Source organism: Pelophylax lessonae, assembly GCF_965119305.1.
Source record: "Pelophylax lessonae genome assembly, chromosome: 12".
In the NCBI taxonomy this organism is placed as follows: Eukaryota; Metazoa; Chordata; class Amphibia; order Anura; family Ranidae; genus Pelophylax; species Pelophylax lessonae.
The window spans coordinates 191,479,113-191,551,201 of NC_138779.1; the positions used below are offsets into that span (position 1 = coordinate 191,479,113).

Consider the following 72,089-nt stretch of genomic DNA (forward strand, 5'->3'; position numbering starts at 1 on the left):
TCACGGGTCGGCTGTGCTGAGCAGATGTAAGCAGGATGTCACGATCCTGGGTTAGGCTCGAAGACCAGTAGCTATAGCGGTCGCAGGTCACACAGGAACCAACAGGATAGGAACACAGGCAGGTCACCCAGGCAGATGACGCAGGCTCACCTGAGGTGCGGGGTCTAAGTACTAACCGGTCATCACCAGCACTCCTGAAGGTGGAGATGGATTTTGCTGCGTGTTAGCACCAGGTTGCCGTCCTCAAGATGGCCCCACCAGGAGGTGAGCAAGTCAGAGTCCAGAAGCAGATAGGGATTAAGCTGAAACGTAGTCAAGGAGTAGCCAAAGGTCGGTAACCAATAGTTACAGGTTGGGATCAAGCAGAAGAGTAGTCGAGGAACAAGCCAAGTGTCGATAACGGATGGTAGCAAAGATACGGACGGCAGCAGGAGAGACAAGCGAGATATCGGCTGTTGAAGGCACAATATTCTGGCAACCAGGAAGTGCAAAGACATGGCTTATATCAGGAAGTTCATGGGAGGAGCAAAGGGTTCAAGGCAATAAAGATTCACAGCAGGATCATTCAAGGATTTGTCCAGGGAGCTGTCCAGCATTCCAGGTAGCTCTCCAGCATTCCAGGTAGCTCAGCGAGTAGAGTCATTGCTAGACACCATGGAGGTCCCAGGTTCAAGTCCGGGTCCTGACACAGGATGGCGCCAGCATAAGCACTTGAGGGTCCCCCGCCACCCGCCACCCTGTAGTTTGCCTTCTGAGCTGCCGAGCCGGCAAACTACACATGAATGATCCATCCAGGCCAGTCTGCACCCCCTGGCTAGGCAGCAGTGCGCCCCTAATGGGTCAGACCAAGCCAAACTGGCCGGGAATGAACCAGCCGAACAGCAACAAGAACCCCATCACCTCCCAGGGTCAGGACCTATGTCTCTTTTATAGCACACAGGACAGGAGGGTTGAACCAGGGGAGTACTGGGCCAGGGAGCAGGGGGGCAATTGCCCCCTGGACCTTTCTGATGTCCTGTAAAAAGGCTGCACTTCTGCCACAGACATGCATAAAGGATTCCCAGTGAAGAGAAGTAAAAAGTCTCTGCCACTGACATACTGAGTGCGGGATGAAGACAAGGACAGAGCGCAGCCTCCCTTCCCGGCATGGATGATGTAAACTGTGTCTGAGCAGAAGCGGGTTCCATGCCCCCACTTGAGACTTTTCTCCCCTGGCCAGCCCTGACCAAGCTGTCCCAGCTCCCCCAACTGCCCCCTGCTGGCCAGGTTGGGAACCCGGATTCAGCCGGTGAGTAGAGAGTACCTGGAAAGAAGCTTCAGCTTGGAATAGGGGGTTAGGAGGAGGACGGGAGGAGGGGGAGTGGGGCCAAGTCACTGCATCACGGGCCTCTGGTTTGTACTTGCCAGTTCTGCCCCTGGGTTGGACCCAGGAAAACGTGCCAAGAAAAACACGGAAACACAGGTAACTCCTAACTTCCCGGCTGTGGCAGCACTAACCACTACCTGCCTACAAATTCTTGGCCAGTTGTTGTTTGCCATAGATATGAGACATGAGATGCTTCCTTGATCTATATACTATACTTTTATGTATGGGCTGCTTTCAGTTGTAGAATAATTACATGTTGGGCTCTGGGCTGTTTTCAATTAGTTGGTATCTGCCAATTTGCTACGACCATGGAAAAGGGTCATTGAGCACAGACATTTCTGCTTTGCTTCTGACGTGTATTTTGCAAAGAAATTCAATGGAAAAGGAGCGCATTGTTTGAATTTTTGAATCTCATGTAGCATTAAATTCTTTGCATGTAACTCATGCAAAGGGACCAGATAATATTGAAATTTAGTTTCCAGGTACTGGCAAAGTGTTCATGTATTGTGTATCATCATTTGATCATCAAAAGAAGCCTTTACTAAGAGGATTATAAAGGCTGAAAACTCCTTCTAAAGAAAAAAAAAAAAGACCTGCAAAGTGGAAATTGACTTGTAAACAGGACTGGGCTGGAAGCTTTTAGCATTTTCATGCATCCCCCCTTCAGCGTGGGGCCCCCCCCCGGCAGCTACCCATCCTGCCCTATTATAATCCACCTGACTATATTACAGGTCTGAATTTGCAGCACCTTAGGTGATCATCTCAATGTCAGCAGCATATTCTTTTCGTCAAGAAGAGCAGAAGAACAAGTTTATCACAATTGTTACAAGTAGTAAAAAAAAATTACAAATCTGAAGATAACAAGGAGGGGGCAGAGGAATGTGGAGGGCGGGGGAGTAGATGTAAAGAAAATAAGCAGACCCAGACTTTATAGAAGGCTGAGGGAGGTACTAAATTGGGGGAGGGAGGTTATGTGATTCAAATGAATGGACTAGCTAGTTAGCTGGTTCTCATTTTCTACAATACCTTCATCTGAAACATGTCTGCACAACAAGTAAGTGTCAGCTCTTAACTCATTTATTGCACTTGCAGAGAAGAATTATAGTCACTTGTTTCAAAAAATGCAAAAAAAAAATGTGTAAAAGTGTATTTCCAGGCATTTAAAGATTGCAGTTGGTTATCAGTAATAGAGTTGGAATTTAAACCTTCATGATTTTGCACAATAATTTACATTTTTTTCTGCTCTGGGCTTGCTTAATATTTGCTGAACAACAGCTTTTAAAGAACGGAAAAGTTTTGTTTGCTAGCTTTGGGTGGTCACCGGTGATGCAAAGGTCCAGCACGATGCTTGGGTATAGGTTGAGACTAGGGGATGATGCTAAGCAGAGAAGTCGGTTATACTTGTTATCGCACATGGAGAATCTCCAACTTCTCCTAATGAAGTGTAGGTGGTAATCACTCCTCTGACTAAGTCACGAAAACTTTACCACTCCTCTGACTGTTGCTAGCTTTGTTTGCTAGCTTTGGGTGGTCACCGGTGATGCAAAGCTCCAGCACGATGCTTGGGTATAGGTTCAGACTAGGGGATGATGCTAAGCAGAGAAGTCGGTTATACTTGTTTTCGCACATGGAGAAGCTCCAACTTCTTCTAATGAAGTGTAGGTGGTAATCACTCCTCTGACTAAGTCACGAAAACTTTACCATTTCTCTGACTGTTGCTAGCTTTGTTTGCTAGCTTTGGGTGGTCACCGGTGATGCAAAGCTCCAGCACGATGCTTGGGTATAGGTTCAGACTAGGGGATGATGCTAAGCAGAGAAGTCGGTTATACTTGTTATCGCACATGGAGAAGCTCCAACTTCTTCTAATGAAGTGTAGGTGGTAATCACTCCTCTGACTAAGTCACGAAAACTGTACCACTCCTCTGACTAAGTCACGAAAACTGTACCCAACCTTATTAAGCCTATCTAAGTTGAGTTGTCCTCCGTGGCACATTTGTTTCTAAAAATTGGCAAAAATTTAATAAACAGATCAGTTAATTGAATCAAGTCATCAGGAAAAGACTACTGCAGGTATGTAGCCAAAGCAGCAACCTGTAATTTTTTCGTAGATCAACCAATTTTCAGATCTTGCCAGGCTATACAATTGGCAAAATTTAAAAACAATTTTTAGATTTATTTTACATTTTTCCCTGGTTCGTCTAAATTTGGTCTAAACAAATGTGCCACCGAGGACAACTCAACTTAGATAGGCTTAATAAGGTTGGGTACAGCTATTGAAAGATCTCCAATGTCCATTGGAACTTAAAATTTATGTAAGGACTGAAATCTGTCTAAAAAATTGGCAAAAATAAAATAAACAGATCAGTTAATTTAATCAAGTCATCAGGAAAAGACTACTGCAGGTATGTAGCCAAATTGAGACGAACCAGGGAAAAATGTGAAATAAATCTAAAAATTGTTTTTAAATGTTGCCAATTGTATAGCCTGGCAAGATCTGAAAATTGGTTGTTCTACGAATAATTACAGGTTGCTGCTTTGGCTACATACCTGCAGTAGTCTTTTCCTGATGACTTGATTAAATTAACTGTTCTGTTTATTTTATTTTTGCCAATTGTTTAGACAGATTTCAGTCCTCACATAAATTTTAAGTTCCAATGGACATTGGAGATCTTTCAATAGCTGTACCCAACCTTATTAAGCCTATCTAAGTTGAGTTGTCCTCCGTGGCACAATTGTTTAGACCAAATTTAGACGAACCAGGTAAAAATGTGAAATAAATCTAAAAATTGTTTTTAAATTTTGCCAATTGTATAGCATGACAAGATCTGAAAATTGGTTGATCTACGAAGAATTACAGGTTGCTGCTTTGGCTACATACCTGCAGTAGTCTTTTCCTGATGACTTGATTAAATTAACTGATCTGTTTATTTTATTTTTGCCAATTTTTTAGACCGATTTTAGTCCTTACATAAATTTTAAGTTCCAATGGACATTGGAGATCTTTCATTAGCTGTACCCAACCTTATTAAGCCTATCTAAGTTGAGTTGTCCTCCGTGGCACAATTGTTTAGACCAAATTTAGACGAACCAGGTAAAAATGTGAAATAAATTTAAAAATTGTTTTTAAATTTTGCCAATTGTATAGCATGACAAGATCTGAAAATTGGTTGATCTACGAAAAATTACAGGTTGCTGCTTTGGCTACATACCTGCAGTAGTCTTTTCCTGATGACTTGATTCAATTAACTGATCTGTTTATTTTATTTTTGCCAATTTTTTAGACCGATTTTAATCCTTACATAAATTTTAAGTTCCAATGGACATTGGAGATCTTTCAATAGCTACTGTTGTGTTATTCTAAATATTTAGCTGATGGTTGTTTTTCGTCCAACTTGCACTGACAAGCATTGCACCTGGAATCTCAGTGTACACATGCTTTCAAAATAAAAGTGTGAATCTGTGGTAGCACAAAGAGTTTTACACTCACTAACTTTTTCTAAAGGCCCGTACACACGATACGAAAATCGGAAGGGAAATTTCGTCCGACGAACGATCTGCCGATTTTCGGATTGTTAGTATGGTGCTTTCGACAGCCGATTACAGATTTTCAGACGACAAAAACTGGATGTGCAGGCTATAAAATTGTTATCATACGTCAACACAATGTCCGATTTTCGTTTAATTAGTACAGTTTTTGTCTGAAAAAAATCTTAAGAGCAAGACTAGGCATGCTCAGAAACGAAAGAACACATACAAAACAATCCAACACATGACATCACTTCTGGAGTAGAATTCTGTCCTACGGGAAATTTCGTATGAAAATAACCTTTTCACTTTCCACATGAGACTAGCATGCAACAAAAAACGGACGACAGATCGCTCGATAATCTGATTGTGTGTATGGGGCTTTACTCTTTCCTGTGTAACATCTACAGACACCATTTACTTTGTGATGCTTCTTCTCTGCAGTCACTTGCAATTGTGTTTTTTTTATGGTGGGCTCTTTACTCTTGAGAATTTTTTTCTTCTTTAGATTTTTAGAGGTTATTCTAAATGCTTGAATTGTATTCTATTCTTACATACATAATTATAGACATCACATCTATATGAGCTTGTTGGATATCTCATTCCTAAACCATGGGCATCATTATTGAGTTGCTCCCCCTGTATCTGACTATAACATCCTCCACTTTTCGGAGAAGGCTCTCCACCAGATGTTGTAGCGTGCCTGTTGGAATTTGTGCCTTTTCAGCCAAAAGAGCATTTGTTAGGTCAAGTACTGATGATGGATGAGAAGACTTGGCTCACAATCTTTGTTCCAAATCATCTGAAATGAAATGTGTTCAGTAGGGTTGAGGTCTGAGCTCACCAGACTCATCAAACCATTTATGGATTTAGAAAATGGATCGATTGGAGGAGCATGGACTTTGAAGGCACTAAGTATTTAAAATAACAAATGATAACAAATAATAGTAGCGCAAATGACAATCCCAAATTGTCAAACATCAGGCATAAAGGTAGAGAACACAAGTGAATCATATAAAACATATAAAAACACTAAAAATGTCCCATAGTCCTTCCAGCCACAGATGATACTTTCTGCTGCATAGTCCAATAGACATCCAATAAATTGTGAAATCTACAGGAATAACCTCTGTTTCCACCAACAAGTGCCGGGGATAGTATAAGGAATGTAGAAATCCAAAATTTGAGACCGCACTCGAGGTATATGTTGAAATCAAAAGATATCATTTATTCTTCATAAATGAAATGGACAGACAGTGCGCAGACAGACGTGCCAGGTTGACGCGTTTCACTATGCTATAGGTCGCTTACTCATAACCACACAGTGTGGTTATTTCAACATATACCTCAAGTGCGGTCTCAAATTTTGGATTTCTACAGTTCTTGGATTACGGATCTGACCTGCACCAGGTCTTGGAACACACACCTGAGCGGCTTCTCCCCTCCCATTGTATAAGGAATGGCAACTCACCAGACCACCATGCTCATCTATTCTCATAAATGAGCAGGAATCGCATTCATATAACTGGACCAGCAGGAGTCATGTAAAGTATATGGACCAATTGAAAGGAATCGCCTCCTAGTACATCAGAACTTTCCCCGGAACTCCAGTACATGTAAGGATAGAAAGCAAGCTACTCACTAGGGGGGGAACCTCTGGGTGAGTCTAGGATGGAAAAGGACTTGGGGGTACTGGTAGACAACAAGCTTGGCAGTGGCATGCAATGCCAAGCCGCCGCAAGCAAAGCCAACAGAATACTGGGATGTATAAAAAAGGGGATTCACTCCAGAAATAAAGAGATTATTCTCCCACTCTACAAGACTCTGGTCCGGCCACATCTGGAGTATGCTGTCCAGTTCTGGGCACCGGTCCTCAGGAAGGATGTGCTGGAACTGGCGAGAGTCCAGAGAAGGGCAACAAAAATAATTAGGGGAATGGAGGACATCAGCTATGAGGAAAGACTACAAGCACTGAACCTTTTCTCTCTGGAGAAAAGACGATTGAGGGGGGATATGATATCAATGTACAAATACTGTACTGGTGACCCGAGCATAAGGAACAAACTATTCAGAGAAAGGAGATACAATAAGACACGTGGCCACTCACTAAAACTAGAGGAAAGGCGGTTTAACCTTAAAGTGCGTAAGGGGTTCTTCACTGTAAGAACGGTAAGGATGTGGAATTCTCTTCCACAAGCAGTCGTATCAGCAGGGAGCATTGATAGTTTCAAAAAACTATTAGATGGTCACCTTAAAGACCACAACATACAGGGGTATACAATGTACAACATACAGGGGTATACAATGTACGGTTAAAAGCAAACACACACACACGCATCATAGGTTGAACTGGATGGACTGATGTCTTTTTTCAACCTCACTAACTATGTAACTATGTAATAAAGCCTTCACTAGTGCAATATGTCAGCGACAACTTTATTTCTTCATATAACACAATAACAATTGCACTCACTTTTGGTAGAATACAGATAGGCACAACATCAGCAAAGGTGGGGTAGACAGCCGTTACCGCTGTGATCTAGCTCCACGCCAGGACAGAAAGCTCCGGGAGTCTCCGACACCATAAATCGTGTAGCCGGGTACGTCGTCTGGCCACACAACTTTATTAATTACAACTAAAATGACATCATAATACGAACATTGTGCCTCAACAGAGGCAATTGTAGTCAAGGTAACCAATACAGCTGTTTGGCAATAGGCAGTGTACAATAAACAGGCAAAAGTAATGATGATTACAGTAGTTAATAGATACATCACATCACGAGGATCTCAAGAGGAGTGACAGATGGGTGAGGCTGCCGTCCATCGAGATCGATCGGTGTTGTATTGGATAGACATAGAATTCATGGAGCCAGTTTGCTCGACACGTTTCGCTAAAATAGCTTCATCTGGAGCTAGTAGTGAAATGCTCTGTATGATTAGAGAAGCATGTATTAACTGACAGTAAAATATAAACATATACATATAGTTTTATAGCATTCAGGGGCAACTTGTGCTTTCCCATGCACCACGACTTCGGAGCGACTTGCAGAGACTTCACATAATGGAAGTCTATGCAAGTCGCTCCAAGGTCGCCCCGAAGTAGTACAGGACCCTTTTTCTAAGTCGGAGCGACTTGTGTCGCTCCTATTAGAACGGGTCCTGTAGCGGTCAATGGACCGCGAGGGAGCGCGACTTATCAGGCTGACAAGTTGAGCTAGTGTGAATCGAGACATATTCTAATGTAGCAGTACATCGAAATCGTATAATAAACTATACCAGGAGATATATCGTTTATTATATTTTGCAAAAAGATCGTTTTTTTTCTGTTTCTATTATTACTTGGAATAGTTGATACTTTGAGGTCAAGTTCTGTTATTGCTGGAATGTTTTTATTACATTCTACAGACATATAGTAGTAAATAATCATTATTCAAGCTGTGGAGCATGAGGTCTGGAAACCATCCAGGAAGCTGACATTTATATAGGATGTTTCTTTTTTTTTTTTTTTTTTTTTTTAATAAGGTCACCTTTTACACTTGTATGAATGTTGCTGCCATTATGTAAGTTTATGTCACAAAACATAACATAGGAAGTTCGAAATTGTAGGGGATAAAAGGAAGGGGGTGGGGGTTACGGTTTACCAGTGTGTTGAACATCTGTATGTACAAATTGCAAGCTCAAAGCAGAATGAATTCTCAATGTTTTTTTTTTTTTTTTTTTTTTTTTTTATTATCCGTATTTATATAGTGTATGGTTTACCAGTGTGTTGCACAATGGTATGTACAAGTTTTAAAATCCTTTGCAAAGAAGATTGGACTCTCATTGCTTTTGTTTTGTTTTTTATTACCCATATGTTTATAGTGGATGGTTACCAGTGTGTTGCACAACTGTATGTGCAAATTGTAAGGTTTAATGGTCTCTAACTGCCTCAGGAAGTCCAGAGTCTACTCTACAAATTATACTATAAAAGAAAAACATCAATACCTGTTTTGCAGACTGCAAAGGACTATATCAATGTGCATAAGTTCTTTCAAACCGAATAATACGATTAGAGCTGTTTCCTCATTCAGACCTTTATTATCCAAAACAAAGATAAAATAAAAAATAAACCACGTTATAACAATATCCCTTTAACCACTTGCCGACCGCCGCAAGTACATATACTGCGGCGGTCAGCCCCTCACAGGCAAAGTGACCGGTACGTCACTAGCCTGTGAGGCTCTGGGGAGCGAGCGCGCGCCGCCGGAGGCACGCTCACGCGCGGACTCACGATCGTCCGTGACAGAGGGAGAAAGGCAGGCGGCTAGTGTAAACAAGCTGCCTGTCATTCTCCCCTGTGTAGGAATAGTGATCATACGGTTCTACTATGTAGGACCGTTGATCATTGTTCCTACACCCCAAGCCACAGCCAATCACAGTTAGAATCACGCCCCTAGGGACACACACAGCCCCTCCCTCTAAAAAAAAACAGTGTCATTTTACAGTAACAGTGCATATGTATAGCACTGATTACTGTAGTAATGTCACTGGTAACCCCAAAAGTGTAAAAAATGTCAGTCAAGGGTCCGATCTGTCCGCCCCAATGTCGCAGTCCTGCAAAAAAAACTGCAGTTAGCCACCATTAAGCGTTAAAAAAAAACAACAAAAATTACAAAAATCTTTCCCTTTGTTAGTAAACGCGATAACTTTAGCGCAAACCAATCAAAATACGCTTTTTGCAATTTTTTTTACCAAACATATGTATCATATAACAAATTGGCCTAAAATGTTAAAAAATTTGGATTTTTACTTTTTTTGGGGGGGGGGGGGGGGATTTCATATAAAGAATTTTTTAAAAAAAATTTATTTTTGCAAAATTGACGCTCTTTCTTTGTTTATAGCGCATGATCAAAAAATCGCACAGGTGATCAAATACCACCAAAAGAAAGCTCTGTTTGTGGGAAAAAAGAACGTCAAAATTTGTTTAGGTACAGTGTCGCACGACCGCGCAATTGTCCGTTAAAGTCACGCAGTGCCGAATCGCAAAATAGGCCCTGGTCAGGAAGGGGGTAAAATCTTCCGGGGCTTAAGTGGTTAAAGCGGAGTTCCGGCCGCAAAATCATCACAAAAGATTTTGTGCCATCCGCTTCCTTAGTGTCACCTGGAAAACAATTGGATATTCCCGATTTTATTATTTTTTTACTTACCTTGTTTAAGAAAAAAATATACTTACCTTCCCTCCACTTCCTCCCTCTGCGGCCGCAGCCCGCGCCGTCACTTCCTGTCCTGCAATGCGTCCTGGGAGCTCTTACTCATCACTCCCAGGAGGCAATGGGCAGCGACGTAGGCAGCCGGCCACTCCTCTCATCGCGTTATTTGCAAACAGGAAATAAGGCGATGATAGGCGTCTCTATGGAAACCCTTACTATGCCGATCGCATAGTACTGGGCATGCGCGAGATTTCGCGCTGCATTCATCTGCCCCATCCAGCAAGAACCAGGAAGCAGGGCATACATTTTCATACTGCGGCTTCGGGTGACCACAACAAATATGGCGGCACTCAGCAAACGATTTCTAAAGTAAGATTTTATGATTGCAAATCACTTATTAAACTGTGTAAAACCGGATTAGCGGATGTATGAAGGGCGGTGGATCACTATTTGGGAAGTATTTTCTTTTTAAAAATGATTCTGTGGCCCGAACTCCGCTTTAAGCTGTACATTTTGCAGGGAAGTTGAACTTTCAAAGGGGATTTTCCCCAGAGTTTAGTAAATGCAAGGAAAGTTCACTTTGCAAAGAATACCCAATCAAGTGCTAGAAAAACAATATACGAATATTTTTGCTTGCACGTGATTGAACGATGGAAGTCAAGAGAACTTCACCTCATTCACTAAGCTCTGGAGAAAATTCCCTTACAAAGTCAACAGCCTATTTGCCTTTAGTAAATATCCCTATGGTGTCCAAATTAGAGGGAACATTTTGATAAGCTCATATAAATTTTTTAGAATTCATCTTAAGTCCCTAGTTTCAGGCATCTAAATTCAGTATTATAATAGGCTATATAAATTAAGCAACCATTTGACATCAGTAGCAGTTCTCCAATGGTGTAAACCAACAAAGAAGCTTGTTACAATTCCAAAATAAACATCCGGTATGTGAATCCAGAAAAGTATAGTAGTTTCCTAGATCAGTCATTTTCCAACAAGTATCTGCCCAGATAGTATCCTCTTAGTGATCCTTACATATTGGAATTTAAGTCCCATTGTATGGGTTCACTGGTTGGCCAAAACCTGGAGAGCATCCTGTAACGGAACCCCAATACTCCGGCTGAGTATATCCACTGTAAGTCTCCCAAATTCCAAGTAATTATAACTATAGTAACTATAGCCCCCAGTTCCCCAAACATCAGCCTAGACTTGATGAAGGGTAAAATTAATCTCTTTAATCCAGACTCAATGGCCCACTTTTATACAATACAGAGACTCAGTAAACAGGCTCATGACACTCCCATAAACACACCCACAAAAAGTCCCCAAAATGCAATGTCCCTGTGACTCAGCAGATGAAATTGTATACAGAAACATAATTAACCTGAGCTAATTACCTAGCCATCTGGACAGAAACAATAAGTGAATGGTAATCAAGACCCAGACAATGTTATAATTACCATGCTAATTAACTCAGCACTGCAACAAGGCTACAACAAAGTACATTACACATTATCCTAAGTATAAACACAGAACACCTTATTTAACAGACAATAGAAGAAGACCCCAGTAGCAGACTGTCCATCTCCTACATTAAAGTACTTGAAATCCACATTTAAGCAATGCTTTAATTATTCAGGGGTCACAGACTTAATGGCAACGGTCTACAACAGTCTATGAGGCAGAGCTCTCATAAAATGTCCCATCATTCTGATACAGTGGAATTATTGTATCATAGATTTCTTGAGGGACATTGTGGATAAATATTACTGTCCCCTAAAACCATTTTCTCAGTGTCCAGAGATAAGCTCAGAGGTGGTCCGCAGTTCGTGGGTTGGTTTGGTGCCCAAACAAATAAATCCCACGAACCAAGTATTTTCATGAGCCTGTTCCAGGGGGGCCCATAGTCAGTGGGCAGGAGGCTAGCCTCCACCCTCCTCCAGGAGCCCATGGCGAAGGTCCAGGCAAAGGGGCGTTCGTCACACATACCACCCAATTTTATGAGAAGGGATACCTATTAGCAAAAGTATTGCATAGGACACACCCCCGCCACTCCCCCTTAAAGGACAATTATACTAAAAAATGATTAGTTAAACCCACAAGTTTTTTTTTTTTAACCACTACTATTCCTTTATATTTGATTTTGAAATTTATAAATGCAGCAATTTTGAAATTGGATGAAAGGTTTAGCACTGGGAAGCACTTTTTGAAAGATAAAAAAAAATCATCAGACCAAAATGAGGACAAATGAGGAGGAAAAAGTGAAAGAGGAACCTTGTTTCAAACCAGGGACGGTCCCTCAAACAGTTGGGAGCTATGCTGGGAGAACTATTACTATATTCAAGATTGATATAAATCAGAGGCATTTTGATCACATTTCAACAGGTGATTGCCCTCAAAGATTAACATGCAAATACTGCTGTGGTGGCTTCGAAGGTTTGGCCACAATTTCAGTGATTCCACATCATAAAGTGTTGCTTAGTGCACTGCCATACTGCATCCTCTACTATAATTGGAGTTTTCAATACATAGCAGGGTCCCTGTGGTGATCATTTATATAAATGTAGCATATACTGAATGTACTTTAATATGTAGTCATCCACAACGCAATATATGAACATGGCAGCCACCACCAAGCCAAAATGGTTGCCAAAATATGTTCATTTGTTCAAACATGGTGCCACATCTGTCCATCCAGTAGAAAAAATTAACCGTGAAGATTGGCCCATGCCCCAATATATGCAGAAAACAAAAATCTAGAGATAAAGTAGGGGTTTCAAGGCTAGTTGGGAGAAGGAAGACCAGAAAACCAACACCTTAAAATGAATTCATTCATTGATATATCTTAAAAAAAAAAAGGTTTGTGTGCAATGAGGGATGTGCAAAGAAACACATAGGACATCCCTCATATATTAACCAACATATTAAAAACAACAGCACAGAAATATATCCCTGTTAAGGGAACAATACATGCTTCAAGCTGATGTTGATGCAAGAAGTCTTTGATGATATTCGGTTTGTGGGTCCCAATGAGCCAACGCATTTCGCATCAGGCTTCGTCAGGGCCAGAGAGACCGCGCAATACCGATATTTCTTGCCGCATATGGAGGTTTAGATGACAGGTAGGGAGAATCACAGTCCCTATGATCAGGTGTACAGATATAGGTACTTTATCTACTAGGAGCTTTATCTACAGTGCTCTCTCAGATGGATAACATGGAGTCCCCGTCTTGTGGTGATAATCATTCAAGTCTGCCCCTCTGTAGGGATTTGTCCCCTCTTCCTGGTTCAACAGGCCAGGGGGAGCATAATAGCCGGGCTCTTTATGTTAAAGTTTGTTTTGGTGCCCTAGGACGCACTCGTCCAACTCATAAGTGGAGTCCACCTTACTAAGGAATAGAGAGCATGCCAAACGGTGGCGGAATATATGCTTCCAAATAAGCCACACAAATATATGGAGGCAGGCTATAGAATGCTTTGGGTTACACACCATTCAGAGTCATGATATCCATTCATGACCCTCTAGGTAGCCTTAGTCCCAGTGATTCTCCGTATGTGCCTGCCTGTCCATCCAGTAGTGTGCCATTTAATCCCAACCCTGCCATTGTACAAAAATGGCCTTATGTGAATCTTGAAATGAGAGTTTCCAATATAGATGCTTACGATAACAATCAGAGCCCCCCTCATCCAGGAGACAAAACATAAGGCTGCGCAATTCCTTCTACAGGCAAAGAAAACATGAAGGAACCTTGAATGGTGTCTTGGCACTTTTGTTGGTTCCACCTGGCTGCTCTGACAGAGGCACATGGCAAGTCATAGATCTGCCCTGTTTTCTTCATCTATGGAAAGAATCAAACAGCCATATGTTGCAGTTGGGTGGGGTCATTGAAACCGGTCAGCTGCCATTCAAGGGTCCGTACTCACATCCTGTTTCCCATGCCTGTAAAAGGAATCACACACACATATGACACATCCAGGTGGGGCTGCTGAAACCAGTAAGGTGCCATTCAAGGGTCCATCCTGTTTTGCTCGCCTATGGAAGTAATAAAACAGCCATATATGTGAGCCTTTCCCGCAAGAGAGGGACTTTTGATGGGGATCATGACCCTCCATATTGCATGGATTTTGTTTAAACTTATTAGGCACAGGACATAAGGAGGACCATGATTTTAATGGGATATTGTACATTGATACAATCCATTGTAGTCTTTTAACCACTTAAGCCCCGGAAGATTTTACCCCCTTCCTGACCAGGCCCTATTTTGCGATTCGGCACTGCGTGAATTTAACGGACAATTGCGACGCTGTACCCAAATGAAATTGACGTCCTTTTTTTCCCACAAACAGAGCTTTCTTTTGGTGGTATTTGATCACCTGTTTGATTTTTACTTTTTGCGCTATAAACAAAAAAAGAGCGACAATTTTGAAAAAATAACAATACTTTTCACATTTTTTATATGAAATTCCCCAAAAAAAATGTAAAAATCAAAATTTTTTAACATTTTAGGCCAATTTGTTTTCTGCTACATATGTTTGGTAAAAAAAATCACAATAAGCGTATTTTGATTGGTTTGCGCAAAAGTTATTGCGTTTACTAACTAAGGGAAAGATTTTTGTCATTTTTGGTGGGTTTTTTTTTAACGCGTAATGGCGGCGATCTGTGATTTTTTTTGCGGTACTGCGACATTGCGGCGGACAGTTCGGACCCTTGACTGACATTTTTGACACTTGGGGGTACCAGTGACATTACTGCAGTAATCAGAGCTATATATATGCACTGTTACTGTAAAAATGACACTGGCAGGGAAGGGGTTAATTTTATTGGAGAGGGAGGGGTTAATGTATGCCTGGTGCTTACTGAAGTGTGTGGGGGGAGGTGACTGAGTGACACAGGGACAGATCGCATGTTCAGCTATGCTGAATCCTGCAATCTGTCACTGTCTGTCACTTAGGTAAGTACTTGTGTAAACAGAGCGGGCGGATCTCCAGACTCGATTCCCCGACGATCGGGAAAAGCAGCGGTGATCACCGCCGCTCCTCCCCTGACCCGACTCCCGCTGTGAATGAATACAGCAGGAGCGAGCCTCCGGCGGCAAGCGAGCACCGCCTACAGGGGGAGGAGTCCAGCGACGTAGGTCTACGGCAGTCAGTCTGCCCCTACTGGGCCTATATTAAAGTAGGGGCCTGGAGCTGCAGCTCAAATAGCCCCTACATTAATCTGGCCCTGCCTAGTAATTGGAAAGTTCTGGCTACCACAGTGATTTCCAGCTTCCATAGGGATCCCACAGGAATGATATATACATATTAACATACATTATATTACCAAAAGTATTGGGACGTCTACCTTTACACACACATGAACTTTAATGGCATCCCAGTCTTAGTCCATAGAGTTCAATATTGAGTTGACCCAACCTTTGCAGCTATAACAGCTTCAACTCTTCTAGGAAGGCTGTCCACAAGGTTTAGGAGTGTGTCTATGGGAATGTTTGACCATTGTTCCAGAAGCACATATGTGAGGTCAGGCACTGATGTTTGACAAGATGGCCTGGCTCACGATCTCCGATCTAATTCATCCCAAAGGTGTTCTATTGGGGTGAGGTCAGGACTCTGTGCAGGCCAGTCAAGTTCCTCCACCCCAGACTCACTCATTCATGTCTTCATGGATCTTGCTTTGTGCACTGGTCGAAATCATTTGGTAGAGGAGGGATTATGGTGTGGGGTTGTTTTTCAGGGGTAGGGTTTGGCCTCTTAGTTCCAGTGAAGGGAACTCTTTAGGTGTCAGCATACCAAGACATTTTGGACAATTTCATGCTCCCAACTTTGTGGGAACAGTTTGGGGATGGCCCCTTCCTGTTCCAACATGACTGCGCACCAGTGCACATAGCAAGGTCCATAAAGACATGGATGAGAGAGTTTGGGGTGGAGGAACTTGACTGGCCTGCACAGAGTCCTGACCTCAACCCGAAAGAACACTTTTGGGGTGAATTTGTGCAGAGACTGCGAACCAGGCTTTCTCATTCAACATCAGTGCCTGACCTCACAAATGCGCTTCTGGAAATATGGTCAAACATTCCCATAGACATAATCGTAATCTTTTGGGACCGCCTTCCCAGAAGATGATTATAGAAATCTAAGTGAGCTTTGGGACTTTTCATTGTACTTCCTTGAGTTAATAACCACTGAGCCAACACGTTATATAAAATCCTTTGTACATAACTTTATTTAGAACATTTTAAACATTTAAAAATAAAGGGGTTTGTTCCATAAAAATAGGTTAACAAACTGCTTGTCCAGAGTGATGTTATCCTGGATTCAAGATTCGGTTTTGTGTCTTATAGCCAACGGGTTTCGTGAGCTGACCCGCTTCGTCAGGGCATCAGATCCTGTTAAATACTGTAACAACATGTATAACATATGGCAATCAATGTTTCATGTAGAAAAATCACAAATTAATTTCTCCGCACAAAGCATCTTTTGTTATCAGAAAACATATATACATATATTTTCTACATTTTTTGCGACATTCCACATAGCGGGGCGAAGGATATTTCATGGTATAAATTATTATATTATTATTATTATTTATTATTATACAGGATTTTTGCAGCGCTTTACAACATGAGGGAAGACAATACGGTTACAATACAATTCAATACAGGAGGAATTGGACGGCCCTGCTCGTTAGAGCTTACAATCTAGAAGGGAGGGTCAAGTGAAACAAAAGGCAATAATTGTGGGGGATGGGCTAATGGAGAAAATGGAAGTACAGTTGTTAGGTGTGGGTAGGATAGGCTTCTCCGAAGAGGAGAGTTTTCAGGGATCGTCTAAAAGCTAATAGAGTAGGAGATAATCAGACAGATTGGGGTAAGGAGTTCCATAGGATTGGAGAGGCTCTGGAAAAGTCCTGGAGGTGAGTATGGGAGGAGGGGACAAGGGAGCTAGAGAGCAGGAGGTTTTTAGAGGAACGCAGAGAGCGATTAGGTTGGTATTTTGAGATTAGGCTAGTTATGTAGTTGGGGGCTAAATTGTGGATGTTGTTAGTATTTTGAATTTAATTTGTTATTTTTTAAACCGGTATATATTGCAACATTACCTGTATAATATTCCATCAGAGAGTGGGGGCAAGTAGCCTGGGGAGCCCGTAGGGAACGTCTCCAAAACCCCAAAAAGAAACACCCACATAGGAGCAAGGGCGATACCATATATCTAAATGTTGGAAATATATACTGTAGTGGTATAGTGCACCGCAAGGGCCATAGAGAGAAGAAAAAAATAATTAATCAATAAATATAAATAATTAATTTAAAAAAAAACAAGGAAATAAAGAAGAGTGTGGGGAGGGGAGGGAAAGAAGAGTTGGAGCTGTTATGGCTGTAAATGGGTGGGCCAACTCAATATTGAACCCTATGGACTAAGTAGAAAATCCTAGAAAATTCCCGTCCAAGGTAAAATTGTACGATTTTCGCCTAGTGTGTACACAACTTTCAGCAGCCGGTGCCGACATTTTCATCGAAAAAAAATGGAAGGACAAACACCAGTATTTTTATCGTCCGTCCCCAGACGACCAATTTTCGTTTAACCACTTAAGCCCCGGAGGATTTTCCTGCTCAAAGACCAGGGCCTATTTTGTGATTCGGCACTGCGTGACTTTAACAGACAATTGCGCGGTCGTGCGACGCTTTACCCAAATGAAATTGACGTCTTTTTTTTCCCACAAACAGAGCTTTTTTTTGTGGTATTTGATCACCTGTGCGATTTTAATTTTTTGCGCTATAAACAAAAAAAAAAAACGTCAATTTTGAAAAAAATAACAACATTTTAAAAAATATTTTATATGAAATTTCCCCAAAAAAATGTAAAAATCAAAAAATTTTTAACATTTTTGGCCAATTTTTTTTTTGCTACATATTTTTGGTAAAAAAAATCGCAATAAGCGTATTTTGATTGGTTTGTGCAAAAGTTATTGCGTTTACTAACTAAGGGGAAGATTTATGTCATTTTTATTGTTTTTCTTTTTTTAACTAGTAATGGCGGCGATCTGCGATTTTTTTTTGCGGGACTGCGACATTGCGGCGGACAGATCTGACCCCTGACTGACATTTTTGACACTTTTGGGGGTACCAGTGACATTACTACAGTAATCGGTGCTAGACATATGCACTGTTACTGTAAAAATTACACTGGCAGGGAAGGGGTTAACTTTATTTGTGATCAAGTGTGTCCCTAGGGACGTGATTCTAACTGTAAAGGGGCGTGGCTTGTAATGTAACCACAGAGACATACGATCCTACATAGCAGGATCGTATGATCTCTGCAGTTACACCAGGGAGAATGACAGATGGCTGTGTTTACATCAGCCGTCTGCCTTTCTCCCTCTCCAGTGGGAGATCGCGAGTGGCCGGTGGACATCGGAGCCGCCGGTCACAAGCGCGGGGATGGCCGTGAACGGCCGCGAACCTCCGGCGGCTCACGCTCGCCCCCTGCAGGCTCCTGGGCGAGCGACGTAGTACTACGTCGCTTTGCCCAGGAGGGGCTGACTGCCGCAGTAAATATACTGTGGGCGGTCGGCAAGTGGTTAATGTGAACGTCAAAAATCGGATACGAAAGACCGCGCATGATCTGAAGTTGCTGACGACCCGGAATTCTAGGAACAAATGTCCCAAAAAAAAAAATCGGACGAGAAATTTCTTTAACATTATGCACTGTCAACTAAAAACGGTTATGACCGCTGAGCATGAGAGAGAAAAATCGGAGGATATTTTGTCCGATTTTCGTCAAGTGTGTACGAGCCTTAAGACTGGGATTCTATTAAAATTCATGGGTGTGTAAAGACAGGCGTCCTAATACTTTTGACAATATAGTGTAGGTACCAGGCTGTATCAAAGTAATTATGTAAAAATCGCCATATCCAAGGTTCAGCTTAAAAAAAAAAAAAAAAACGACAAATTAAAAAAAAAAAAATTAAAAATGCTGTATACCTTCTATTATGGAAGAGCCCTGGGGCCATCAAAAAATATTTTTTTTTTTTACAGAATTCTGAGTTTGAAAGTAAGAATTCTGAGATTAACCACTTAAGCCCCGGAAGATTTTACCCCATTCCTGACCAGGGCCTATTTTGCGATTCGGCACTGCGTGACTTTAACGGACAATTGCGCGGTCGTGCGATACTGTACCTAAACGAATTTGACGTCCTTTTTTTCCCATAAACAGAGCTTTCTTTTGGTGGTATTTGATCACCTGTGCGATTTTTTGATCATGCGCTATAAACAAAAAAAGAGCATCAATTTTGCAAAAATAACAATATTTTTCACATTTAATGATATGAAATTCCCCCCCAAAAAAAAGTAAAAATCAAAATTTTTTTAAATTTTCGGCCAATTTGTTTTACTCTAAATATGTTTGGTAAAAAAAAATCGCAAAAAGCGTATTTTGATTGGTTTGCGTAAAAGTTATTGCGTTTACTAACAAAGGGAAAGATTTTTGTCATTTTTGTTGTTTTTTTTTTTTTAACGCATAATGGCGGCGATCTGCAATTTTTTTTGCGGGACTGCGACATTGCGGCGGACAGATCGGACCCTTGACTGACATTTTTGACACTTTTGGGGTTACCAGTGACATTACTGCAGTAATCAGTGCTATACATATGCACTGTTACTGTAAAATGACACTGGTAGTGAAGGGGTTAACTTTATTTGAGAGGGGGGGGTGGTGTGTGTCCCTAGGGGCGTGATTCTAACTGTGATTGGCTGTGGCTTGGGCTGTAGGAACAATGATCAACGGTCCTACATAGTAGAACCGTATGATCACTGTTTCTACACAGGGGAGAATGACAGGCGGCTTTGTTTACACTAGCCGCCTGACTTTCTCCCTCTGCAGCGACAATTGCCGAGTGACCGGCGGACATCGGGTCCGGCGGTCAAACGTGCGGGGGGGCCCGTGACCGCGCGGGAGCGGGAGCACGCCTCCGGCGGCGCGCGCTCGCTCCCCAGAGCCTCACAGGCTAGTGACGTTTATGTACGTCACTTTGCCTGTGAGGGGCTGACCGCCGCAGTATATTTTCTTGCGGCGGTCGGCAAGTGGTTAAAAGTCAGAATTCTGACTTTTAATCTCAGAATTCTGACTTTTAATCTCAGAATTGTGTTTAATAAATTTTAGCATGGTCCAAACTTGCAAACTCAGAATTCTGTAAAAAAAAAAAAAAAAAATATTTTCAAACTCAGAAATCTTTGACATTTTTTTTTTTTTGATGGCCCCAGGGCTCTTCCATATTCTATAGAGTCACATTTTCTCTTTACCAACACCCACGCAGAATTCCTTTGAGACATTCGGCTGTTTCAAAGTCAAAGAGCAGAACATTACTTATAACATGTCTATTTATTTAATGGTTATTTGCATTGTACAGTCATAATGCACCATGATGTAGGGCAGGACATATTAACCCTTTTCTGACAGCTTGAGTAAAACATCTACATTACAGAGGTGCCTCACATCTGTAGTATAACTTAAAGTGGAACTAACCTCTCTCAATCAACATGACCCAGAGGCGTAACTAGAACCTTCAGGGCCCCGATGCAAGAAACCATGAAGGGCCCCCCAGAGCCCTGGCCGGGGCCCTTCCCTTCAAGCCCGGGGCTCTTCCCACTAATCCTGGGGCTTTTTAATCTCATTGCATGGCCTTTTATTATGGTCCCGCATCAGGATCCTTTCACAAGTTCTGCAGTGGGCCCCCTTCCTGCAATCTTGGGGCCTCCCCACAGTGGTGAAATGCCAGGGCCCGGTCGCAAGTGTGACCTTTGAGATCCTAGAAGTTCACCCACTGGTTTGCTACCGGGCCCCCTGGAGCATGGGGCCCGGTAGCGATTGCAACCCCTGCAACCCCTGTAGTTACGCCCCTGACATGACCTATTTATAATCCTTATGCTGCTAGCATTAGTAAATAGGAAGGTAGATTATATTTACTTTTTTTTTTTTACATTTCTTCAGTTACTTCCTGGTTTCTGGAATAGGCCAAGAAATGTCATACATCTCTGCAGTTTGCGTAGACATTTTTTTTCTTTCATCTAGAGGAGGGGCTTGCTCAGCTAAACACACCCTCCTCCCTGCATGCCTGAGCTAAGGGCAGACAGATTCCAGGAAGTAAATGCTACATAAATTATCCGCCCTTACTCAAGATGGACACAGCTAGAAATGCTGGAGGGTGTTTTTCAAAGTGATTTGTCTACAAAATAAAGCATGGAGACGTGGATGGATGAATGGGGGAGTTGCTTTAAATAGAACAGGTGCACCTGAGCTACTACCGCCTGTGCAATGCTCAAGAACACAGCATTCAGTCTGTGAGGTCTCTGTAAACCTCCATGTAATCCATGAAAAAAGGAAATGCTGGGGGTGTTTTTCAAAGTGATTTCTCTACGAAATAAAGCATGGAGACGTGGATGGATGAATGGGGGAGTTGCTTTAAATAGAACAGGTGCACCTGAGTTACTACCACCTGTGCAATGCCCAAGAACACAGCACTCAGCCTGTGAGGTCTCTGTAAACCTTCATGTAATCTATGCAAAAAAGAAGAAAGGCTGGTGCCATGGAGGTCGGCTAAAACATTGTTTTATTGTAGCACGTAAACAATAAAAAAAAAAAAAATCCAACGTGTTTCGTCCATCGGCCTTAATCATGGCTGATTAAGCAGCCATGATTAAGGCCTGATGGCCGAAACATGTTGCCTTTTTATTTGCCTGTTGCTCACATGCTACAATAAAACATAAGACTTTCCATGGCACCGGCCTTTCTCCTTTTTTGCATGATTTGCTTTAACTAATTAATCCCTTGGTACCAGCCATAAGCAAATAAGCAGCCTCTTTGTGCCTGGTCCTTAGCGTTAAGCAGCCGCATATATCTGTTAATTGCTTTGTATACAACTGGGCTTAGAGCATGTGCGCTGTGCCCTCCCAGCACAGTTACTGTCCCGTAACCAAATGTTTTCGGACCATGTGACCACGGTCACAGCCAATCACGGGGGGGTCACGTGATCATAAGCTGGACCCCGCCTGGCATCATAAACCTCTTAAAGCGCCAGAAGCGGCCTGCACTAAGAGGCTACAAAATGAACTAAATGGCATGATCAGTTTGTGGTGCAAAAATACAGTTAGGTTCTGCTTTAGACCCAGTTCACACCTGAGCTGAGCGATTTTCAGGCGTTTTTATTTCAGAGTTTTGCAAGCATATTACGATCGCTTTCAAAGTGTATTACAAGCATTTACATGTGTATTCAAGCTTCAGGTGTTTTTATTTTAGCCAATAGAAAGCACTAGGGGGAGGGGATTAGGGGTGGAGAGCAGCTGTTTTGCCAGAAAACATGCGAAAAATGCTCGTAAAACGCATGTAAAACGCTCAAATTGTCTATAGGGCCAATCTGCATCCAATCTGCCAAAAAGAAGCTCATGTACTTTGAGTTTCAGGCATTTTACTTCAGATGACAAAACGCTCATATGTGAACAGGGGCCATTGAAATGAATGGGATTTTGTTTGTTGAGTGTATCAGAGCGACAAGCTTCAACTCGCTCAGGTGTGAACAGGGCCAAAAAGTAACGCTAAACAATATCCTTATTCTCCAAAAATAATCCATCCACTACGTAGTTGCCAACATTTGAAAAAAATTTCCAGGGACACTATCAATTACGTACCACCATAGGTGTGCGCACAGGGTGTGCTGGGTGTGCCTGGGCACACCCTAATCACTCCATATGCATTAGTATTATCCAGGGGCAACACCAAGTGGGTGGTTGGGGGTGCCAGTGTCAGTGTAAATCCTCCCATTATATTAAAGGCTAGGTTCAACTTTAGAAACACGTGACACCCGTATTAAGGGTGTATTGTAATATGCTCCTAAAGTCCTAATCAATTGCCTCCAACCACCAAAACCTCCTCCCTGTGACAGCAGGTGGCGTTCATATGTGTTTGGGCTTTGGGGTGCACACCCTAATGCAATATGCTGTGCACACCTATGCTTACCATACCCACTTCCCTGAAGCTCCGCCCACTCTGCATAATTAATCTCTGCCTACTTATCAGATTATAGGGTCTACTCAATAAAGAGAGAATTACAGGAAATTGAAAAGGGAATTTCAAACTTGAGGCCAAAGTAGCAGAGTTAGAATAATTCTCCCATTCAGCTGCACTACTTTTGCCTAAAGTTTAGAATTCTCATCACAATTCCCTTCAATTCTAAAGTGTCAAATGTGCTCAGGTGTGACCATGCAAAAAATGGAATATGTAAATATAAATAAAGTGTAAGGTGTAAATAAGTACGATAAAACCTAAATATACTATCTGGTATAATTAGGTTTTAATGTTGCCAGGTGGCGCCATTACGTAACTGCGCCAAGCTTGTACGAGCTTTCCCGAGCCCAGCAGGCATTGGAACGGCGCATGAACCATTACCATGTCGGCACGCAACCCTTTTTTTACGGGCACTGGCTGTCCATAACGAGCATTAACAGGCGCTTCCCGGGACAATGTAAATTACCTGGGACGGGCTCCTGTTTGCCAGGACTGTCCCGGCAAAAACGGGACAGTTGGCAAGTATGCCACTACTGAATGGCCCTCTAATCTATTTTTCCTTGTAACATCCTCTGTGAACTCCCGAATCACTCCTCTTCCAAATCACTTCCCTATGTTTTGAACAAGCAGTGCACATTGGGTGCGATCATGTGTACTGCTCTAAGTTTATAGTGAGAGGCATTTTCAGAGATAAAAATGGATAAGGAAGAACAGCCAGTAACAGGGACTGTCTCCAGAGGTCGTGCCAGTTGGCAGTTGTGTAATTTATGGACAGGAAATGTAGCCGGTCACAAACACAACTGCATCCTGTCTCAAAAAGCCCTTAAGCAAATTTATTTTAACGATAAACGGATGCATGCCAATCAGCAGTACTGGCTACATGGTCACTTCCAATGAATGAATGAATGGGCTCAAACTAACAAAACCCACACACACAGTCGTAAATGAATGTCAATTTTACCCACAAATGATTACTAGAAAATCTAAAGAAAATAGGAAGCGGGACCATGTCCTGCCAATGGTGGACTTTGGAGGCACTCACATAAAGAAGTTGTTTTCTAAAAAAAAAGAGTTATTTTATTAAATATATTATTAAAACATAATAAGCGCCAAACAGTCAATATTAAAAGAGGACACAATACACATATACTTGTCACAGAAAAGTGGCGTAATATTTCATTGCATTACAGGCCTCCTCTTACCACCCGCCTCCTCTCAGACCACCATCCAGCACTGTGCAGCATTACAGGCTTCTCAGACCAGGCTGGCGCTCCCAGGCAAAGTGCCGTACATGTACGGCGCTTGCCTGGGTGGAGCTAGGGAGCGATCGTGCGCCGCCGGAAGCACGCTCCCGCCCCCGCTAGTCAGCTGGGGAGCCAGTGCGCGTGACCGGCAGCTCCGATGGCCACCGGCCACTCGCGATCTCCCGCAGCTGAGAGAGAAGGAAGGACGGCTGATGTAAACAAAGCCGTCTGTCATTCTCCCTGAAGTGATCACAGAGGCTATGCGATCCTGCTATATATAATCACAAGCCACGCCCCCTTACAATCGGAGCTGCCTGACACCCGCAGCTACTTCCCCGCTGACGATCGGGAGCGGTAGCGCGCCGCTGGCGGCGCACACATGCCCCCTCGCTGCCTTCAGGCGAGCGACATAGACCTACGTCGTTTTGCCTGTAGGAGCCAGCGTGCCGCAGTAAATATACAGGAGGCGGTCAGCAAGTGGTTAAGCGTCTCTTCTCCAGAGAGTATTAGTTTATGTTTGTATGAAATAAGGAAATAAAAATAAATTAATTCCAGTAGCGCAAGGATGGTGGCACCCTCTCACCACCACTCAATTATATGTATACAAATAATAGTCTATGACATACGTTGCCCCACATAGACCAATAATATGGAAAGAACTAATCTCATAATATATTCATAAATGTAAAATATAAATTGTGAAGTATAATGAAAAAGAAGTCTATATGCATAAAACCATATAAATCAATATCATAGCACTAAATGTCCATGAGTGAAAACTTCCTGGGATGATAAATTGATGTGCAGCAAAGTACTGGGTCACCGCTTATTGCCACCACCGCTTTCAGAGGGGGAATAAAAATTCACACTCATCAACACTATTGGCTTAAACACTCTCGTGGTTAAGGCTCCATTCACACTGCCGCGACTTGTCAGGCGACTTGTCAGCCTGACAAGTCGCGGTCCCTCGCGGTCCATTGACTGGTACAGGACCCGTTCAAATAGGAGCGACACAAGTCGCTCCGACTTAGAAAAAGGGTCCTGTACTACTTCGGGGCGACCTCGGAGCGACTTGCATAGACATTCATTATATGAAGTCCGTGCAAGTCGTGCCGAAGTCGCGCCGAAGTCGCGGTGCACGCGACTTGTGAAGTCGCCCCCGAAGTCGTGCCGCTTCTGTGTGAATGCGGTCTTAGCTAACAAGCCAAGACAGAGTCACCTCCAACTCAAAACATCCTGGATATACTTAGTAGCAGGTAATGCCGCAGTGCTCCAGACCATGTAGGAGAGAAATAAACTCCACTAGTGTAATAACGTTTTAAGCTTTTAATCCCATCCACATAAAATTACACTCACGTTTTGTTGCATTTAAAATCACATATTCATGAGAGGAGGGGTGTTAGCCGTTCCGGCTCCAAATCCAGGCTCCCGTAGAAGATAGACCTTCCGGGTACACAAACGTCCTCATGCAGTGTTGTTTGTTGACGCCCCGACGCGTTTCGTCACTTCCGACTTCGTCACCGGCAACACCCCTCCTCTCATGAATATGTGATTTTAAATGCAACAAAACGTGAGTGTAATTTTATGTGGATGGGATTAAAAGCTTAAAACGTTATTGCACTAGTGGAGTTTATTTCTCTCCTACATGGTCTGGAGCACTGCAGCATTACCTGCTACTAAGGATATCCAGGATGTTTTGAGTTGGAGGTGACTCTGTCTTGGCTTGTTAGCTTAACCACGACAATGTTTAAGCCAATAGTGTTGGTGAGTGTGAATTTTTACTCCCCCTCTGAAAGCGGTGGTGGCAATAAGCAGTGACCCAGTACTTTGCTGCACATCAATTTATCATCCCAGGAAGTTTTCACTCATGGACATTTAGTGCTATGATATTGATTTTTATGGTTTTATGCATATGGACTTCTTTTTCATTATACTTCATAATTTATATTTTACATTTATGCAGGGCTTTTTTTTCTCAGAGAATAGGTGCAGGAACTCACCCTTCTAAGTTACTTTGTGTCTCCGCCCCCTACCCACCTCCTAGCACTAACCCTTGGTTTCACCCCTTCCAACCTCCGTGCACTGAACCTTGGTTCCACCCCCTACCCAGCTTCCAGTACAGCCTATTGTAGAGACTATAGAGCCAAGTATAATTTTGTATTGGAATGGATGGAAGTAGGTTGTGATAACAAGAAAAGCAATAAAATAACCCCCCCCCCCCCCCCCACAGCCAGCAGCAATAGACCGCCAGAAGCAGCAAAAGATCTCCCAGCAGCCAGCATCAATAGACTCTCTAGCAGCCAGCAACAGTAGACCCGTCTCCCTTAACCGAAGATTCCTTCTAGCAACAATTAACCCTCAGTATCAAAAGATCCTCCACCAGCAACAATAGATTGCCATGCAAAAATAAATCCTCCTCCAGCAACAATAGATCTCCCAGCAGCCAGCATCAGTACACCCTCCAGATTCCTTCTAGCAACAATTAACCCTCAGTATCAAAAGATCCTCCACCAGCAACAATAGATTGCCATGCAAAAATAACCCCCCCCCCCCCAGCAACAATAGATCTCCCAGCAGCCAGCATCAGTACACCCTCCAGATTCCTTCTAGCAACAATTAACCCTCAGTATCAAACGATCCTCCGCCAGCAACAATAGATTGCCATGCAAAAATAAACCCCCCTCCAGCAACAATAGATCTCCCAGCAGCCAGCATCAGTACACACTCCACCCTCCTGCTGGCTGTGGGGGGATCTATTTTATTGCTTTTCTTGTTATCACAACCTAATTCCATCCATTCCAATACAAAATGATATTGGAATTATATTGGAGGTGCCGGAACTGCGTTCCCCCGCGTTACTGCTGAAAAAAAGCCCTGCATTTATGAATATATTATGAGATTAGTTCTTTCCATATTATTGGTCTATGTGGGGCAACGTATGTCATAGACTATTATTTGTATAAATATAATTGAGTGGTGGTGAGAGGGTGCCACCATCCTTGCGCTACTGGAATTAATTTATTTTTATTTACTTATTTCATATGTTTTTCTGTTAAGTAGCAGCATTCTGAGTCATTTCTCCTTAAGCGCTTGGGGTTGCTTACTATCTCTCTTTGGTTCTTGAGGGTTCGTGAGCATTTTTTCCGGTTTATGTTTGTAGTCGCTCCCCATAACGGACGTCCTCCAGGGTCAAACCGGTATTGGTTTTGACCACGCAGATGAGAAGATTTAAGAGAGCAGGATGGAAATGTTTTTCGTGAACATTTCTAACTGTGAATGTGGTTTAGTTGGGAAATTCCATTCATTCCAAAATTGAATGGTAAAAGCAAACACATTTTTTTTAAAAAAAATCTACAAAATTTGTTTTGAACAAAATTGTCAACTTTCCGTAGGTATTATTAAAATGTACTGTTTTTTTTTTTTGTTTTTTTTTACAAAAATCTACCAGTGAATAGTCAGCGCTTGGTAGACCCTTTAACCACTTTACCACCGGAGGATTTTGCTGTCTTACGTCTGGGCCACTTTTTGCGATTCGGCACTGTGCGACTTTAACTGACAATTGCACGGTCATGCGACGCCATACCCAAACGAAATTTACGTCCTTTTTTTCCCACAAACAGAGCTTTCTTTTGGTGGTATTTGATCACTTGTGCGATTTTTTGATCATGCGCTATAAACAAAAAAAAGAGCGACAATTTTGCAAAAATAACAATATTTTTCAAATTTTTTTATATGAAATTCCTAAAAAAAAAAATGTAAAAATCTAAATTTTTTAACATTTTAGGCCAATTTGTGTTCTGCTACATATGTTTGGTAAAAAAAATCGCAAAAAGCGTATTTCGATTGGTTTGCGCAAAAGTTATCGCGTTTACTAACTAAGGGAAAGATTTTTGTCATTTTTGTTGTTTTTTTTTTTTAACCAGTAATGGCGGCGATCTGCGATTTTTTTTGCGGGACTTCGACATTGTGGCGGACAGATCGGACCCTTGATTGACATTTTTGACACTTTTGGGGGTACCAGAGACATTACTACAGTAATCAGTGCTATACATATGCACTGTTACTGTAAAAATGACACTGGCAGTGAAGGGGTTAACTTTTTTTTAGAGTTAGGGGTTAAGTGTGTCCCTAGGGGCGTGATTCTTACTGTGATTGGATGTGGCTACTAGTGTAAGAACAGAGATCAACGGTCCTATATAGCAGAACCGTATGATCTCCATTCTTACACAGGGAAGAATGACAGGCGGCTTTGTTTACATTAGCCTCCTGCCTTTCTCCCGGGGTAACGGAAGATCGCGAGTGACCGGCGGACATCGGGTCCGCCGGGCACACGCACGGTGGGGTCCGTGACCTGAGCGGGAGCGGGAGCGCGCCTCCGGCGGCACGCGCTCGCTCCCTAGAGCCTTACAGGCTAGCGACGTAGCCCTACGTCGCTTTGCCTGTGAGGGGCTGACTGCTGACGTAAATAGTCGTGCGGCGGTCGGCAAGTGGTTAAAAAGGGTATATTATTATTATTATTATTATTATATAGGATTTATATAGCGCCGACAGTTTACGCAGCGCTTTACAACTTGAGGGTAGACAGTACAAATACAATACACTTTAATACAGTAGGAATCAGAGGGCCCTGCTCCTTAGAGCTTACAATCTAAGAGGGTATATGATGGCTGAACACTACTTTTTCTGTTCTTCAGTGATCACATGAATTCCTTTGAAGATCACACATCCTGCAGAGTTGGCGTCTCTTAAATCCTGGATATCATGTGACAAGCATTGACAAGACCCCACTTAAACAGCCCCTTTCTCCTACATAATTACCCGCTCTGTGTCATTCCCTTTGGAATGCACCATTTAACATATCTTTGGGGATCAGTCACTGAGTCCTTTGTTATCCGGCCTTCCATTTCCTAATCCTTGTTATCTTCCACTCCTCTCTATGCGTCTCCCAAAAGAGCCTACAGCAAAAGGTATTGGTAAACACGCTATTCAATGTATGGGCGTTGTACAGTAGAAGATGAATCTCAAGAGGAAGACTATAGATAACTGAGTGATGCTTTAATTACAGTAATGCACTTTCACACGGCTGCAAAACATTTTTGTTTTTATTCAGGTCTAAAGCCAGGAACACACTATCAGTTTTTTTTTTTCTGTTTAAAGCAGCAGTTTGAAGGAAAAAAAAAAGTATCAGCTTCAGTTGGAGTCGCTGTACTAACAATCCGACATTAGTACAGCGATCTCCCCCCCGCTGCATTTTGGCTAAGATCAAGTGTAGTATCTGTTCTTGTCAGTGATCCAGTGGGGGCGCTTTGCTATCATCCTGACCTGACCAAGGTTGGGGCGGTGGCTATGCAAACCTGCTAGAGTGATGGGGGCTTGGAAGGGTAGTACCTCCTGGAACAGAAACCAGGGTGCCCACAGGCAGTTGGAGCACGGGAGTAATTCCCCCAGGAAATCTGAAAGAGCCCATTACCTCCTGATTGGAACATTCTACCTTTTCTGGCTGTGGGCTGGGAAGGCCGAAGGCCTGGTAGACAAAAATTGCCCCAGACTTTAGCCAAAAGACCCAGCCCATAGAGCCGCAGTGCACAAGGAAAGCAAATTTGGTGACTGTGACCATGTGTCCGTTCACACAGTGAGCTTTTAATAGCACCCCAATCATGGAGTGATTTTGTTGCCTGATGAATTGCGGTAAAATTGTGCAAACAAAATCGAGCGACCCCTGTTGCCAAAAAGAAGCCCTGGAACTTCTTTTGGGCGACAGGTGTCCCGCGATTTTGTTTGCGCAATTATGCTGCGATCTGTTAGGCGACAATTGCGGAAATATTGCGCCACGATTGGGGTACAGTTGAAAGTCACGGGAGTGCATCCTGCAATTTGTGGTGATTCGGGAATCGCGGGCAGAATTGCGGTGATTCCGCCCGTGATCCACAAACACCAAGGTGCGAATGGAACAAAAACTTACAAACCTTTTTTATTGTGTTTTGAAAAAGAAGATAGAAGAAAAGACGAGTGAGAGGAGAAGAGACTTCGAAAGGCGGGGGGGGGGGATCGGAGAGGGGGAAGAGAAAAGATAATGAAAAGGGGGAGGGGAGGAGAGGGGAGGGGAGAGGTAGATAAACAAATAAACTGTTGTAGCGGCCCAGCAGGGGATACCTCTGAGCATTCTTTAGTCAGCAAACTATACATCAAAGAGGGCTTTCCCCTCTTCAGAATAGACAAACATGTTCCACTAGCAGTGCCAAGACAAGGCCATCCACCGCCCAGGGCAAGGATGCCAAACTGTGCCTCCCTTTTCCTTAGGGTTAGGGTCAAGGTGCCCCCCCATCTCTGCATTAAACCATTGTGCCCAGGGAAACCACCCCTCCTACCCACCCCTTGTCCCGGCCCTGTCCACTAGGTCCAGGTTTTGGAATACCATTCACGTTTATGATGTGCCGTAAGCACTAGATCCTCCGTCTTGTTTATTTCTTCCACCCTGTTAAGCCAGAGACCAATGGTTGGTGGCTGCGGGCATCTCCAAGAAGGAGGAATGCAAGATTTGGTGAGGTTGAAGAGGTGACAAACCATAGTTTGTAAATTTCAACTGAGATATTTGAAACACGGAGAAGAAAAAAGGCCAGGTCCCGAGTCCCGTAACCTCATTATTTGTATATTTTTGGACCACCCTTCGGACCTCGTTTGGGGCAGGACCAAAAGCATTTTTCTTACCATCATTGAGTCAACTTATTTAATTGGAAAGCCCTTAAAATTTCATCCAGACCTGCCCTTTGACTGGATTTCCAGATGTGTTTAACAGTTTCCATTACAGTACATCATATACAATTTACAAGAGTCCCCTAACCTTGTATTTTGTACATTTTTGGACCACCCTTCGGATCTCTTTCCAGTATTGATCACGTTTGGGGCAGGACCAAAAGAAGTGTAGCATTGTTCCCCGCTCCCCCTGGCTTCTTCGGCAACAATCCAAAGCATTTTTCTTACCATCATTGAGTCAACTTATTTAATTAGAAAAGCCCTTAAAATTTCATCCAGACCACTGAAAAATCAAACAAAAGAACCAAGTCCCCTAACCTCATTATTTGTACATTTTTGGACCATCCTTCGGACCTCTCTCCAGTATTGGGAAGGAAGGATTTTCCAGGCACATAATGTAATTAAAATCATTATTTATTCAAATTCCATAAAAAAACAAAAAAAGAAAAGAAAAAACAGACTATGAAAACATGTATAATATAAAACCGATTAGAACCCAAATAGGTTCACCAATCGTATATACAACATACAGCAGTTCTTATGAATTGATTCTACACAAATACATTGCTGTTATACATATCCTGAATGTAGGAAAAAAGACTATAAACACCAAGGAGATCCTGTCAGTGGTTGGCCCAGAATATAGGCACCGTCCAGCCAGGGTCAGTTGATGGTGACAAAGAGTAACAGTTCAGCTGCTCAACATGTTTCGCTTCATAAAGAGGCTTCGTCTGGAGCTTAATTGTGGATAAATATTGTGTACGATTGTTATGCAGGACTCAAGTCACCGCAATGTGATTGGTAGTAGGTAACGAAGAGACACTCATGGATTAGTCAGAGCTTGGTATCATATGAACAGGAGCTATGTTCAGATATAGGGCTGGCTCAGGAATGGTAGACACCTGGCAGCCATCAATAAATTGAAATCGCTGAAAGCGTTTTCATATGCACATTTAGGTTGAGCCAATAAATTAGGCACTTTGACCAGCTCTGTCTATGTGTCCATGGTGTCCTCTCCGGATGGGGAACCGCCGCCATGTGACTTCCCAGTCTTCCATGTTCTCTATTTAGTAAACTCTAGGATGTGGCACATTTATTAACTCTTTCATATGCTCAGACTGCTGCTGTCTGAAGGCATATTCTATTTATAACTCTCCCCAGTATTGATCATGTTTGGGGCAGGACCAAAAGATGTGTAGCATTGTTCCCTGCTCCTCCTGGCTCCTTCAGGAACAATCCAAAGCATTTTTCTTACCATCATTGAGTCAACTAATTTTATTGGAAATCCCTTAATATTGCATCCAGACCACTGAAAAATCAAACAAAAGTTCAGAGTCCCCTAACCTCCTTATTTGTACATTTTTGGACCATCCTTCGGACCTCTCTCCAGTATTGATCACATTTGGGGCAGGACCAAAAGATGTGTAGCATTGTTCCCCGCTCCTCCTGGCTTCTTCAGCAACAATCCAAAGCATTCTTGTTACCATCATTGAGTCAACTTATTTTAATGGAAAGCCCTTAAAATTTCATCCAGACCACTGAAAAATCAAACAAAAGTTCAGAGTCCCCTAACCTCGTTATTTGTACATTTTTGGACCACCCTTCGGAACTCTCTCCAGTATTGATCACGTTTGAGGTAGGACCGAAAGATGTGTAGCATTGTTCCTTGCTCCTCCTGGCTTCTTCAGCAACAATCTAAAGCATTTTTCTTACCATCCATGAGTGAACTAATTTTATTGGAAATCCCTTAATATTGCATCCAGACCACTGAAAAATCAAACAAAAGTTCAGAGTCCCCTAACCTCCTTATTTGTACATTTTTGGACCATCCTTCGGACCTCTCTCCAGTATTGATCACGTTTGGGGCAAGACCAAAAGATGTGTAGCATTGTTCCCTGCTCCTCCTGGCCTCTTCGGCAACAATCCAAAGCATTTTTCTTACCATCATTGAGTCAACTTATTTAATTAGAAAAGCCCTTAAAATTTCATCCAGACCACTGAAAAATCAAACAAAAGAACCGAGTACCCTAACCTTGTTATTTGCACATTTTTGGACCACCCTTCGGACCTCTCTCCAGTATTGATCACGTTTGGGGCAGGACCAAAAGATATGTAGCATTGTTCCCCGCTCCTCCTGGCTCCTTCAGCAACAATCCAAAGCATTTTTCTTACCATCCATGAGTGAACTTATTTCATTGGAAAGCCGTTAAATTTCATCCAAACCACTGAAAAATCAAACAAAAGTCCAGAGTCCCCTAACCTCGTTATTTGTACATTTTTGGACCACCCTTCGGACCTCTCTCCAGTATTGATCACGTTTGGGGCAGGACTAAAAGATGTGTAGCATTGTTCCCCGCTCCTCCTGGCCTCTTCGGCAACAATCCAAAGCATTTTTCTTACCATCCATGAGTCAACTTATTTAATTGGAAAGCCCTTAAAATTTCATCCAGACCACTGAAAAATTAAACAAAAGTTCAGAGTCCCCTAACCTCGTTATTTGTACATTTTTGGACAATCCTTCGGACCTCTCTCCAGTATTGATCACGTTTGGGGCAGGACCAAAAGATGTGTAGCATTGTTCCCCGCTCCTCCTGGCTCCTTCAGCATTAATCCAAAGCATTTTTCTTACCATCCATGAGTCAACTTATTTAATTGGAAACCCCTAAATTTTCATCCAGACCACTGAAAAATCAAACAAAAGTCCAGAGTCCCCTAACCTCGTTATTTGTACATTTTTGGACCACCCTTCGGACCTCTCTCCAGTATTGATGACGTTTGGGGCAAGACCAAAAGATGTGTAGCATTGTTCCCTGCTCCTCCTGGCTCCTTCAGCAACAATCCAAAGCATTCTTCTTACCATCATTGAGTCAACTTACTTAGTTGGAAATCCCTTAAAATTTAATCCAGACCTGCCCTTTGACTGGATTTCCAGATGTGTTTAACAGTTTCCATTACAGTACACCATATACAATTTTCCAGAGCAAAAAAAAAAAATTCATTCAAGAAAAACATTCCTTTTACCTTTTTAAATAAACATCAATTTGAGGCCCCCACTAACCATTGAAATATCAAACAAAAGTTCAAGGTTGAAAATTTTCATACTAAATTCTACCGGTGTATTAGAATGATATAGAGCATTTATATGCACTGCAGAAATATCGCACATGTTCCCACATCGTATAGGTGTGATTATATATATATATATATATATATATATATATATATATATATATATATATACACACACACACACACTATATTATCAAAAGTATTGGGACGCCTCCCTTTACAGGCATATGAACTTCAATGCATTTTTTGGCCATTTTTTTTTGTATGCTAGTCGCAATTTGAAAATGGGGAAGTTACGTAAATTCTCGTACGACAGAATTAAAAAATCAGAAGTGATGTCATGTGTTGTAGTGTCTTTGTATTGTATTTTCGGACAACAATTGTGCTGATTAAACTCGTGCGATCTAGTATCATACGAGAAAAAATGTTGTGCTTGTTCGATCAGATAAAATCAGATGAACTGTCGTGATCGGCTCTCGAAAGCTCTGTACTAATAAACAGGTTTATCATTAGCGGTATTTTTTACTCCGATTTTCGGATTGTGTGTACAGACTATTAGTCCGTAGGGTTCAATATCAAAATATCAACCAAGCCGCTCTCTTTGGTCCTCCCAAGACCTCCTGCTCTCTAGCTCCCTTGTCACCTCCTCCCATGATTGCCTCCAGGATTTCTCCAGAGCTTCTCTCATCCTTTGGAACTCTGTACCCCAATCCGTCCGACAGTCCCCTAATCTATCCATCTTTAGACGGTCCCTGAAAATCCTTCTCTTTAACCACAGATTTACTGTGGTAGGCTGGCTTGGCTATGTGAAACGGTGTAGGTCTACGACGGTCGCGCGAGTGGTGCTACGGGGCAAGTGCACGCCACTAGGCAGCGGGGATGCCGATCCATAGGACTGTTGGCCGCGGTTGCCGCGGGGTACCCGCGATCGCTTCCTGCTGAGAGAGAAGGACGGTCGGCTGTTGTAAACACAGCTGACCGTTCTTCTCTCTGAAATTATCACAGAGCACCTGTAATCCTTCTGTATAGGATCACAGGTCTGTGTTCATTTCACAAGTCCCTCCCCCATACAGTTAGAAAACACTCCCCTAGGCTCACACTTAACCCTTTGATCACCACTGTGTTGACCCCTTCCCTGCCAGTGTCATTATTACAGTAACCCCAAACTGTTCCCACAAAGTTAGGAGCATAAAATTGTCCAAAATGTCTTGGTATGCTGATGTCCTAAGAGTTCCCGTCACTGGAACTAAGGGGCCAAGCCCAACTCCTGAAAAACAACCCCACACCATAATCTCCCCTCCACCAAATGCTTTGTGCACTGGTCCAAATCATTTGGTGGAGGGGGGATTGTGGTGTGGGGTTGTTTTTCAGGGGTTGGGATTGGCCCCTTAGTTCCAGTGAAGGGAATTCTTAGGACATCAGCATACCAAGACATTTTGGACAATTTTATGCTCCCAACTTTGTGGGAACAGTTTGGAGAGGGCCCCTTCCTGTTCCAACATGACTGCACACCAGTGCACAAAGCAAGGTCCATAAATACATGGATGAGTGAGATTGGGGTGGAGGAACTTGACTGGCCTGCACAGAGTCCTGACCTCAACCTGATAGAACACCTTTGGGATGAATTTGGCAGAGACTGCAAGCCAGGCCTTCTAGACCAACATCAGATGTTGGATGAGTCAGTCAAGATCCTCCACCCTAAACTCACTCATCCACCGTGAATATATTATACTCGAATTTTAGGATTTGAAGCAATTTTATTGATAAATTAAAAATCTGAACCTCTGGATTTGCCACCGCTGATTACTTGTGAATGCCATTAGGATGAAAGAAAAAAAGTTTCCACATTGTTCTAATTTATCTTCAATCAGCATTTTACAATCAGGGAAAAGGTCGCCCTGTAAATCCTGAAATTGTCAGTTTCCTGGTAGGGGTCAGATATTTGCTATCTTTAGAGTGTTTTCCAGGGAAACATGATATTGCTGTGATGGGGATAGTAGCTCACAGGGTCAGTGACATCTGCTGTCCAGATTGGTGGGAGTTTAATATAAAGAATTCATTACAAACAAAATGGTAGTAAAAATGACTTAAAGCAAAACTCTTGCTAAAAATGACAAGGTAAAAATGAATGGCTAATTAAAAGAGAAAGCAATAAAACAGTGGTTCTCAAATCCGGTCCTCGGGACCCACCAACAGGCCAGGTTTGCAAGATAACTAAATTACATCACAGGTGATCTCATTTGCTTCTCAGTGATTGCAGTATTCTAGTCTGCATCCCCCAAGGTAATACTTAAAATCTGGCCTGTTAGTGGGTCCCGAGGACCGGATTTGAGAACCACTGCAATAAAACCAGCTTTTGCTGCAATGTTCACTTTTAATGTAGAGATTTCATCCGCAGTACATTTTTCAGCCACTAGATGTCCTCAGTCTAATAGCCAGCATCATTCAACTCACTTCATCTGACCCCAGGTCCCAAAAAAGTGGTACGGTATGGTTCGGAATTAACCGTACCATACCACAAACAGTACCTCAGCTCACCAGTACCTCAACAGTGTAGCTCTACCCTGTTGGTACGGTACTAATGTGCTTGGTACCCCAACGAATGGGTCCCAAAAAAGTGGTACGGTACGGTTCGGAATTAACCGTACCGTACCACCAACAGTACCTCAGCTCACCAGTACCTCAACAGTGTAGCTCAACCCTGTTGGTACAGTACTAATGTGCTTGGTACCCCAACGAAAAGGTCCCAAAAAAGTGGTACGGTATGGTTCGGAATTAACCGTACCATACCACCAACAGTACCTCAGCTCACCAGTACCTCAACAGTGTAGCTCCACCCTGTTGGTACTGTACTATTGTGTTTGGTACCCCAACGAAAGGGTACCAAAAAAGTGGTACGGTACGGTTCGGAATTAACCGTACCATACCACCAACAGTACCTCAGCTCACCAGTACCTCAACAGTGTAGCTTCACCCTGTTGGTACTGTACTAATGGGCTTGGTACCCCAACGAAAGGGTCCCAAAAAAGTGGTACGGTATGGTTCGGAATTAACCGTACCATACCACAAACAGTACCTCAGCTCACCAGTACCTCAACAGTGTAGCTCTACCCTGTTGGTACGGTACTAATGTGCTTGGTACCCCAACGAATGGGTCCCAAAAAAGTGGTACGGTACGGTTCGGAATTAACCGTACCGTACCACCAACAGTACCTCAGCTCACCAGTACCTCAACAGTGTAGCTCAACCCTGTTGGTACAGTACTAATGTGCTTGGTACCCCAACGAAAAGGTCCCAAAAAAGTGGTACGGTATGGTTCGGAATTAACCGTACCATACCACCAACAGTACCTCAGCTCACCAGTACCTCAACAGTGTAGCTCCACCCTGTTGGTACTGTACTATTGTGTTTGGTACCCCAACGAAAGGGTACCAAAAAAGTGGTACGGTACGGTTCGGAATTAACCGTACCATACCACCAACAGTACCTCAGCTCACCAGTACCTCAACAGTGTAGCTTCACCCTGTTGGTACTGTACTAATGGGCTTGGTACCCCAACGAAAGGGTCCCAAAAAAGTGGTACGGTATGGTTCGGAATTAGGGTACCATTCACAACTTTTGACAATGGAAACGGCAAAAATTGCGTACCGTACCGAACCGAACTGTACCACTCATTGGAAACAAGGCTTTAGATACACTTGTATGACTCCAAAGTTGCGCCGACTTGGGAGTGAAACTTAGATGCAACTTTGACGCAACTTTGGATGGGTGAAACTTGGATACGACTTTGGCTTTGACCAGTTTTAATGGACAACTGTTGCACACAAGTTGCATTGTATAACATTCAGGTAAAACATTCATGCAACTTCTGAGGGTTAACATTGAAGTCTATGGCCCTCACATTGAATGAAAGTCGGACCAAGGTAGTGCATGAACTACTTTGAAGTTGCTGCAACTTTAAGTTGCGCATTTATGAATGGGTATCATTGGAAAACATGGGGAATGACATGTCATGCAACTCTGATGTCCAAAGTTGCATAACAAGTTGCACAAGTATGAAAGGGGCCTAAAGAATACCCAAGACCTGGGAGACCACTGGTTTTCAGCATGAGGTCCAGAAATTGACAGCAAATTTCAGACTTCCCAATGTCTCAGAATTGTGATGCTGGGCTTCAAGGTTGTCCTCCATGAGACCAAAGATAATTGATTCTTGATTGAACTGCAAACCAGCACACATCTGCAGCACCTTTATGGATGCTCTGGGAATACCGGGTGTTGAGCCATGTGAATATGCAGGCTAAAATTTTCAAACCCCAACCCCGATATTTCTTAAAGGGGGTCGGGGAAAGGGATGACGCGCAGCACAAATGTGTTTTTCCATGCAGCAGTATATGTGAGGGTTACATATGTAAAAAGATGAAATGAGGCACAGAAGATAAAGTTGGAGGACTTTAACTCAGTTGAAGTATTTCCTGGATTGCATTTGATTTTTACTGATTAGCTTGATTTGATCGAATTGGTGCTGCTGCTTGAACATTCCATTCCCTGGTTTGTTTGCAGGTTACAATGACTTACCCAGTGAGCACCCAGCCTCAGATGGTGCAGCTAATCAGCACTACATCGGCTACCAGCAGCTGGAATTCTGATGTCTTTGATTGCTTTGATGACTTTGGAGTCTGTAAGTATTAATTCAATTGTATTTAATATTAAACAGATTTTAGTAATGTTATTTTTCGGACCTTTTACATTTTTAAACCTGATGTTTTAAATCTGTCTTAACTATTTTTAGTACTTATATAAATACAGGTGCATCTCCAAAAAGTTGAATATCATCAAAAAATTAATTTATTTCAATAATTAAATTCAAAAAATGAAACTCATATATTACCCCCCCCCCCCCCAAGTATATATTTTTACTGCGGGGCGGCGGCTCCTGTGCACGGAATCAGGTACATGATTCTGCACCTCCAGGTCTGGGGAGCTGGGGACCCGCTCCCGCTGTGATTGGACACAGCAGGAGCCAATCAGCAGGTCTGGCAGACCCAATGTCTGCCGGGAACCGCCAATCATTCCCAAGAGAAACAAGGCAGATCGCTGTTCTGTGACAAGGGAAGACAGAGATCCTGTGTTTCTGCTAAGCAGGAACACAGGTCTCTGTCTTCCCACAGTTAAAGCACCCCCACAAACAGTTAGCAAGCACTCCCTAGGAACACATTTAAGCCTTACACCTTACACCAGAGCCCCCACCCTTACATTATTGTACTCACTCAGAGGAAGGGCTGAGACTTCAGTCAGAGACAGGAGATGGATAATGAGCTCACTAATCCAAGATAGAGGTTCAAACTTCGGCATCTTTCATGCAGGATGTATCTGCGGCGGCCGGGCTTCAAATTTCTCATCCACATCCCCTTACACAGCACTGAGAGAGGCACAGCGTTGCCAGGGATTGGAGTGTGTGTGGGGCAGAGACAGGGAGAGAGGGCTGGAAGGAGGAAGAGCAGATCAGTCCTCTCTCCTCTCCAGTCCATGCAGAGGGGAACTGTCAGTGCTGGGTCTGGGCAGTGTGAGAGAGACACTCTCAGCTCAGAGCCCTGCTGCCAGCAACCCTGCCTGGGAGCCACAGTCCAGGCTGAATATTGTGTCTGGGTATCAGGCTGTCTGAAATCCGGCACATGATTCAAAACCCGGACTGTCCAGGTAGATCCTGGACAGGTGGCAACTCTAATTTAGCACCAGGGCTGGGGTTGGGATATTCGAAGAGATTCCTCAACCAAAACAAAAAATATCAACATGTACAAGGTATATCTTCCAATCACTACTGCAGGCAAACTCAGTAAAGCAAGGACTTAGGCCCCTTTCACACTGTTGAGGTACACCAAAACCACAGGGGATAATAGAAGTCACTGGAAAAACGCAGCTAACCCGCACCAAAACCACAAGTACACTGCGTTGCACCGGATGGGCGGTCGAACCCCACCACATCAGTGTGAAAGGGGCCTTGGGGGTAGATTCCTGCTAAACTCTATATTCCAAGATGTATCAGTTGAGGCTAGACTTTTTCCATTTGGGTTTATTCCAGCTATCCTTAACTCTGCTTGTGTTCTCTTATCTCTCTTAGGTTTATGTGGAACATTCTTCCCCTTATGCTTAGCTTGTAGAGTGGCCTCAGATTACGGCGAATGCTGCTGCTTGCCAGTGGTTGGTGGTGCCGTGCTTGCCATGCGCACAGGAATCAGGGAACGGCACCGCATCCCGGTAAGAATTTTGTTATTTCAGAACTTTCGGCAGATTTTTGTAACTGGAACCCGTTTTAGATTTCACTTTCAAGACCCTTTATTCCAAACAGTGGCGGGACAAGTTAATTTAGAGCCCCAGGCGAACATGCCAAATTGCGCCCCCCCCCCCCAATATGTGTGAGCATTATATGTCAACAAAAATCCCCCCCCCCCACCCCCCCAAAAAAAAATGAATACTAATCTGCATGCTTACCCCTTAAGCATAAATTGCCCCTCTACCCACTACAAATCCGCCCCCCCCCTGAAATCCCATTTCCAGCACAAATCTTTGCCCCCCCAACCTCCTCATCCCAAATCCTCGAATTTCCCATATGCCCCTAGCACAAATCCACTCCGCTGAAAAAATTCCCCTCTCCTAGTACAAATCCCCCCCTCCCAGCACAAATTATTTCCAATCCCCCAATCTAGCACAAATCTCCCCCAAATTTCCCTTCCTAGCACAAATCCCTCTCAATCATCCCTGCTAGAACAAATCCCCCCTCCAAAAAAAATAAAAAATCCCCACAGATCCTCCCCCTCTCCCCCCTCCCATCACAAATTCTCCCCTATCCTCCATTCTAGCACAAATCCTTCCCAAACTTCCCTTCCTACCACAAATCCCCTCAATCATCCCTGCTAGAACAAATCCCCCCCTCCAAAAAAAATAAAAAATCCCACAGATCCTCCCCCTCTCCCCCCTCCCATCACAAATTCTCCCCTAGCCTCCATTCTAGCACAAATTCCTCCCAAATTTCCCTTCCTACCACAAATCCCCTCAATCATCCCTGCTAGAACAAATCCCCCCCTCCAAAAAAAAAAAAAAATCCCACAGATCCTCCCCCTCTCCCCCCTCCCATCACAAATTCTCCCCTAGCCTCCATTCTAGCACAAATTCCTCCCAAATTTCCCTTCCTACCACAAATCCCCTCAATCATCCCTGCTAGAACAAATCCCCTCCTCCAAAAAAAATAAAAAATACCACAGATCCTCCCCCTCTCCCCCCTCCCATCACAAATTCTCCCCTATCCTCCATTCTAGCACAAATCCTTCCCAAACTTCCCTTCCTACCACAAATCCCCTCAATCATCCCTGCTAGAACAAATCCCCCCCTCCAAAAAAAAATAAAAAATCCCACAGATCCTCCCCCTCCCATCACAAATTCTCCCCTATCCTCCATTCTAGCACAAATCCTTCCCAGACTTCCCTTCCTACCACAAATCCCCTCAATCATCCCTGCTAGAACAAATCCCCCCCTCCAAAAAAAAATAAAAAATCCCACAGATTCTCCCCCTCTCCCCCCTCCCATCACAAATTCTCCCCTAGCCTCCATTCTAGCACAAATTCCTCCCAAATTTCCCTTCCTACCACAAATCCCCTCAATCATCCCTGATAGAACAAATCCCCCCCCCAAAAAAAATAAAAAATCCCACAGATCCTCCCCCTCTCCCCCCTCCCATCACAAATTCTCCCCTAGCCTCCATTCTAGCACAAATTCCTCCCAAATTTCCCTTCCTACCACAAATCCCCTCAATCATCCCTGCTAGAACAAATCCCCCCCCCCACCACCACCACCACCACCCTATTACCTTTTCTAGCACAACCCCCCCCCCCCCATTTCCCCTCCTAGCACAAATCTTCTTCCCCCTTTCCCCCAGAACAATTCTTATCCTCTGCCCCCCCCCCCCAGATTCCCCCTCCCAACACAAATCCCCTCCCCCCAATCTCCTTGTGGTGCCCCCTCCACCCCACATGATATGACAGTGCCTGGGGCAGCTGTCCCTCCAGCCCACCCCTTGTCCAGGCCCTGATTCCAAGTATCAGTAATTACTGTCGTCTTCAGTCTATTCAAATCTGTGCAGTATTTTTCAGCTTCTGAAGATGATGTATTTGTTTTATAAGGGTATCAGTGTCAGTTTAAATCATTTTATTAAGACTCAGATAGTCAAGACCTTAGTTCCACTTTAAAGAATATGTAAAGCCAACACTTGATATTCCTGATATGTGGCTGCTGTGTATGAGAAAGTATCCTGTTCTCTTTGTATTGCTTCCTTTATGTGAAATCCTTTATGTGTTTCTGCAAGTCCCTCTGCTTTCCTAATAAAAACTGGTCACGCTAAGCATGAGAGCACAGCATGGCCAGTTATCTAGCTGTGCTCAGCCTGCTGTCCTCCAATGTTGAGACTTTTCCAGAACTCCCCCACCGCACAGCCATTCACTGGAAAGACTGAAGCTGCCGCTTCTTCTTCTCCAGCTTTGAGCTCCTTATGCAGCTAAGAACAGAGATTATGTGATCACTTATAAAAGGGGAAAAAGCTAATTATAATGCTATACATACAGTGTATATATATACAGTACAGGACTATATTCAGTACAGTATATATACAGTACAGTACTATATTGTCAAAAGTATTGGGACGCCTGCCTTTACATGCACATGAACTTAGTCCTTAGGGTTCAATATTGAGTTGGCCCACCCTTTGCAGCTATAACAGCTTCAACTCTTCTGGGAAGGCTGTCCACAAGGTTTAGGAGTGTCTATGGGAGTGTTTGACCATTCTTCCAGAAGCGCATTTGTGAGATCGGGCACTGATGTTGGACGAAAAGGCCTGGCTCGCAGTCTCCGCTCTAATTCATCCCAAAGGTGTTCTATCAGGTTGAGGTCAGGACTCTGTGCAGACCAGTCAAGTTCCTCCACCCCAAACTCACTCATTCGTGTCTTTATGGACCTTGCTTTGTGCACTGGTCCAAATCATTTAGTGGAGGGGGATTATAGTGTGGAGTTGTATTTCAGGGGTTGGGTTGGCCCGTTAGTTCTAGTGAAGGGAACTCTTAAGGCGTCAGCATTCCAAGATATTTTGGAAGATTTCATGCTCCCTTTGAGGGAACAGTTTGTGAAACGCCCCTTCCTGTTCCAACATGACTGCGCACCAGTACACAAAGCAAGGTCCATCAAGAAAGGGATGAGCGAGTTTGGGGTGGAGGAACTTGACTGGCCTGCACAGAGTCCTGACCTCAACCCGATAAAACACCTTTGGGATGAATAAAGAGTGCAGACTGCGAGCCAGGCCTTCTCGCCTAACATCAGTGCCTGACCTCACAAATACGCTTCTGGAAGAATGGTCAAACATTCCCATAGACACTCCTAAACCTTGTGGACAGCCTTCCTAGAAGCAAGGTATATATAGAACCCAGAAGAGTTGAAGCTGTTATAGCTGCAAAGGGTGGGCCAACTCAATATTGAACCCTACAGACTAAGACTGGGATGCCATTAAAGTGTACAGGCATGCGTCCCAATACTTTTGTTTATACAGTGTATATACACTGTAGATATGTATATATATATGTGTGTGTGTCTGTGCATATATATAAGTATATATGTGTGTTTATATGCAGTACCTCACAAAAGTGAGTACACCCCTCACATTTTTGTAAATATTTTATTATATCTTTTCATGTGACAACGCTGAAGAAATGACACTTTGCTACAATGTAAAGTAGTGAGTGTACAGCTTGTATAACAGTGTAAATTTGCTGTCCTCTCAAAATAAATCAACACACAGCCATTAATGTCTAAATCGCTGGCAACAAAAGTGAGTACACCCCTAATTTAAAATGTCTAAATTGGGCCCACAATGTCAATATTTTGTGTGGCCACCATTATTTTCTAGCACTGCCTTAACCCTCTTGGGCAGGGAGTTCACCAGAGCTTCACAGGTTGCCACTGGAGTCCTCTTCCACTTCTCCATGATGACATCACGGAGCTGGTGGATGTTAGAGACCTTGCGCTCCTCCGCCTTACGTTTGAGGATTCCCCACAGATGCTCAATAGGGTTTAGATCTGGAGAAATGCTTGGCCAGTTCATCACCTTTACCCTCAGCTTCTTTAGCAAGGCAGTGGTCATCTTGGAGGTGTGTTTGGGGTCGTTATCATGTTGGAACGCTGCCCTGCAGCCCAGTCTCTGAAGGGAGGGGATCATGCTCTGCTTCAGTATGTCACAGTACATGTTGGCATTCATGGTTCCCTCAATGAACTGTAGCTCCCCAGTGCCGGCAGCACTCATGCAGCCCCAGACCATGACACTCCCACCACCATGCTTGACTGTACGCAAGACACACTTGTCTTTGTACCCCTCACCTGGTTGTCACCACACACGCTTGACACCATCTGAACCAAATAAGTTTATCTTGGTCTCATCAGACCACAGGACATGGTTCCAGTAATCCATGTCCTTAGTCTGCTTGTTTTCAGCAAACTGTTTGCGGGCTTTCTTGTGCGTCATCTTTAGAAGAGACTTCCTTCTGGGGCGACAGCCATGCAGACCAATTTGATGCAGCGTGCGGCTTATGGTCTGAGCACTGACAGGCTGACCCCCACCCCTTCAACCTCTGCAGCAATGCTGGCAGCACTCATACATCTATTTCCCAAAGACAACCTCTGGATATGACGCTGAGCACATGCAATCAACTTCTTTGATCGACCAAGGCCTGTTCTGAGTGGAACCTGTCCTGATAAACCGCTGTAGGGTCTTGGCCACCGTACTGCAGCTCAGTTTCAGGGTCTTGGCAGTCTTCCTATAGCTTAGGCCATCTTTATGTAGAGCATAATGTATGTATGAGATCCTCAGAGAGTTCTTTGCCATGAGGTGTCATGTTGAGCTTCCAGTGACCAGTATGAGAGAGGGCGAGTGAGAGCGATAACACCAAATTTAACACACCCTAGACTTTGTAACACTAACGAGTCATATGACACCGAGGAGGGAAAATGGCTAATTGGGCCCAATTTGGATATTTTCACTTAGGGGTGTACTCACTTTTGTTGTCAGCGGTTTAGACATTAATGGCTGTGTGTTGAGTTATTTTGAGGGGGCAGCAAATTTACACTGTTATACAAGCTGTGCACTCACTACTTTACATTGTAGCAAAGTGTCATTTCTTCAGTGTTGTCACACGAAAAGATATAATAAATTATTTACAAAAATGTGAGGGGTGTACTCACTTTGTGAGATACTGTTTATATATATATATATATATATATATATATATATATATATATATATATATATATATATATATATACATACATACTGTATATATATATATATATATATATATATTTATATATATATATATATATATATAGATATATATATATATAGATATATAAACAGTATCTCCCAAAAGTGAGTACACCCCTCACATTTTTGTAAATATTTTATTATATCTTTTCATGTGACAGCACTGAAGAATGATCCATTCCAAAATCCAATGCTAAACGCAAACAAAGCAACAAAAAGTATTTTCAAATGATCTTTGTCAAGAGCAGTCACCACCCTGCCTGTCAATAAATCTCTTATTACCTGTGGTCATTGCATGAGCAAAAGGTTAATTGTCTATCCCAGGCTCCAGTCCCTGTTATGCCCAGTACACACGATCCGAAAATCAGGCGACGTTCCATCCGTTATTTTTTGTATTCTAGCAGCTCTCCATAATATTCGCTTAACCACTTAAGCCCCGGAAGATTTTACCCCCATTCCGACCAGGGGGTATTTTGCGATTCGGCACTGCGTGACTTTAACGGACAATTGCGCGGTCGTGCGACGCTGTACCTAAACGAATTTGGCGTCCTTTTTTTCCCACAAACAGAGCTTTCTTTTGGTGGTATTTGATCACCTGTGCGATTTTTTGATCACGCGCTATAAACAAAAAAAGAGCGTCAATTTTGCAAAAATAGCAATATTTTTCACATTTTTTTATATGAAATTCCCCCCAAAAAAAATTTAAAAATCAAAATTTTTTTACTTTTTCAGCCAATTTGTTTTATGCTACCTATGTTTGGTAAAAAAAATCGCAAAAAGCGTATTTTGATTGGTTTGCGCAAAAGTTATCGCGTTTACTAACAAAGGGAAAGATTTCTGTCATTTTTGTTGTTTTTTTTTTTAACGTGTAATGGCGGCGATCTGCGATTTTTTTTGCGGTACTGCGACATTGGGGCGGACAGATCGGACCCTTGACTGACATTTTGACACTTTTGGGGTTACCAGTGACATTTCTACAGTAATCAGTGCTATATATATGCACTGTTACTGTAAAAATACACTGGTAGTGAAGGGGTTAACTTTATTTGGGAGGGAGGGGCTGTGTGTATCCCTAGGGGCGTGCTTTCTACTGTGATTGGCTGGGGCTTGAGCTGTATGGACACTGATCAACAGATCTACATACTAGATCCGAGTGATCAGTATCCTAACAGCAAGGAGAATGACAGGTGGCTTGTTTACACAAGCTGCCTGACATTCTCCCTCTCCCCCGCCGATCGCCGAGTGACCGGCGGACACACGCGCGGGGGGGTCCGTGACCACGCGGGAGCGGGAGCGCGCCTCGGGGGGCGCGCGCTCGCTCCCTAGACCCTCACAAGCTAGTGACGTAGCCCTACGTCACTTTGCCTGTGAGGGGCTGACTGCCGACGTAGATCGGCGTTAGGCAGTCGGCAAGTGGTTAAAGGGAGAGGTTACTCACGATACGAATTTTCTCGGACGATAATTCTTAGCTTCCGGTATGCGTAACCACGCTGTAGCGTGTGAGGGGAAATTATGTCTACTGCTCATGCGCTGTCTACTGCTCACCATTTTTTTCGGACGAACAACATACTGATAATACGATTATCGTACGATGTGTTATAATACGATCAAAATTTTTATGCTTGCACGACCGGATAATATCGGGCGAACTGTCGTGATCGCCTCTCGTAAGCTGTGTACTAACGATCCGATTATCGTCCGATCCTTTCACAAGCGTTAATTTTCGTCCGATTTTCGGATCGTGTGTACGGGCCATTAGTCCCTGCACTAGGGCTCACACCGGCTCCTAATGTGTAGATAGCACAGAGTATCTACTATATTGTTTGTTTGGCACAGCTACGCAGGGTTGATTTAATCATGCTAGAGGGTTGATTTATTCTATTTGTCTGGGTTCTTCTGTTTTGTCTGGCAGTTAGGGTGTCTACATAATAGGAAAGAAAGTGGAAGAGGTAAACTTAATTAAATATACCCAATCGAATGCCCAAAGACTTGACAATCCTTTGGTCAGATCTTTATGGTTGGGTGCAGGGCCGGCCTTAGGTGTTCAGGCACCCTGTGCGAGCTAATCCTGTGGCGCCCCCCCGCGCGCGCATTTTCTTGCACCTTTTTTATGATCACTAATAACTTAGCCCCCTTACATCAGAGACCCCCCACACAGAGCCCCCTTTACATCAGAGACCCCACACAGAGGCCCCTTTACATCAGAGACCCCCACACAAAGCCCCCCTTAATTTAGAGGCCCCCTACATCAGAGAGCCCCCCTACACACAGAGCCCCCCCTCACTTCAGAGACCCCTCCACACAAAGCCCCCCTCACATCAGAGACCCCACACACACATCAGAGACCCCCCCACACAGAGACCCCCTCACATCAGAGACCCCCACACAAAGCCCCCCTCACATCAGAGACCCCACACACACATCAGAGACCCCCACATCAGAGAGCCCCTTACATCAGACCCCCCCCCCCGTGGAGCCCCCCACATCACAGACCCCCCACACAAAGCCCCCCTTACATCACAGACCCCCCACACAAAGCCCCCCTTACATCACAGACCCCCCACACAAAGCCCCCTTACATCAGAGCCCCCCCTCCACACAGAGCCCCCCACATCAGAGAGCCCCCCCTTACATCACAGACCCCCCACACAAAGCCCCCTTACATCAGAGCCCCCCTCCACACAGAGCCCCCCACATCAGAGAGCCCCCCCTTACATCACAGACCCCCCTTACATCAGACCCCCCCATGGAGCCCCTCACATCAGAGAGCCTCCCCTTACATCACAGACCCCCCTTACATCAGAGAGCCCCCCCTTACATCACAGACCCCCCTTACATCAGACCCCCCCTTACATCACAGACCCCCCCCCCATGGAGCCCCCCACATCAGAGAGCCCCCCCCTTACATCAGACCCCCCCATGGAGCCCCCACATCAGAGAGCCCCTCCTTACATCACAGACCCCCCCTCACACAGAGCTCCCCACAAAAAGCCCCCCCTTACATTTTTTTTAAAGGAGAGAGTCCTCCTCACCCGTCCCATCCCCGGGAGTGTGGGCGGGGCGGGACGAGGAGAAGGGGCGGGGCGAGGAGGAGCTGACGATCTCTCCTCTGGCATCAGTGCAGGGAGGGAGGAGAGATCGTCAGCGTGAAGGATCGGAGCGGAGTCTGAGCTGTGTGTGATACACAGCTCGCCTCACTGCTGCATCAGTACGGGTGATCGAGGCACAGCCGCACAGCGGGAGGTAAGCGGCGGTCGCGGCCTGTGTTAACCCTGTCCAGGCTGCGATCGCCGCTCACCTCCCGCTGTGCGACCTGAATCACCTGATCTGCGAGCTGTGATGGCCGCACGGCGCCCTTGTTGCCCATGGCGCCCTGTGTGGCCGCACGGCTCGCACACCCCAAAGGCCGGCCCTGGTTGGGTGTCTAAAGAACATGGCATTGCATAGCAGGTTGGAGGGTTGACTGGATTTGTTGGACTGCATTCCTTTGTCCAGCTGGTCTCTGCATGCCTCTGTGACAATTCCGAATAACCCAATATTTTTGGGGAAATTTAAAAAAGTGTATATTTCCCTAGAAAGTAATTCAAGTGAATGGAGCTTCACTTGCCTAGATGAATGTTCTGCTCTTTCAGTAAATCAAAAACAGTTGACCAACTGATTGACAACAGTACACCCACTTTTTGGCTAATATAAAGACTGATAACGTGAATTGTTTTCCATTTCATAAGTATGTAGACATAGTGGTACCTTTATTTTCTTCTCCACCAATCATATCTCAATAGCTGTTAAAAATAAACCTTTACATTCCTCAAGAATGAAAACATAGTGGTAGCAACAAGATCTTTCAAACACAGTACTTTTTTCTCCCAAAAGGGAAGCCTAACCCCTAACTAAACTAACTAAAGAGGTACACTGTATTGTCAAAAGTATTGGGATGCCTGCCTTTACATGCACATGAACTTTAATGGCATCCCAGTCTTAGTCTGTAGGGTTTAATATTGAGTTGCCCCAATCTTTTCAGCTATAACAGCTTCAACTCTTCTGGGAAGGCTGTCCACAAGGTTTAGGAGTGTCTATGGGAATGTTTGACCATTCTTCCAGAAGCGCATTTGCGAGGTCAGGCACTGATGTTGGAGAAGGCCTGGCTAGCAGTCTGCACTCTTAATTCATCCCAAAGGTGTTATATTTATATATTTCGGGTTGAGGTCAGGACTCAATACAGGCCAGTCGAGTTAAGGCCCGTACACACGATAAGAAAATCTGAAGGGAAAATTCGTCCGACGACCGATCTGCCGATTTTCAGATTGTTAGTATGGTGCTATCGACAGCCAACTCCGACTTTTCGGCTGACAAAATCCTGATGTGCAGGCTATAAAATTTTTGTTGTCCATAAAACAACGTCCGATTTTCATCTCATTAGTACAGATTTAGACGGAAAAAAATCTTAAGAGCAAGACTAGGCATGCTCAAAGATGAAATAACACATACAAAGCAATCCAACACATGACATCACTTCTGAAGTAGAATTCTGTCGTACGGGAAAATTCGTATGAAAATAACCTCTTCACTTTCCACATCAGACTAGCATGCCACAAAAAACGGACGACAGATCGTTCGATAATCTGATCGTGTGTACGGGGCTTTACTCCACCCCAAACTCGCTCATCCATGTCTTTATGGACCTTGATTTGTGCACTGGTGCGCAGTCATGTTGGAACAGGAAGGGGCCATCCCCAAACTGTTCCCACAAAGTTAGGAGCATAAAATTGTCCAAAATGTCTTAGTATGCTGATGTCCTAAGAGTTCCCTTCACTGGAACTAAGGGGCCAAGCCCAACCCCTGAAAAACAACCCCACACCATAATCCCCCTCCACCAAATGATTTGGACCAGTGCACAAAGCAAGGTCCATAATAGACATGGATGAGCGAGTTTGGGGTGGAGGAACTTGACTGGCCTCAACCCGATAGAACACCTTTGGGATGAATTAGAGCGGAGACGGCGAGCCAGGCCTTCTAGTCCAACATCAGTGCCTGACCTCAAAAACGCGCTTCTGGAAGAATGATCAAACATTCCCATAGACACACTCCTAAACTTTGTGAACAGCCTTCCCAGAAGAGTTGAAGCTGTTATAGCTGCAAAGGGTGGGCCAACTCAATTTTGAACCTTGGGACTAAGACTGGGAAATCATTAAAATTCATGTGTGTGTAAAGGCAGACTTCCCAATAGTTTTGACAATATAGTGTATGTGCAACCCCCTAAGGACCCCAGCGCTGCAATAGTGGCTTCCCATAGTGGCCCAATATCTGGATGCAAAGACAAGACAAAGAGTTTATGTATAGACAGTAGCCATTGTAACTGCATTAACAGCCATTTGCCGTTATAACTAGGGTTGTAATGCTATGGAAAAGCATTCAGGAAAATGACCCTGTGCTCTCTCCAGTCCTGTTTTTAATTAGTCCTCTGTCATTGGAGCCTTGTTTTTCTTCTTGTTATTACATTCTCCCTTTGAAGCCGTCTTCAGAGGGACCTAGAAAAAATGTTGCCCTAGGGCCTCAAATTCTTGGTTTCCTCAATATGAATTCCAGACCACTCTCACTTTACTTCCCTTCATAGAGAAGTAGGATTAAGTGTTAACCAAGCTCCTTGCAGCAGGGTTTTACTTTGCTGTTCATACTTGTAATTGGTGTTCTTCTTTGTGGTGTAATCTGTAGAAAATGTGGTTACGTCTGTTAATGAGTGATAATACTGTGTGGAACCTTTCCAAAGATATGCTCCATCAACCCATGGAGAACACTTGATGCTACATATTTAGTTTCATGTGTTCAAAAGGGAACTCCGGGCAAACAACTTGCAGCACTGGGGTCCATAATTTGAATCCCATTCAGAACATCTGCATGGAGTTTGCATGTTCTCCCTATGCTTGTGTGGGTTTCTTCTGGGTACTCTGGTTTCCCCTCACACTCCAAAAGATCTGCTGAAAGGTTAATTGGCTCCAATCTAAGCTGACCCTAGTTAATTTGAGATAGGAATCTAAAGCCGGCCATAGATGAAGCAATTTTCCCCCATCAAGACTTCCCCCCATAAACACAGTTCGTCTTGATGGGGGAATCGCTCCCACACTCCAAAAGACCTGCTGGAAGGTTTATTGGTTCCTATCTAAATTGGCCCTAGTGTATGAATGCATGTGAAATAGGAACCTTAAGCTGGCCATAGACGGAGCAATTTTCTTTCCCGCAACCACATTTACAGGAAAGAAAATTCCCCCATCAACACAGTCAGTTTTGTTGGGGAGTCCCTCCCACGGAGCCATTGTGTTCTCCCGGCAGGGGAAGCCATCCCTGCTGGGAGAACACAATGACTATAATAGCCGCTAGCAATAATCGTATGTAAGATCCAACAGGTTGGTTGTACTCAAGTTGATTGATCGATCAACTTGGGTATATTCAGCCTGCCCTTACGCGGTTCGACTCTTGGCCGTTCCCTGATGAGCCGGCCAAGAATCGAACCGTCTATGGCCGGCTTTGGATTGTAAGCTCCTTGAGTGCAGAGACTTATGAGAAAGTCAAGTTGCCAGCACTATTTATGTAAATAATAGATATGTTTTTATTAATTAACTCTGAGATTTCAGTTCAGTGCACAGGAAGTAACATGGGACAACATGGTGCACCTTGGAACTTATTATACAATCCTCGGGTCCCAGCAGCCAGTAGCAGAAACACTAATTTGTAAAGAGATCGTAATGAATTTGGTCTCCATCAATATCATGTAACATGTTCCCAGTCTCTAACAATGTCCAACAGCATGGGTGTCCAACCTTTTGGCTTCTCTGGGCCACATTGAGTGCCGCATATAAAATATATACTATAGTTAAGGTATATAAGTAATAAAACGCCGCCATGCTCTTCCCGCGCTGCCTCGATTCCCCCCCTCCGCACTAATTTAACACAACTAGAGCATGACCATTGAAATGGAATTGGTATACAGAGGTTTACTTCTTCTGAGGGATATTAAAGGGACACTTTAACTACCATGACCACTTCAGTGATTTGCCCATCCAATGCAGCCTAAACAGTGCATGCCCATTCAATGCAGCCTGATCAATGCCCATCCAATGCAGCCTGATCAGTGCCCATCCAATGCAGCCTGATCAGTGCCCATCCAATGCAGCCTGATCAGTGCCCATCCAATGCAGCCTCACCAGTGCATGCCCATCCAATGCAGCCTCACCAGTGCGTGCCCATCCAATGCAGTTGCAGCCTCTGCCTACAGTTGGTTGGAAGCCAATGTGGCCTTGCCCCCGACTCAACTTCCTCCCCAGAAAAAAAGAAAATTGTCAGGGGGCAGTGGGCCGCATTGGCTGCCCTTCTGGGCTGCATGCGGACCTCGGGCCGCAGGTTGGACATGCCTGTCCTACAGCATGTCTGTAGCCATACCAGCCTTCACCAGTCTCTGATCATCCACCAGTATCTCAGCAGTCCTTCATAATCTTGGGGATTTAATGGGCTGCAGTTGAGGCCCCCTATAACTGGTGAATTGACAATCGCTGATTTGGACAGTCTTTCTAATTTCTCTTTTTGCATTCCAGGGCACGATCTGTAATGACTGTGTGTGTCTCACCTTCTGCGGACCTTGCGCGGTGTGTCAGATGTCACGTGAGCTGAAGGCCAGGAAATGAGAGGCCCTTCAAGACAAGCTGGAGACAGGATGAATGTATATACATAGTTCTGCTTAGCTTTTGTTTATGTGATGTAGTGCATGAGGTTATGAAGCAAATTAGCGCACCCTCCCCCAACCACATAGTATGCTTCCTTTTCGGGAGCCCCCCTTGTTTTAACTGTACGGCCCCTGGTGTTTTCCTCTCTAAGCCAACTTTTGCATGCTTTTCGCAAAATATTAATTGCATAATGTTACACAGAACTGAAAAAGACCAAATGGTCCATCAAGTCTACACCTTTTTTTATTTTCTACTTTTTTAATTTTAGTATCTGAGTAAAGATCTGTTTGTCCCAAGCATGTTTACATTCACTCATTGTTGATGGACTCACTACCTCTAATGGAATTTCCAGCATCTACTATAATTTTGGTAAAAATTACTCTCTTAGGTAAAAGTTATATACTGTATATTCTGCTTATTGAGAGGCTAGAGCAGGGGGTCTTCAAACTATGGCCCTCCAGTTGTTTGGGAACTACAATTCCCATCATGCCTAGTCATGTCTGTGAATGTCAAAGTTTTTCAATGCCTCATGGGACGTGTAGTTCCGCAACAGCTGGAGGGCCGTAGTTTGAGGATCCCTGGTAGAGGAAGAAAGAGAGGTCCCCATGGCTCAACAGGGTTCTTATCTCTAAACGATACCATATGTATTCGGTCACATCCAGCTTTTAAAGACAGGAAAAAACTGCACTGAAGACCAATCCTTGGGTTTTGGAGTAAGCCATTATAGAGGAGCTACAGGGGGTTATTTACTAAAACTGGAGAGTGCATAATCTAGTACAGCTGTGCATTGGTAGCCAATCAGCTTCCAGTTTTTTTTTGCCAAAGTTAATTGAACAGGCTGAAGTTAGAAGCTGATTGGCTACAATGCATAGCTTCACCAGATTAGGAATGCTCCAGTTTTAGCAAATCAACCCCAGTCTCCTATCGAAAAGTGTGATAAAAGCATCCCTGCGATTCTTGTGACTTACAGCATCTATTCTGGATATTCCTAAACCCATCCTCATATTATGTCCCTCTAAAATCTTTCATTAAATATCTCCTCTGGGTATTCTGTCAGCGGCCATTGCAGATATGAGCATGTGAAGCCCACCCTTATGTGCACCTCCTGGTCTCGCGCATGTGCAGTCATGACACGGCCTGGCACACATTGTTAATAGCAGGATGCCTGAAGACTCCTAGGATCGATGATGCCAGTATTCTAGGAGTCCAAGGGATGTCATAATTGCTAAGGTGGGACAGGACCTGCTGCGAAAAAAAAAATGGTACTTTCCAATAATAAAAAAATGATAATATCCATTTATTCATGCACTAAGGATGAGCATTATGATAGGGATAACTTTACAAAATGGATGAAGATCCGCTTTAATGTAAAGATGTATATACCCCGGGCATCTGCATCTCCATTGTCCCAATCATGCATTCAGTGGGTGCCACTCAGGAGATCAGATCTGTGGAAGCCGTTGGGAGACAAACTGTCTCTTGTAAACACAAAAGCCAGACTTCTGTGTTTACAAGTAATAGTGGTGAGCAGGGAGCAGAGGACCTGAGCCAGAGGTAGTGGAACTGAGCTCCACCAAGTTCCAGCTGAAAAAAAATCCCTGGCTGTAGATATAGTAATTATCAGTAGGGGTTCCCTGAGCCTGGGAAGTTATTTTAAGGGTTCCTGACATCACACTCTGCTTCTCTACCAATCAGAGTATGCTTTGCCATCATTAGGAGAATGCAAAGCGTTCTCTGAATGGCACCCATACCGAGCGGACCAATGTAACTATGTCCAAGCTGATCCAATGCAACTATGTAAAAAAGATTCTGGAATGGCCTCTGGAATTTTTCTTTAGGTTGGAAACGCATTGGTCAATACCATAACATTGTATTTCAAATAAAACTAAAGTTCATAAGTTCTTAGTTTACAATAAAGAGCAACCGCACCTTACTCATCCCAGTGGGACCAGTGCACGGGGAAGGGAATTGAGTGACAACCCCTGAATCTTTGAACCTTTGATCTGACACTTGAAAGTCCCATGGAGAAGTTGATGACCTGCAGTTTTCATCTTAATCCTTTTCTCCTCTAGTTCTCAGTCACAGTAATCTGTAGGTCAACACCTATGGGGAAAGGATTCAGGAGGGGGGATTGAGGAGGGGATCCCAGATGTTTCTCGCATCAAGTAGATTGGTGGTCTTGGCCATACAGATGAGTCATTTGTACAATGTACTCTCCTTCTTGTGTAGTCAAGCCAATTTTGGTAGTTTAACGTAGAATTGCCCTTAAAAAAAAAGATATTGTACTAGGGCTTAGCACAGCTCTTTTTTTTAATTAAAGCCTTCTTAGATATTGAGCTTGATGTTGGTGGCCTGACAGAAGTAAGTCTTTAGATTACCCACAATGCTCAGACCAGAGAGTAAAAAACCTATTATGTAGAGGAATGTGATTATAATGTACTGTATCCCCCTACCTCTTTTGTATTTCACTTTTTAAAGCAGCTGATATTTTTGTATTATTTTCAGAAAGTTGCATGTTTTTTAAATTTTATATTTTATGATAAAGCATAAGAATAAACAAGGCATTTATACTCAGTGTGGTCTGTGATGATTCATTTTTGGATATATATTATATGCTTTTTTTCTGGTTTAGCATGCAAGCTTACATTAAAAACAAGTATTTATGAACTTTGTCAACTGACATGTTATCATTGTACAGTGGGTATAGAACAGAATCACATTTTGTTGCCTTGCAGTTTGAAATGAAGACAAAGGGCTCTTTCACACGGTCCGCTCCGTAGGCGGATCCGTGTTGCTCAGCGCGGATCGATCCGCGATCCCCGCTGAGCCGAGCGGATGACAGCTCCGTCTCCGCTTGCAGAGCAGAGAGGTAGGTGTCTCAGCCCCCGCTGCTCTCTATGGGGGATCGGATGAGAGCGGACCGCTTGTCCGATCTCATCAGATCCGCTCCGCTCCGATTACTGAACGGATGGAAAAATAGGGTTTCCATCCGACCAGATTTCAAGCACAGGATCGGATGCGGATGGCAGCGGGTGTCAGCGGAGGTGTCTCCGCTGACACCCGCTGCCCCATAGAGCTGCATGGAGGATCCAATCAGATCCGTCTAAAAAAACTGACAGGCGGATCTGATCGGATCGCCCGTGTGAAAGAGCCCAAACACAGTTTTTGTTTTATCCAGCTGTTTTTACTTATACCATCTAAATGAAAGATATTACACCAACATATCAGAAAAATAAATAAATAAAAAACGCAATCACTGAGTTGGAAAAAGGATCACCATCCTGTATATCAGTATTTTGTTGAACCACTTTTTGCTTTAACCACTTTACCACCGGAGGATTTTGCTGTCTTACGTCTGGGCCACTTTTTGCGATTCGGCACTGTGCGACTTTAACTGACAATTGCGCGGTCATGCAACGCCGTACCCAACTGAAATGTACGTCCTTTTTTCCCCACAAACAGAGCTTTCTTTTGGTGGTATTTGATCACCTGTGCGATTTTTACTTTTTGCGCTATAAACAAAAAAAAAGCGACAATTTTGAAAAAAATAACAATATTTTTCACATTTTTTTTTTATGAAATTCCCCCAAAAAATGTAAAAATCAAATTTTTTTATAATTTATGCCCAATTTGTTTTCTGCTACATATTTTCGCAATAAGCGTATTTTGATTGGTTTGCGCAAAAGTTATTGCGTTTACTAACTAAGGGAAAGATTTCTGTCATTTTTGGTGTTTTTTTTTTAACGAGTAATGGCGGCGATCTGCGATTTTTTTTTGCGGGACTGCGACATTGCGGGGGACAGATCGGACCCTTGACTGACATTTTTGACACTTTTGGGGGTACCAGTGACATTTCTACAGTAATCAGTGCTATAAACATGCACTGTTACTGTAAAAATGACACTGGCAGGGAAGGGGTTAATTTTTATTGGTGATCAAGGGGTTAATGTATGCCTGGTGCTTACTGACGTGTGTGGGGGGAGGGGACTATGTGACACAGGGACAGATCGCAGGTTCAGCTATGCTGAACCCTGCAATCTGACCCTGCCTGTCACTTAGTAGATCCGCCCGCTTTGTTTACACAAGCGGGCGGATCTCCACACTCAATTCCCAGATGATCAGGGAAGAGCAGCAGCGATCGCCGCCACTCCTCCCCTGGCCCGACTCCCGCTGTGACTGAATACAGTGGGAGAGAGCCTCCGGCGCCGCCGAGAGAGGGGAATGTCTGGCGATGTAGGTCTACGTCGCCAGACGTTATCGAGCCACTTTGCCGCAGTAGAGCTCTAGTGAGCAGCGGTAAAGTGGTTAATTCCAGCCTTTAGTCTGTTGGGAGATGTCTCTACTAACTTTGCACATCTAGACTTTGCAATATTTGCCCACTCTTCTTTGCAGAACTGCAAAGTTTAGTTAAATTTGATGGTGAGCATTTGTGGACTGCAGTCTTCAAGTCGTTCCACAGATTTTCAATGGGGTTTAAGTCTGACCTCTCACTAGGCCATGCAAGGACATTCACCTTTTTCTCCTTCAACCACTGTGTGGTCATTTTTGCTGTGTGCTTTGGGTCATTGTCATGTTGGATGGTAAATCTTCTTCCCATTGACAATTTTCTTGCAGAGGGCAGTAGATTTTCCTCAAGAATTTGAAAGTATTTTGACACACCCATTTACCTTCTATCCTGACAAGTGCTCCAGTCCCTGCTGCAGAGAAACCATAACAGGTTATTACCACCTCCATGCGTGTTATTTGGATATTGAGCTGTATTGGATTTCCACCAGACATATCGTTTGGTGTTGAGGCCAAATAAATAAATTTTAGTCTCACCTGACCATAACACCTTTTTCCATGTGGCCTCAGAATCTTCAAGGTGCAATTAAGGTGGTCAGATGAGACTAAAATTGAAATATTTGGCCTCAACAAGTAACGCTTAATCCAATACAGTTTACCATCCAAATAACACCATGTGTTCGCATAACTTAGTCAGAGCTCAGACCTAAACCCCATTGATAATCTGTGGAATGATTTAAAGACCTGTTTAAGAATTAAAAAAGTATATTGCAATTGGTGTCAATAAGAAAAGGTTATGCATTACAGATCAGGAAGGAAAGGTTATACTGAATGGGTTCACCATTTGTTATAACACAGTGGTTAACAATCAAACAACTGCAAGTAGTAGTATCATACTAAATAACTGAGATAAATAACAGACTGCAAACACTTGTACCTCTTTTTTTATCCTACACAGCCTTACTAAGGTGAGTACATATAGGTGTTTGCCACAGTCAGTAGTCCACATGTGCTAAACCTTTTGCTGGCCAGCTCATTGGGGCCCAAACCCTTGAGTTGGAGTGCTCTGGATAGAGTCCCTTTCTGAATTGGTGCATGCAAAGGTAAAGTGTTCCTAGCCAACAAGTCTGTCCCTCTGATAGTGAAGGGTTGACCAGCAGCTGCTCACCAGTCCTGTAAAGGCAGAGGCTTTCCATACCAGTGGCAGGCACAAGGACCTTCACTCTTTTTCTGTGGTGGTATCCTCAGCATGTGGCTCTTTACTGGACAACAGCTTAGGTTGCAATTCAAGACTCCAGGATAATGTCAGCTTTCCTTCCCCTGCTCTCAAATAGAGATTTCCCGCTCACTTCCTCGCTGCCCTCAGGAGGGTTACAGTCTGCATCAACATGTTGGCAGAACCCCCCCCCCCTTAAGACCAGTGCTCTTTTGGCCTTTTCCCCTGTTTCAGCAGGGGGAATAGTGCCCAATCATTAGTCTTAGCAGGAGGACGAGTGCCCCATTGATGGTGTCAGTAGAAGGAATAGTGCCCCATGGTTGGTATCAATGGGAAAAATAGTGCCCCATCGATGGTGTCAGTGGGAATAATAGTGCCCCATTGTTGGTCTCAGCAGGAGGAATAGTGCCCCATCAAATGTGCCACTAGGAGGAATAGTGCCCCATCGATGGTGTCAGTAGGAGGAATATTGCCCCATTGGTCAGCTGATCACGGAACAGGGTAAAGGGCCTCACGATCAGCGTGAGGAGAAAAGCAGAAAGTTGGTAACCGGCTTCTGTTACAGGGACATCGGTCCCAACAAGTGCCCACCAGGGCTGCTAATCAGTGTCCATCAGTGCCACCTATAAGTGCCCATCAGTGCCACCTATAAGTGCCCATCAGTGCTGCCAATCAGTGCCCCATCATCAGTGTCACCTATCAGTGCTGCCTATCAGTGCCTTTTAGCAACCATCAGTGGCGCCTATCAGTGCCCATCAGTGCCACCCCCTCATCCCTTTAAACCAGGACACTGATTACTTACACAGGTTCTGAGGCTGATTAAGGTGGTAATTAAACTCACTTAGTGCCTTATGTGCATTATATTAGCCTCAGAGCCTGGTTTAAAGGGATGAGGTGGTAATCCAAATCAGTGCCCATCAGTGCTGCCTATTAGTGCCACCTATCAGTGCTGCCTCTCAGTGCCTTTCAGTGCCGCCTATTAGTGCCTATCAGTGCTGCCTATCAGTGTCACCTACCAGTGCCTCCTCATCAGTGCCCACGCCCACCAGTGCCACCTATCAATGCCCATCAGTGCCACCTTATCAGTGCCCATCAGTTCAGCCTCATCAGCGCACATCAGCGAAGGAGAAAGATTACCTATTTGCAAACTTTCATAACAAACTATGAAAATGTTTTTGTTTTTTTTTCCAAATTTTCGGCCTTTTTTTGTTTCTTTAACCACTTGCCGACCGCCGCAAGTACATATACTGCTGCGGTCAGCCCCTGCTAAGCAAAGTGACGTATCGGTACGTCACTCGCCCGCGAGCCAATAGGGGGCAAGCGCGCGCCGTCGGAGGCGCGTTCCCGCCCCCGCTCGTTCACTGCCATCACCGCGCGAGTGACCGGCAGCTCCGCTCTCTGAGCCGCCGGTCACTCGGGATCTCCCGCTGGAGAGGGAGAAAGGCAGGCGGCTGATGTAAACAAAGCCGTCTGTCATTCTCCCTGATGTAACTGCAGAGATCATACGATCCTGCTATGTATGTAGGATCGTATGTCTCTGTGGTTACATCAAAAGCCACACCCCGTTACAGTTAGAAGCACGCCCCTAGGGACACACTTAACCCCTGGATCTCTAATAAAGTTAACCCCTTCCCTGCCAGTGTCATTTTTACAGTAACAATTGCAAAGAAAAATTTCCCCTGGTTGGGTCTATACCCTGGGGTCTAGTGGTCACTTTTCTGCCTGCGGATTTTATGTATTGTATTAGCTTGCCATTCTTTTAACCCATGTCATTTTTTCAAATAAATTGTATTTTCATTAAATATTTTGTTGTTTACATTCAACTTCTTTAAACCAGTGCCTAAAAAGTCCCACAACCAGGGAAAAGTTTTCTTTGCAATTCTTACCCAGGATGTGGCACACCTAGGATTAGTCCAACACGAGCAGAGTTGTGCTTTTTACAGTAACAATGCATATATATAGCACTGATTACTGTAGTAATGTCACTGGCACTCCCAAAAGTGTCAAAAATGTCAGTCAAGGGTCCGATCTGTCTGCCGCAATGTCGCAGTCCCGCAAAAAAAAAAAAAAATCGCAGATCGCCACCATTACTAGTTAAAAAAAAAAAATCAATAAAAATGACATAAATCTTTCCAGTAGTTAGTAAACGCAATAACTTTTCCACAAACCATTCAAAATACGCTCATTGCGATTTTTTTCACCAAAAATATGTAGCAGAAAACCAATTGGCCTAAAATGTTAAAACATTTTGATTTTTAAATTTTTTTGGGGGGGAATTTCATATAAAAAAATGTGAAAAATATTGTTATTTTTTCAAAATTGTCACTCTTTTTCTGTTTATAGCGCAAAAAGTAAAAATCGCAGAGGTGATCAAATACCACCAAAAGAAAGCTCTGTTTGTGGGGAAAAAAGGACGTCAATTTCATTTGGGTACAGCGTCGCACGACCGCGCAATTGTCCGTTAAATTCACACAGTGCCGAATCGTAAAATAGGCCCTGGTCTTTGAGCAGCCAAATCCTCCGGGGCTTTAGGCCCCTTTCACACTTATGCGACGTGATTTTACCACGATTTTGCCGCAATTTTGCCGCAATTTTGAAAGCAATGGCTATGGCTGTGGCTCAAAATGCAATCAAATCGTGGCAAAAAAGTGGTTAACAAAAAATAAAAAAACCCAGTGGTGATTATATACCACCAAAAGAAAGCTCTATTTGTGTGAAGAAAATGTAGTTTGGGTACAGAGTTGCATGACCGCGCAATTGTCATTCAAAGTGTGACAGTGCCGAAAATTGGCCTGGACAGGAAGGGGTGAAATTGCCATGTAAGCAAGTGGTAAACGATCGCACCGGCGCCGGTAATATTAGAAGATCGATGCTTGGGGATTTAACCTTTGTATTCACTATTAGAACTATTTGTGTGTGGACGATTCTTTGTTGCTGCAATTAACACTTTGATTGCACTGGATATGGACATTCAATGAATGTTTTAATCTGTGAATTTGCTTGTATCACACTAGGTTTAGGTTTATGTTTTTAGACTCATGTATGGTTACGGCACACCATTTTTCAATTTTTTATTTTTTTTCTGATATTGGTTGAGTTCACTAATTATTGGTTGCAGCAGTTCAGTAATTCATTTCAGTTTGTGTTTTTTGAACATTTACAGAATGGCCTGGCTCCCCCCTTGATAGAACAAAAAGGAGGAACTTCCATGGCAAAACAATTTCAATTAGAGAAGACAGGTGGGGGCATCTAGTGGGGAAAAGTGAGTACTACATGAATAACACCCCAGCCCTTTCATTCACTGATTTTCAGTTTCTTCAATCATGGAGGCTCAGCAGCAAAAGTGGGCATTACTTAGTCCCCCCCTGAAGTCAGCTGGCAGGGGAGACCTAATGCGCATGCGTGGCAAAGGAGAGTAGGCAGAGCCTGACCCAGCACCGAGGTAAGTCACTAAAGGGGTTTCACCGGCACTGGGTATAAGTGCCCAGTGGGCAAGTAGTTAACCACTTGCCGCCCGCCATATAGCAAAATGAAGGCGGCAAATTGGTTGCACTATCCTGACTGGCCGGGGGGGGGGGGGAGTGGCGCGCAGCGTGGTGATCGGTGGTGCGGTGTGTCAATCTGACTCACCGCATCTCCGATCCTGGTAAAGGGCCTATGACGTAGACTCTTTACAATGTGATCAGCTGTGTCCAATCACAGCTGGTCACATAGTAAATAGGAAGTGCCGTTGACAGGGGGGGGGGGTCTGTGCTGGTAATCAGAGCATTGATTACCAGTGTAGACCCTTGGGGGATGGCACTAGAGCCACCAGGGATTGCCCACCCATGGCCACCAGGGATGCCACCAAGGATGCCAATCAGTGCTCAGGGAGCCTGTCAGTGCCCTCCTCATCAGTGCTGCCCATCATTGCCATCTATCAGTGCTGCCCACCAGTGCCCATCTTTGCCATCTACCAGTGCCGCCCACCTATGCCTATCAGTGCCGCCTATTAGTACCCATCAGTGCCGCCTATCAGTGCCCATCACTGCCCATCACTGCCGCCTATCAGTGCCCATCAGTGCTGCATATTAGTGCCCCATCATCAGGGCCACCCCATCAGTGCCTCCGTATCAGTGCCTGTCAGTGCGGCCTCATCAGTGCTCATCAGTGCAGGAAAAAAACGTATTTATTTACAAAATTTTATAACATAAACAAAAAAAATTATTTTTTTTTTACTTTTCGGTCTTTTTTATTTGTTTAGCAAAAAAAAAAAAAAACCTTGCGGTGATCAAATACCACCAAAAGAAAGCTCTGTTTGTGGGGAAAAAATTAAATAAATTTGGTGTAGGTACAGTGTTGCATGACCGCGCAATTGTCATTCAAATTGCAGCAGCGCTAAAAACTGAAAATTGGCCTGGGCAGGAAGGGGGTGAAAGTGCCCGGTATTGAGTGGTTGAAGTTCATGTGCGTGTAAAGGCAGGTGTCCCAATACTTTTGACAATATAGTGTATGTACAGCATTCTGCCAGCCAAGACGCCAGCCATGGTCTGCCCACATTGCTTAGAGAAGCATGGATACCCAGTGATTACATCACCTGGTCTAAAATAAGGTATGTAAAGAAATCAGAAAGCTTTTATTAGCATGTTGATGAGGGTGGAAAGGAAGACAAAAAGTACATTGTCTAATCAGCAGACCAAAAACAGGGACAGCGGAGGAGGATGAAGGAACATAAGAATTTGGTTACAAAAAAAATGGGGCAGTCCCTCTAAATGAGGAACAGCTAGAGATATAAAAATGTCAGAGGGATGAGAGGAAGGTTTTATGGTATTAGGCCTCATGCACATGGATGTTTTAAGGCATAAAATATGCCCAGCGTTTCCTGCACCCAGGGAGATGCAGGTGGGGTATACAGCAAGCCATAAAACTGCCGAAACGCGTAGAGCGTCATCGCGTCATTTCCGCTTTTGGTTGGAACGCATCACGGAAGTGTGCCGCGATACTGGAAAGTTGCGGCTTCAGCTATTGTTATTCCAGGCTCCAGGCTTTTTTTTAACCCATGTATTGGTATTTCTTCATATTAATAAACCATCTAAATTTAAATAATACTTCACTATATGAGCCCCGTTCCTTCCTTCATATGGTCTGGATCCCCAAGTATGTTTATTACCTACTGATGCCAGTGAGTTTGATACATACCTGGGAGCATTACTTTACCCACCATCCGTGGGGGGGGGGGATATTACTGAATGCCCAGATCAGGGGCGTCTTTAACCACTTGCCGTCTGAGTACGGTAATACTACTGCGGCAAAGTGGTTCGTTATCTTCTGACGACGTAGTATTAACGTCGTCAGACACTCCCCCTTCTGGGCGGCGCTTGCGCGCCGCCGGAGGCTCGCTCCCGCTATTTTCATTCACAGCGGGAGTCGGGCCAGGGGAGGAGCAGCGGCGATCGCCGCTGCTCTGCCCTGATCGCCGGGGATCTAGTGTGGAGATCCGCCCGCCTGTGTAAACACAAGCGGGCGGATCTCCATAGTGACAGGGAGTGACAGATCGGACTGTTCAGCATAGCTGGACATCCGATCTGTCCATGACTCACTCAGTCACCTCCCCCCCTACACGTCAGTAAGCACCAGGCATACATTAACCCCTCCCTCTCCAATAAAATTAACCCCTTCCCTGCCAGTGTCATTTTTACAGTAACAGTGCATATATATAGCACTGATTACTGCAGTAATGTCACTGGTACCCCCAAAAGTGTAAAAAATGTCAGTCAAGGGTCCGATCTGTCCGCCGCAATGTCGCAGTCCCACAAAAAAATCGCAGATCGCCGCCATTACGCGTTAAAAAAAAAACACCAAAAATGACAGAAATCTTTCCCTTTGTTAGTAAACGCAATAACTTTTGCGCAAACCAATCAAAATACGCTTATTGCGATTTTTTTTTTACCAAACATAGGTAGCAGAAAACAAATTGGCCAAAAATTTTTTAAAAAATTGGTTTTTACATCTTTTTTGGGGGGAATTTCATATAAAAAAATGTTAAAAATATTGTTATTTTTTCAAAATAAACGCTATTTTTTTGTTTATAGCGCAAAAAGTAAAAATCGCACAGGTGATCAAATACCACCAAAAGAAAGCTCTGTTTGTGGGAAAAAAAGGACGTAAATTTCGTTTGGGTACGGCGTCGCACGACCGCGCAATTGTCAGTTGAAGTCCCACAGCGCCGAATCGCAAAAAGTGGCCTGGACGGAAGACAGCAAAATCCTCCGGTGGTAAAGTGGTTAATATTAAACAAGCAAAAAATTGGGGGAGCAAACCCTGAACATGTATATCTGAAGCCGGTGCAGCTATGGACCAAGCAACATGTATATTAAAAAAGAATAAATAATTAATATTGATTGGACTCTGGGCAAACATTTTCTTTGGCCCTCCTCCCGATTCCACTTGTCAACTATTAGTGGGCAGTGCAGGCTCAAGGGGCAGCTGCTTTGGGCCCCACAACAATAACTGGGCTCAGGGCAGCTGCCCCTTTTGCCCTGTGTTAAAGACTGCCCTGGCCCAGATATACCAATACCGATGCCCTTGATCTGATGGGAGTATACCTTTGAGTATCACCAGACTTGTATAAAGTACTCGAAATTTCTACTTGAGTAAAAGTACAAGTGCTCGATCAAAAAGTGACTTGAGTAGAAGTGGAAGTGCTCGCAGAAAAAGTTACTTAAGTGGAAGTACTAAAGTATTCAACATTTTTTTTACTTAAGTATTGCAAGTAGTTTTTTCAAAAAATTTGCTACTTAAGTACTAAAAGTAAAAAGTACCAGTAGTTTTTTCAAAAAATTTATACTCAAGTACTGAAAGTAAAAGTACAAGTACTGTGTTATGTAGTTATTAAAGAAAGAAGTCAAAAGTATGAACATCATATTGTTTTTTATTATTTCAAATGATTTATTCAAATGATTAACCTGTGTTTGTTAGTAGTTTCTTGATGCACTTTAAGCGCTGTAGCACCATTTATTTGTTTGTTTCATATTTTCTTTTTATTGGAAAGATTTGGTATAGCAGCTTTTATTATACACAGCCTTTATTTTTGTATGCGCTGATTTACAAATGACATTATACACATTTTTTTGAGCTTTATGCAACCTGCCATCTACTGTTCTGGCAGTGGTAATTTTTTTAAAAGTAACGAGTAACTATGCAGCACAAAAAAAAATACTTGAGTAGAAGTATCGAAATCATCGAAAAAATGTAGTGAAGTAAAAGTAGAAGTAGGAGAAAAAAATTCTACTCTAGGAAAGTACAGATACCGCCTTTCGGTACTTAAGTACAGTACTTAAGTAGTTCTACTTCGTTACTATACATCTCTGAGTATCACCACGCTTATTACCCCTGTAGGGGTACCCAATTCTGGTGAGTGCGGTCTTTATTGAGAGGGGAGCACTATTGTTTCCTCACCTGCACAAGTCACCTTTGGAGCACATCAAGATCTACAGTTTTGGGACTCCATTTAATTTCTATAGATCTACTCACCATTATGGGCTATTGCTGGATGGTCACCTGGTCACCTTTGCACAGTCACTTTAATTATCAACAAATTTGTGATTTTGCACAGTCACTTTACCACAGTTTTCTATTGGATCAGATATTGCTTTTATTGATTATTTATATTATTCTAGCATTCACAGTGACATACTCACTTCTGTATATTTATTTATGCACCTTGTGTCACTTTTTTTTAATTTTTTTTGGATAATATTTATCTTTAACCACTTGCCGACCGCCGCACGACTATCTACGGCGGCGGTCAGCCCCTCACAGGCAAAGTGACGTAGGTCTACGTCGCTCACCTGTGAGGGTTTAGGGAGCGAGCGCGCTCCCGCTCCCGCGTGGTCACGGACCCCCCCGCGCGTGTGACCGGCGGACCCGATCGCCGCCGGCCACTCTGCGATCGGCGGGGGAGAGGGAGAATGTCAGGCAGCTTGTGTAAACAAGCTGCCTGTCATTCTCCTCTCTGTATGAGAGATGATCACATGGATCTACTATGTAGATCCATTGATCACTCTGCATACAGTTGAAGCCACAGCCAATCACAGTTAGAATCACGCCCCTAGGGACACACACAGCCCCTCCCTCTCAAATAAAGTTAACCCCTTCACTACCAGTGTATTTTTACAGTAACAGTGCATATATATAGCACTGATTACTGTAGAAATGTCACTGGTAACCCCAAAAGTGTCAAAAATGTCAGTCAAGGGTCCGATCTGTCCGCCGCAATGTCGCAGTACCGCAAAAAAAATCGCAGATCGCCGCCATTACGCGTTAAAAAAAAAAAACAACAAAAATTACAAAAATCTTTCCCTTTGTTAGTAAACGCAATAACTTTTGCGCAAACCAATCAAAATACGCTTTTTGCGATTTTTTTTACCAAACATAGGTAGCATAAAACAAATTGGCCGAAAATATTAAAAAATTTTGATTTTTACATTTTTTTTTGGGGGAATTTCATATAAAAAAAAGGGAAAAATATTGCTATTTTTGCAAAATTTACGCTCTTTTTTTGTTTATAGCGCGTGATCAAAAAATCGCACAGGTGATCAAATACCGCCAAAAGAAAGCTCTGTTTGTGGGAAAAAAAGGACGCCAAATTCGTTTAGGTACAGCGTCGCACGACCGCGCAATTGTCCGTTAAAGTCACGCAGTGCCAAATCGCAAAATACCCTCTGGTCGTTTAGCAGCCAAATCCTCCGGGGCTTAAGTGGTTAAGTGATGTATATCACCACTATTGCACTTATTTGCACATTTGTCACTTTAAATACCCAATTTATTGTTTACAATTTACATATATTTAGTTTCTTTTTATTATTTATGATATTATTATTGGTTAATTTGCATACACCTACGGTAATTTCAGGCAGCGCCCTATACCTTTACTCTCCTCTCTATTACACTCTATATACCCTCACTTTGGGGTTATATGTAGAAGGTAGGCTGTAGCCAAGCTAGTTTTTCCACAGTGCAGACTTCTTTTCTTCATAAAAGTGAATGGCTGAATGCATATACAGTACAGTGCATCCAGAAAGTATTCACAGCGCTTCACTTTCTCCACATTTTGTTTTGTTACAGCCTTATTCCAAAATGGATTAAATTCATTATTTTCCCTAAAATTCTACAAAAAATACCCCATAATGACAACGTGAAAGAAGTTTATTTAAAATCTTTGCAAATTTATTAAAATATTTTTTTTCCTTCCTTATCCTATCCCTTCTTCCATTTTCCCAGATTTTTCTAATTTAATTTATGTCTTGTTTATTGTTTAACTACTATACATTACCTCGGGGCGCTCCCCCCTGGTATTTGTTTGCACTGATACTGTTGTTTTGTATTTTTTTATTTTTGCTCTGGATTTTGTATGTAAATTGGAGAAAATAAATAAATAAATAAAAAAAAAACGAAAAAATCACATATGCATAAGTAATCACAGCCTTTGCCATGACACTCAAAATTAAGCTCAGGTGCATCCTGTTTCCACTGATCATCCTTGAGATGTTTCAGCAACTTCATTGGAGTCCACCTGTGATTGATTGGACATGATTTGGAAAGGCGCACACCTTTCTATATAAGGGCCCACAGATAACAGTGCATGTCAGAGCACAAACCAAGCCATGAAGTTCAAGGAATTGTCTGTAGACCTCCGAGACAGAATTGTATGGAGGCACAGATCTGTGAAAGGGTACAATCACATTTCTGCAGCATTGAAGGTCCAGAAAAAAGAAATAACCTAAAAAACATATTGTACAAAAAAAATAAATAAAAAAAAATAACTTTTTAATGTTTTATTACATGGGGGACTGAACTCAATAAAGGGGTTACATTATGAATAAATTAATACTTTTGGTCCCCTGAAATAAGCAGAGACTGTATTTGTCTTCTAGTAACTGCAGCTGATATTTTGTTGTTTGACTTATTTATTTATTATATTTATTAATATGATGTTTGTTTGCCCTAAAGTTAATTTCAGTGTACTTCTTCCTGAAAATATGCCTTTGATAAATACCTGAATAAACAAAGCAATTACCACCATTTTATTTCCCTGGGGTCTGCTTTCAAAAATGTATCCTCTTTTTTTTTTTCTAGCGGGGGGGGGGGGGGGGTTACAGCAATGTCCAGCAAAAAAAAAAATAGCAGATTTTAACATGTGTATAAAAGAAAGAAAGATAACATATTTTAACATACATAGTACAAAAAATAAAAAATAAATAAATAACTTAAAAAAACTTTTTTTTTATGTTTTATTACATGGGGGATTTTAATCAATAAAGAGGTTAAATTGTGAAGAAATTGAGACTTTTGGTCCCTTGAAAAAAGCAGATAATGTATTTGTCTTCTAGTAACTGCAGCTGATATTTTGTTGTTTGACTTATTTATTTTTTATTTATTAATATTGTGTTTGTTTGCCCTAAAGTTCATTTTAGTGTACTTTTTCCTGAAAATATGCCTTTGATAAATATCTGGAAAAAAAATTGCAATTACCACCATTTTATTCCCTGGTGTCTCTGCTTTCAAAAATATATCCTTTTTTTTTGGGGGGGGGGGGGGGTTACAGTAATGTCTAGCAAAAAAAAAAATATATATATATATATATATATATATATATATATTAGCAGATTTTACCATGTACAAAAGAAAAAAGAATAACCTAAAAAACATATTGTACAAAAAAATTTAAAAAATGAAATAACCTAAAAAAAAACATTTTTATGTTTTATTACATGGGGGATTGAGCTCAATAAAAGAGTTAAATTATGAAGAAAATAAGACTTTTGGTCCCTTGAAATAAGTAGATACTGTATTTGTCTTCTAGTAACTGCAGCTGATATTTTGTTGTTTGACTTATGTATTTTTTTATTTATATTTATTAATATTTTGATTATTTTCCCTAAAGTTCATTTTAGTTTACTTTTTCCTGAAAATATGCCTTTGATAAATATCTGAAAAAGAAAATGCAATTACCACCATTTTGTTTCCCTGGGGTCTCTGCTTTCAAAAAAATATCCTTTTTTTTGGGGGGGGGGGGGGTTACAGTAATGTTTAAAGTTAATTTTAGTGTACTCTTCCCTGAAAATATGCCTTTGATAAATATCTGAAATAAAATTGCAATTACCACCATTTTATTCTCCAGGTTTCTGCTTTCAAGAAATATATACTTTTTTACAGTAATGTCTATAGCAAAAAAATAAAAATAGATTTTAACATACATAGTAAATTTTTTTTATTTTTTTATTTTATATATTGTTGGAAAAATGTAATAAAAACATATAAAAAAACATAAATAGTACAAAAAATTAAAAAAATTAAATAACCTAAGTTTTTTTTTTAATGTTTTATTACATGGGGGTTAATTTATGAAAAAAAAAAAATGAAAACTTTTGGTCCCTTGAAATAAGCAGATAGATGTAAAGGAAATGAGCATCCATGTTACCTGTAAACCGCAGACGGTTGCTATGGGTAACGGTACCTGTTTCCTCCCCAGTCAGTTGGCTCCATATTTCTGATATCAGCCCCCTTTTCCCAGGCTCTGCTGGTAGCTGAAGGTAATTATCTCTAATTAGTGAAGGAGGAAAAGATGAGGTAGGTGGGGGGTGGTGTAATTTCAGAAGCCGAATTAGTGGCAGGCCATGTTTGTGAGTATTCCATATTGTATTTTTTCAGTTTCCCTGTTTTTTTTTTTTGTTTTTTTTTGGAGGGGGGTGATTGTTCGGGTCCATGCACACTGGGCCCAGAAAATGCTGCTTATACTGGCATTTTGTGTTTTTTTTTGTTCAGCCTGTAGAAGCGGCTCTATGTTAGCCTATGTAGCCATGCACATTGGAGTCTTTAGAGGCATGCTTGCAGAGGAGCGTTTTCAGGCTGAAAACAGATCCCAAGAGGAGCTATTGGGAAGAAAAAATGCTTGACACTCATAAACGTGGCGTTTAGGAGCGTTCAGCGTTTTTTAAGTCTACTTTGAAAAAGAGCAGAGGGGAAAGTTTTGGGACAAAAACACATATAAAAGCAAATGCCCATAAACTATTATGCGTAACGAGCAACTGTGGGCGTTTTTTTTTCTCAATAATGATTTATTGAAAATGTATTTATTTCTAATTTTTTTTATTTATTATATTTATTTTATTATTTTATTGAAAATGTATTTATTTCTAATTTTTTATTATATTGTATTATTTTTATTTTATTATTATTTATTAAAATTGTTTATTGAAAATTAGAATGAAACCATGCAGGGTATAGTATGTTATCAATCAACAAAAAAGGAGAAATGAAAAATAATAAAAATTGAAAGGGATAATGCTGTATACAATAATACATATGTTATAAAGTTGTCATATATGAATGCAATACTTTAAAACATAATGAAGCAGATACCATAGTGTGAGCAGTTTTTTTTTTTTATGTCCCTTTTCTTCTCTGGCATTTTTTCTGCCCCTAGTGTGCATGGACCTTTAATTTAGAGGACGGTACGCTTTCAGTTTAAAATCTCACAATAATCTGCAATACGGTTTTGTTGGTGTTCATTTAACGGAAATTTTAAATTGGAAGCCCCGGTTCACACTAGTGCATTTTCTCCTGAGTTTGCTGTTGTACTGGCATGCACAACAATGAAAATTGCAATATTCTCTATGGTGCCCGTGTGCATCCATGCAGCACAGCAGGGTGCATTTTTTTTTTTTTTTTTTTTTTGAAGTACAAGTGCTTTTTTTGGCACACTGCGGTGCGTTTTTTTTGCCCCATAGACTTCATTGGGAGTGCATGGAAAGTGCACATAAATGTGTTTTTGGCAGAGTTTTGTGTATAAGGGCCGATGCACACCACAGAAACGCAGTCCGGTTGCGTTTCTGCATGCACATTTTTGCTGTGTCCTTGCTGCATTTTAGTGTGTTTTTTTTTTTTTATTTTTACAGTTTTTTTACCCTTTTTTACCCTTTTTTTTTACCCCCCTTACCCCTTTTTAACCTCTTTTTTACCTTTTTTTACCCCCCTTACCCCTTTTTAACCTCTTACCTTTTTTTTACCCTTTTTTACCCTTTTTTTTTTACCCCCCCTTACCCCTTTTTAACCTCTTTTTTACCTTTTTTTTTACCCCCCCCTTACACCTTTTTAACCTCTTTTTTACCTTTTTTTTACCCTTTTTTTACCCCCCCCTTACCCCTTTTTAACCTCTTTTTTACCTTTTTTTTTTTTTTACCCTTTTTTTTATCCCCCCTTACCCCTTTTTAACCTTTTTTTAACCCTTTTTTTTTACCCCCCTTACCCCTTTTTAACCTTTTTTTACCTTTTTTTTACCC

General features: G+C 42.9%; 1 protein-coding gene across 1 annotated transcript; it reads left to right on the top strand.

Annotated features, from left to right (window-relative positions):
• Window positions 1-2,358: 2,358 nt before the first annotated feature.
• Window positions 2,359-53,403, top strand: LOC309567715 (cornifelin homolog A-like). Its single transcript, XM_082273158.1, has 4 exons — window positions 2,359-2,420; window positions 38,763-38,880; window positions 40,321-40,457; window positions 53,139-53,403. Exons 1-4 carry the CDS (start codon window positions 2,406-2,408, stop codon window positions 53,226-53,228), a joined length of 360 nt encoding a protein of 119 aa, XP_082129284.1. The 5' UTR covers window positions 2,359-2,405; the 3' UTR covers window positions 53,229-53,403.
• The last annotated feature ends 18,686 nt before the right edge of the window (window positions 53,404-72,089 follow it).

Bases quoted from the DNA above. Each gene is read 5' to 3' on its own strand.
- LOC309567715 (XM_082273158.1), top strand. The intron at 38,881-40,320 runs GTAAGTATTAAT...TATCTCTCTTAG, and splicing joins CTTTGATGACTTTGGAGTCT to GTTTATGTGGAACATTCTTC. The intron at 40,458-53,138 runs GTAAGAATTTTG...TTTGCATTCCAG, and splicing joins GGGAACGGCACCGCATCCCG to GGCACGATCTGTAATGACTG.